Below are 51,732 nucleotides of genomic sequence, written 5' to 3'. Positions count from 1 at the left end.
AGCCTTACACATCGCATCCGCACCCAAGCCCGCACTCAAGCCCAGACCGATTTAGGCGATGCGCGTGTGGTAGTTTTTGGAGTCCAATGGGTCAAGGCCCACTTTTCCCATAACCTCCTTCTCCACAAAACTTGGGTATTCCTTGGGGCCTTCCTCAAGATGCAAACTCAAGATTTATAAACTCACACCAAGTTTGCCCACTCAAGTAATGTTTGCCCACTCAAGTAATGTAGGACAAATCTTTTCTCCATCCTTTATAGAAATTTCATCAAAACATCATTTCCATAGAGCTCATTTTGGTATTAATTTCTTATTTACCTGATAATAGTTTTGAACAATCAAATATACGACGTGAATCGTTACGCGGTAAAGAATGCATTGTCACATAATCCCGCCAATTTTGACACATGGGTGTCACTTAAAAAATAGACCAAAACTTTAGAAAAACTGTTTTTTCTCAAAACCATTTCTTACAGATTAGGCCAAGTTTGGGAAGACTAAATAAGTGCATTTTTTTATTTTTTTTGTATTATGTGTAGAAAAAGTAGAGAGGAGATGCTGATTGATGTAACCCAAAAAAGATAAAAAGATGAAATAAGTGTACTTTTTTAAGTTAGCCAAACTTAACCTTAGTTTGGGTTATTTGATTTTGACAGCTCGCATGAATGTTTGTCCAGCCCTTACAATCATAAATAGGCCATCTTATTACCATATCTTATTATTGGGCAAGAGGTAAGACTGCAAAAGAATTGAGTAGTAAATTGTTTGAATATGACTTGAAAATTTAAGTGCTCATTTAGTTACTGTCTTTGGCTAAAAAATTATAAAAGGACAAAAAAAAATCAAAAAATCACAAATGGACAAAAGGATAAAAAAAAATTTGCCATTCAAAAGTCAAAAAGTCAAAAAATCCAAACAAGAAAACCAAACAACCAAAAAAGTATCAAGCTAAAATAGTCAAAAAAGTCAAAAAATCAACTAAAAAAATATTACCAAACGACCCCTAAGTTTAAATTCAGTTCAAACTTAATTACATAATAAATTAATTTTTAACAAATCAAATATAAATCAAACTTAAATAACTTATTCATTTAACGATCATACTTAGAGGGCTCTACCCCCCTTCCAAAACCCCGTCCAACTCATCTAACAGTTTTGATATTTTTGAAAGGATTGATGGCAGTTGGTCCTAAAAATTTATATGAAAGAAAAATATGAACAAGTGTTTTATAGTCATTATTTAAAAATAATTACAAAAAATGTAAAAAACTATAAAATAAGTGAAAAATATTTCAAAATTAATAAAAATATATATATTGAACTCTTTTTTTTTTTTTTTGTCTTTTTCCTTATGTCACTTGTTTACCTGACTCAATAAAAAATATGTACTTCCCACTCTATAACAAAAACTAATATTATTTGTATGTCAATCTTTAATTTTAAATAAATTACATTTTTATGAGAGTGAAAAAATGCATACATCCTAACAACTTTCATATAATTATACCAACTTCTCTTTTAATAAGACTAAAAAAATAAAACTAAAATTAATACAAATAATATAAAAATAAATAAATAAATATATAATAATATTAATTTTTAATTTATATAATTAACAAATTATTAGAAAAAATAAAATTAAATTGTGAATTAAAATTTTTAAAAAATTCCATATATTTTTATGAAAATTTGTAACTACTTATATTTTTATTAAAAATTTCAAAAAAACTTTAATATACTAATTTTTTTTTTTTTAACTATATTTCTCAGTAGTTTTAAAAAATTAAGAATGCAAAGTGCAATTTATACAAATCTATATTGTGCGAAGTGAATATTTTATTTCTCCCATAAAGCCCACTTATATAAATATTATATAAAATATTTAATAATACATTTAAAATATTTAAAATTTCTAATATTACTCAAATTCATATCAAATTGTATCTATGTAATACGTGTTGACAATTTAATTTATATCAAATTGTATCTCTCTATGTAACACGTGTTGACAATTGGGATGTATTGGTGGTGACATTGATTTAAAATGTAAGATAAATTGACAAAACAACAAATCTAAGATTTAAATTAATTGACACAAAAGGGCTAAAGAAAAAAAGGCAAAAATTAATAAAGTAAAAAGGATAAAATTGAGAAGGAAAGTAGAAGGGGTCTCATTGTCAAATTATTATATTGCGATTACAAATTTATTTATTTATTTATTATTATTAAAGTCTACACATACATGACATGATACATGTAAACTAGAGAAAGGAAAGACGAAAGCTCAAAACACAAGTACTGAAAACAAACACAGAAACTGAATTCACTCTCAAAACTAAACTTGAAAGAGCAAACCAAGACATCACAAGACTTTGTTTCTTTTATATATGATCATGATGTTGGGTGCTTCGATATTGGCAGATATTTATGCGATGCTGTTATTTAAAACCAAGATGACTCAATTAGTAATCTTCCGGAGCCAAGGGTTGGTGGTGGTGGTGGGTGTGGTGTGGGGTGATCTCGGACGGTATTATGGCGTATTCATAAATGACCCCAGCGATAGCAGCTCCAATGAAAGGACCGAGCCAATAGATCCAGTGATCGCGCCACCTCCAACCAACCAACGCGGGCCCAAAGGCCCGCGCTGGGTTCATCGAAGCTCCGTCAAAAGGACCACCCACCAAAATATTAGCTCCGACGATGAAGGCGATGGCCAGCGGTGCAATGGTCCCCAAGCTCCCCCTCTTGGGATCGATACCAGTTGCGTAAACCGTGTACATTAGCCCGAAAGTCATTACGATCTCCAATAAAAGCGCGTTCAAAACTCCGACTCCAGCGCTCACGTGAAACCCTACGGGTCTCATGCCGCCGGTGGCTAGCCTGAGGAGGAGAGAGGCTACGACGGCACCGGCGAGCTGGGCGACCCAGTAGAAGACGGCGCGGAGGAGGGAGATCCTTCCTCCAACCAGGGCCCCGAAGGTGACGGCGGGGTTGACGTGGCCACCAGAGACGTTCGTGCTGGAGGCTATGGCAGCGAAAAGACCCAAGCCGTGAGCGAGTGCGATCACTACCAGCCCACCCGCTGCGGGCAATATGGGTGCTGGCTGGTCTTCCCCGTACATCTTATCTGCAAAATATTCCAAAATTCAGCCATGCATGCTGACTTGACTTGGTGAGGTGAGGTGAGGTTACATAATACTAATCAAGAATTGAGTACAATTGTACAAATAGAAAAAAATAATATGTAAAAGAATTAAACAAATTAATAGAATGATGTAATAATAAAATTTTATTTTATTAAATAATTTTATCAAGTTGATTTATATTTACAAATTTATTCTAATATATATATATATATATATATTGTGAAATTTTGTGATAAAATTATTAAATGGTCACATTTGTTATTTAAACAAATATTAAAAGATTTTTGAATTGAAACAATATTTATTATTCACCAAATTGTTTGAAATTCTAAATATAAAATTACAAACACATGGTAATGGTAATGATAATGGTAATGGTGTGTAAATAGTAGGGGGGGTATTGTATTTGTATTTGTATTTGTATTACCGAGAGCAAGGATGGCGCCTTCGCCGGCAAATACAAAGATGAAGGTGGAGAGGAACTCGGACAAGGCAGCCCGCATGGAATCAGGGTGGGTGCCCTCTGCTGCGCTCCCAAATTCATATCTACGCTGCGGCATGCCTTTCTTTTTCGCTCTCTCTACTATATATATATATATATATATATACCTTATCTGCTGTCTGTCTCTCTCACAGCTCAACTCAATCAATCTCTTTAATTTGCTACCTTCACCACCACCTGCTGCTGATGCCTGATAAATCTTTTTCTTTTATTTTTCTTGTGTGTGTGTGAGAGAGAGAGAAAGATGATTTGATCAGAGGAGATGGAAAAGATGAGGGAGAAGGGAGAGGTGTTAGTGGTGCTTAAATTAGACAAAGTAGATTTGGATTTGTCATAGTATAGTGGACACTTGGGAGAACAGTTGCAGTAATCGTGACACGTACTCATATGCGTTGGCTACTGCCTATTTGATTTCTTTCAACACCTCTTCTCTTCTCTTCTCTTCTCTTCTCTTCTCGTTTCTCCCCCGCCTCCTCCAAGCCCCTTTTTTGTCTCCTTATCAATGTTAATATATATATATATCATAAAATATTTTATGAATTTTTTCTACTTTTAAATTATATATAAAATAAATCATTACACACTAATTAAAGAATAAAAAAATTTCATAAAACATTTGACAATGTATATATATATATATATATTTTTTTTTTTATATTTCCAAACCTTACCTATATTATCTTTGAAACAATATATATGTATAAAGAAAAAAAATTATACAAAATTATTACGGATGTGCTCTGGAAACACAAAAAAATAGTTAAGATAAAATATTTATATTTGTAATTATGAAAATGTTCACATCATGTAAACATATATGTCGCATTGTGTATTTTATGTTTGAGACTTTGTGTTGTTCATAAATTTTTTTCAAATTACTTTATAAAATGGTGGGGGAAATTTTACAATACGCACCTTCAAAAAAATGTGTCTGGTATATGATAATGGATAGATTCAAAATAATGGATAGATATTTATCCTATTGAACTTTATTGTTGATTATTACAACTAATTTATATACAAGAGCAATGATACATTTATTTAAAATTTTACTAATAATTTTATTAAAAATAGACATATTCAAATATCATTGGAGTTTAAATGTCATTATTTTTTACAACTAATCACATTTGACCTCTTATATTTTTAATAAGATTATTAATATGTATAGAATTATTCCTATATATTATCATATTTTTTACCTCATTTTCTTACTCCAAAACACAAGTGATCATTGGGTCTTCTATTCATTTATGAATGTAGATCCCATTACTTTGTGTCTAATAATAAGAAAAGAAAATAAAAAAAATATAGGATTATATATATTATGAGTAATGCTACGTATCATAAAATAAATATCATGAATTTTTTTATGAAACTTATCTAAAGGTGATTGCATAACATACAATAAAGCATTACAACTAATCCAAGAATAGAGAATCTTCATAAAAACTTTTTATAATATTTTTTTCATGATGCCTAATATTATATATTGATATACTATTACTCATCAAAATAAAATAAACTAAGGAAGGGTAATAAATAGAAAAAATTGTCACCATATTTGGATATATATATATATATATATATATATATATATAAAATGAGATAGGCCTACCAAATGTGTTTGGTAACAAATTTCTGGGGGATTTTATTTGGGCCCAAAAAATCATTAAGTATTCCTAATCTCTCAATACATTTTATTAAATTATTTAGGATTATAATTTACTTTCAATACATCTTATATTTTTTCCAAATTACCATTCAAGATACACCTAAATAATAAACAAATCAAAAATTTTAAATTATACCACTTTGAAAAATCCTTTCAAAAATCCAATCCTTTCAGAGTCTTATTAATCATCAAATCATAAATGAGTTTTTTGTTCTAGAACAAGATAACTGTTTAATCATAAATGAGTTTTTTGGCTGCTGGTTTTACTTGGGTATGTTACAATAATGATTAATGGCCTACATCTTTTGTCACCACTGATGACGGAGGCAAAGGCAGCGATGGATGCAATTACATGGGCCAAGGATCAAAGTCTCATATGTGTTTACTTATGCACCGACTGCCAAGTTTTGATAAATCCTCTCAATCCCTCTCAATCGCAAAGTGGATCCGGATTGGCATATTGCTCCTTTTATTAATCATCTTTTGTGGATTACTATTTATTTCTAAGACCTCCAGATCTAGCTCACAATTTGGCAAAATCTGTAAATAGTGTTTTTAATTAATAATATTATGGTTTTAGTGGTTCTCAAAAACAATATATATATATTATCATGGATACAACTACCAAAAGAATAAAAGTAAAATATCTATATAATGATGTTGATGATAATGATAAATTTTGGTGGAGTGGATTAAAGTTTTGGAGTGAGTAAGAAGATTAAGAGAAAACAATTGAAATTTGGAGAAAGAGATGAAAGGAGTTGAATATGAATAATACGTTAAGTGGTTTGGGTGTATCATGAGAAAAGAAATAATATTTTATTTTAGGATTTAATATGTGTTATCCTTATTAATAAATTTACAGTACAATATAATAGAAACTAAAACTTCAAAATTTTAATTAAATGTACTGAGTTGTTATTTGGGTGTAAATAGAATCACTTCAAGATTCTTAATCACCTTTCGTAAAATAGCCCATAAAAAAATATCGGATTGCTATTCTAATTTTTTTATCAACAATGTTAGAGATACAAACAATCTTACTAACACACTCACAAGTTTAAATAAGAACAACCATCACTTAGTATGGGACCCACATCAACTTGTGAGCGTGTTAGTAAGATTATTAATATGCCTAGTATTTTTCTGTTTTTTCTTTTTTGGTACATCAGAAACAAAGGATTGTTATTTTAACTTAAAAGTTAGATTTATTTTTCAAATAATGTGGTAATTAATTAAAATATTTAAGATAATTTCTTTTTTGATATCTTCTCTAATTATCAGTTAATCATCTCTTACGTATTACTGGGTCTAAAATGTGGACTTGCATATCATTTTTTAAGAAATTTTAGACATTATTTTGACTAAAAATTGACAAGGAATGTAGGTGATTATAAGCTAATATATATATATATATATATATACATTATTTTTTTGACATCAACAAGAATAATTCCTATAAATAACAACGTTTATGAATATCATAAGGTAAAATGTCAGCACAACACCCAAGCAAGTGCCAAAATACTAAATCAAGAAAGAGTAATACTACAAACTCTAAAAGTTTTATCAAAGTTTTTATTAAATGTTTCACATGAGTGTGAGGCCTACATTGGTGTGGATCTCACACTCATGTGAGACCTTTAATAAAAACTTTCATAAAATTTTTAAAGTCTCTAGCATTTTTTAGAGAAATTCTATTTCCACACACTAGTTCCTTTCTTTTCACATCTTTTCTCAATATACATATTAAATAAATTTAAATTATCAACTTTCACTCAATACACATCCGTACCAAAAATACCCTTGCCATCTTCATCCTCCAAACCCTAACCCTAAGAAGCCACCACCGCTGTTGTCGCCGCCACCGGCGGCAGCACCTCTTCCTCTTCCTTCACTTCCAGTCATTACCCCCACCCCTCCCTTCACTCGCCAGCGCCACTTCCGTGACCTCCATATGTTTAACAATTTCATTTTTGTAGTAATTCAATATGTTTAACAATGTGATAAATCATGTTGAAACTGAAAATTTATACATGTTATTAAGCATTTTTAAAGACTAATTTACCATCTGGGTTGGTTGGTTGGGATGAAAGGTATTCAATTTGTCGCTATGTGACACACTATGTTATCATGTGTCATAGAGGATTAAAGATTCTTGAAAATCACTTAATCTGCCTAACAATGATACTTGTAAAATTGTGCATGCAAAGAGTACAAGTTGATAGAAAAGAATATGATTGCTTCGATGAAGAGATCAAGAGTTCGTCTAGTTATAAGCAGGAGTTTGACAATCATGATATGAGTTCATTTTTTCGACAGCAGAAGTATTTACACAACTTGACTGAGCGTGCTCTTTGGAAGAATGCATGAGAAGTCGTCATTGTTAATGACTGAAGAGCTCACTGGTACATCAAAACTTGAAGGCGGAGGGAGATCACAGTGGTGCGCCGACCATTTTCTCAGGCAAAAGGGGGTCGCAGTAGTATGAAAGAGGCGATGGGAAGAGTGGAGAAGAGGAGATGCAGCGGCCATGGATGATGATGGAAACTGATGATTTGAAAGAGTTAGAATTAGGGTTTTGAGAAAGGAATATTTTGGCAATTTAATTTTAAGACAAAAATGTAAATATATATATATATATATATTAAGTGTGTGAAAAGAGAGGAAATAGTGTGTGAAAATAAAATTACCCCATTTTTTATCAAGAAAGCTTGCCCATTTGACAAAATGCCAAATGCACTTTCACAATTTTCAAATTTACAAAATACTCCAATTTTATATTTTTAGGTAAAAAGTATTCATTTATTAAAAATTAAGTCAGAAGATTGGGAAAATATCCTCCACTCATTGAATTTACAAAAATGTTCCTATATATATATTTTTTTCACAATTACAAAACTACCACCTAAATTTTCCAAATCTAAAAAATTATCCCAATTTATATTTTATGCTTGAAAACGTTAAATATAGATTTAAGTAGAAAGCAACCCCGTCTTCAAAAGTCGAGGTATGATAGATTCAAAGCCCTCATCACATACTCCAACTCTCTCTTGCAAGAATCCCACTCCAAAGCTTCTGAATTCGTCATTAAACTAAAATGTTTGAATGTGTATAAATATATAGAGAGAAAAGTGAGATGAAACTACATAGGTTAAGCAAAGGATGCCTTCGAGCCACACAAAATTGTGACTCTTCACGGACTAAAGCCGCATAGATCGCTAAAACATTCATTTCACAGCTTGAGCGATGAACTCCAGAATGTATTAGACCACCACTCGAGTGATGACACCAACAGTGAAACAAACTCAAGCAAACACGCACACTCACTGAGGACTCTCCCTTTCAAACTCATCGACATCCCTGAGATTTTTAAAAGGGAAAATTACACTAACAACCCCTAATGGTCATTTGTAAAGGCTAGTGATGAATAGAAACCGTTAAACTGCTCAATAGAATGAGAATTTCCATCATTGGGCCCCTTCCAACTGACACGTGCACAAAGTAAATAACATAATTACATAAATAGAATTACCTGAATCATCACACTACTCCTCTCTTGTGCTACTAATCTAGATTGGCCGTTGTAACAATTAGATATAAAAAATGCTTTTCTTCATGGGAACTTCGAAGATGTGTATATGGATATCCCACAGGGTTCTCATCTCAATTAACTGAAGAGAAGGTATGCAGATTGAAGAAAACACTTTATAGATTGAATCAGTTTCCTAGAATTTGGTTTGATAGATTTCTCAAGGTTGTGTTGAGGTTTGTTTTGGATACAAACAAATGGATATCCCACTAGGTTCGTTGTTGATTTAGGGAATAAGGAAAGGTACCTGAGACTTTTATGGAGACTGTTATATCTCACATCCATGACAAAATATTGTATGCATGGTGGGGTGCAGAGTGAAACTGTCCCTTGATAAAACACAATCAACTTCAAGCTACTGTAAGTTTATAGGAGGGAATCTAGTTATTTGAAAAAGCAACAAACAGACAATTGTGGCTAGCTAAGTGCAGAAGCACAGTATAGACAATTGTGGCTAGCTAAGTGCAGAAGCACAGTATAGGGCTACGACTCGTGGAATTTGTGTTTCAATGGCTCCAGGTTTTGTTAAGAGATTTGGAATATACGGTGATGGACCTATGAAATCACGTTGTGACAATAAAGCTGCTATCAACATCGCTTATAATCCAGTTCAACGTGACAGAACCAAGGATATGAAAGCATAGAATACTACTAGTGAGTTGCATAACAGAAACTGACATTGAAAACTCAATAAAGATAGTTGTCTGAGCTAAGATCAGTGAGGAGCAATTGACTTTCCATGTCAGCAAAACAGACTCATCAATGAAATAATTAACAGGCAATTAATGTGCAAGATGTATGGGAAAGGAAAGTCCTGAAATTTCAATCAGTAAAGGATGTTTTCGAAACAAAATCAGAGCTTTTTCTCTCAAACAGGTGATGCTAAAGCCACACTATATCCATAGATGAGATCTCGAGCAATCCTGGTAGCAGATGCAAGATCTGTGAGGTCATTGACGTGGTTCTCAGGCTTTCCTTCTATCGTGCCGTAAACATCTAAAAACTGCAAGGAGATAATCACATAACAGCTCCCACAATGCAGGCTGAAAGAACAGAAAATAGTTCTCTTCAAGCTGGATAGACTATTTTAAGTTTGTGCCAAAAAAAAAAATGCCACATATCAAAATTATCGATAAACAAACAAACATATGCAGTTTTGTACCAGCAAGTAATATCCATGTAAATCTGCATCAATCGTCTTCATCCTCAGAACTCTCATATGCTGCTAGTAAGCTTTTGACAGGGTTCTCCACTTGAGTGGCATCTTCTGCTTTGGTCGGTTCTGACAGCGGACTCACTTTTTTCTCCTCCTGGTTTGCCTCGCGTTCAAGTAGACTTGCTAAAGCACGTTCCGTTGAATTTGGGGTGGCCTGATTCACATCAGACTGGCTTGAAACTCTCTGCCGCTTAGGTTTGATTTCCACCACCTTTTTCAGCAAATCTTGCTGTCTAAAATTCAGAAAAATCCAATTAAACCCAGAGAGTCTCTTGTTAGGTATATGGTTTGGAAAATGCCTCATGTATCTTGTATTTCTTTTGTTTATATAATTTCTTGCTTACAAAAAAGAAAAAGGGTATGGAGAGAGAGAGAGAGAGAGAGAGAATTATACCTTATTCCACTCTTTGGCTTGGACTCGACACGAAGGGCCAAGGGAACTGACGCAGGTGAAGAATCAGCTAAACTTGCAGCTTTGTGTCAATTTGTTAAGAAAAAAAAAAAAAAAGAAAAAAAAAAAAGGAGGGAAAGAGTCAAAATTGCACTATCGTAAGAAGTTACATACCCCATATGATGTGAAGGGCAAGACCTACACTCAACAAGAAGCTATTTTCCCAACATATCTTACTAACTTGGTGGACACAGACCACTGATAATTGGCAAATACGAATTTCACAGCTTCAATGCATGGTTAAAACAAAGTAATACATGAGACTTCATTGGCAGAAAGTTAAAACTGAAAAATATAAGTAATCATAGAGATCTCATAGAACTACTGTGCTTGAACAAGATGAAGATCAAAACTCGATTGCTGACCGCTTGTATATTTTCCGGCCTCCATTCACATCATATCAATCTCCAAAATTTACATCATTGCACCCTTCCAACCAAAGATACACACGCATGCACATAACATGTGAGAAAGAGAAAGAAAAGAAGGGGAGAAGCAGATGACTTCAATTGAATGTGTAAAAAGCTCAGGAAAACAAAAACAACGATATGGCCTATAACTTTAAATAAATAAAATCTAGTAGCAAAAATCCAAATGGGCGGCAATAATTTATAATTGCACTTCACAATTATATGCTTCAATATTCATGAAAGGATATTTTAAATGCAGCAAATGCACGTTTCTCAGTGCGTCGTAGAAGGCGTTCAGCATCTTCCTCAGCTTCCATCTGCTCCTTGAGATAGAGCAGATCATCACTGTCCAATGCTGCATGTTTAAACTCAACCAAAGGATAAGAACCAGTAGATTAGATTTATCAATACATATTTATATAATGAAATATATAAATACCGCCACGTCCATGAAGGTAGCCTCCACGTTCTCCAGCAACCTCTTGCATCTGTGTGCATCAACCATCCGGTAGGAGAAGCCATGATCCCTGTCGGGGCATGTTATCAGAAAACTCCACCATTTTCACATCAAAATACACGGAAAATAAGTAAATACACAACCTTATTTCATGCAGCCCATTGACACCTCCATCCCTTGATCTAGAAGAGTAGTGAGGGATAGATGAAATTGCTGCTAGTGATTATAAGAAAAACATGCATACTTAATTATTTGCCAACCTTTCTGAATTCCTTTCTAAAAACTCCAATCATAAGATGAGGAAACCCCCAAGGATGAACAACCCAAGAAACTACCACCCCTCCAAAATCTCTCCCTCTTGCAAATACAATGCCACAATCAGTTCCCCAACAAAGCATGAGTAAGAATCTCTGTGCCTTCTAATACTCACACAGCACCCTCTCTCAATAGCGAACAAATTGTCCCAATCAATCAAGAGTTACTGAAGTACCTCTCTCATACCACTCCAAAGAAAATCTATTTGTAATTTCTCAAGCCTTCTAGCTACTGATGCACGGATGGTTAAAAAGATGGCCCCGTTTGGTAGAGCTGTGAAAAGTGATTATAGATTATAACTTAACAGATTATGACTTATAACTGTGAATATAAGCTGTTAACCTGTTTAGTGCAGCTGTGGGATTATAGTAATGTTTGGTTAATAAGCTGTAAAATAACTTTTTACTGTATAATTGTCCTTTCTGCCCTTATATGATTAAAAATGATTATTTTGTCATTTTTTTTAGTTTTAATTTTAAAAAATATATTTCATTAATAAAAGTTAATATAATTAGTATTAATTAGTATCAATTAATATAAAAATTGATACATTTGCTAAAAATGTAATAGAAGTATTATTGTCACAATTATTTTCCATTATAAATTAATTAGTATCAATTAATTGCTTAATTAGTATCAATTAATATTAAAATTATTAATTAGTATCAATTAATGGCTTAATTAGTCTCAATTAATACTAAAATTATTAATTAGTATAAATTAATATTAATATTTAATTTTTATTAGTATCAATTAATATTAATAATCAACAATTATTATTAATTAGTATCAATTAATAATTAATTCATTACAAAAGTATACAATATTAATTTATTAATAATTAATACCAATTAATATTGATTTTTTTTTCTTTTTCTTCAAAAATATACAATTTTTTATTTTTTAATTAATATAAAATATACAACATGAATTATTAATAATTAATACCAATTAATATTTATTTTTCAATTAATATTGATTTTTTTCTTTTTCTTCAGAAATATACAATTTTTTATTTTTTTAATTAATATTAATATTAATTAATATTAATATTTGGGTATTGACGAGGGCATTTAAGTAATTTTAGCCTCCCCACAACAATTGTGCGCTTAAGTCAAAAATTTAAGCACCCCCTGACCAGCTTTTGAGATAAGCTGAGAAATAGCTTGATTTAAGCTATAAGCTGATTAACTTAAGCTGCACCAAACACAATATTTTAGTTTAAATTAAGCTAAAAGCTAAAAACTAAAATAAACAGCTTATAAGCTCTATCAAACAGGCCTATAAGTACATAAGCAAGCTATAAAGAGTACTTTTGATCAAAGTAAGAAGCTCTCCCGTTGAAAGAGGTTGCATTTTCCACTCCGTCAACCTTTTTCGAATTCTCTCCACCATTGAATCCCAAACCATCTATCCTTCGAGATGAACCCAAAAGCAAGCCTAAGTAGGGGGGGGGGGGGGGGGGAGCTCAATTTTTGCATTGAGCATTTCTAATTTCTTATACATTTTGTACATAGTTGTGCCTCTAGGACCTCCACTTATCAAAAGATTCCACCAAAACTTGAACTCATCTATGGGCAAGCAAGAGCTCGTTTGGGACGCGGCTATTTTAGTTGACTTTTTAGCTTTTCATGTAAAGACGTGTAAAAAAGTAGAGAGAGTGATGTGATTGGGTGTTTTGGCTTCTTGGCTATTTTAGCCAAAAAAAGCCAACATCCCAAACATCCAAAACACTCAAAGTGGTACAGAGCATGACACAATAATATAGGCTATTTAACAGGTGCAGTTCTCAAAATGGCAAGTTCATAAAAGCGTAAGAATCTCTAACAAAAAATGGGAAAAAGAATCATTTATACCTGCAGCGTTTCTTGCACATTGGAGCAAGTAAAAATTGCTTTCCACAAGCTTAGATCGTTTAGCTAACAAAAGCTATTGAATACATGAAAGCCTCTCACGCTTTAGGTTATTCTACTCCCTGATCCTTCAAATGGAAAATGTACAGATGCACACCCATACAAGGCCATTAGTTCTAACATACAAATTCCTATATTCTTCCCAAACGTTGACTCTCTTCCAAGAATCATTTCATTCATAAGCTGCAAAAAGCATCTATTCCGAGATCTTTCCAAAAATTTGAATCTAACAAAGACAATGTGGCATCCCATGTATTCACAAGATCCCTCAACCATGTTTGTATCCAACAAATCTCACCAACCACTCTAAGCAATTGAAGCTCCTCCGTGTTCTCGATAGACTTGACAAACCACCCAACTCATTAGTTTCTCATCAACCCCTTCCAACTTCAGTTTCCTATAGGCACAATAACCTAAGATTATCTAAGGAGAGCTTGCGTACTTGAAACTTTACACTAAATTCTGACACGCCAATGTTGACTCCACAAAACTTCTTTTGGATCATTAAAAATTTCATAAAAGAAGTGATACTCACTTCATAATACTAAGACTCTATACAGATCTCTCTCTCATGAGCTTCCTTCACATTGCAAACATCTTAGACCCACCGTATGAAGAGGACCAAAAAAATCAAAATGTTCATAAATTTGGGTCAAGAACTTTTCATTTAAGGATTGTCAGGTGCTTTGGCAGGATGTTACATTAAGCTAATAAGTAATGACATAGCTATTGGACAGTTTCACCAAATAACTTGAAAACAAAGAAGAATTTTAGAAGGGGAAAAGTGTGAAATCTTAAAAATCTTTGGCATTTAAAGATGCTGCTTGAATTCCAAGGGAAATATTTCTAAAAGAGCACATGGAGATCAATGTTACACCATTAGTATTGCTTGATTGATGAAACCTGGGCACAATCATGAAGCAGATCTGATTAATGTAAGGGTAAAGAGGAACAAATGCATTTATTTAATGAAACCTACTTAAGTGCTTATTGAATGCATGTAGTTAATCCACGATGCTATCAGAAAAGTATAGCAGCTAGAGTGCCTTTGCCCTTATTTTTCTGCACTAATAGTATATGCAATGAGGGTTGTTATTTTATTAGTTTGCGATTTTCCTTTGTATGCACATTGTTAGATTACTAAAAATATTATATCCTGCATTCAATAAGGCTATGTTTGAATCAAGGATTTGAGGGGGATTTGTGAAAGGAAAGGAAAAGGGAAAGGAAAAGGAAAAGTGAAGAAAAAATTAGCTTCTATTTCATTCACTTTTCCCTTCTTTTTTCTTTTTCCCTCCACAAATTCCTCCTCAAATCCTTAATCCAAACACAATCTAAGATAATTGAGATAAGGAAAAAAATTGAAGAGGCTCATTTCCCCATTCTTATTCATCTCTTATAGTGAAGCCTACGTAGAACTGAAGTACGTGGATGAGTATATACGTTGTTTTGGAATTTTGCGTAATTTTGCACAATTGTGACATGTTCTTCACATTGCATTTAATTTAGAACTGTAAGACATAAGATTGGTATTAATATATGTGCATGTTTCAATACATTTTTAGCTGATTGTGTGAGAAATTCTATATAGTTTGCCTAAACTTGGGTTATGCAACGTGGACATCATTTATACACAAATTAGTTCAGTTCTTATTTTTCGTGGATAGAATATCACAATTACAAAGAACCACAAGGCAGATTTGTCAAGCTCAAGATGTGGAGAGGGAAACAAGAAAAACACATTTGGAGGTTCCTTAAATTCCATTAAGCCTGATATATTGAGAGATAATTAAGATATTAAGGCCTTGCAATCAGATTCAACCACCAAATGTCGAAGGTCTCAGGACTTGGCAAGTCTGATCCCTTTGCTACATGCAAGTGCATCAGCAAAGATTGGGAGGAGGCTTACACAGTGAGGGCTTTTCCGTTAACTAGAGCGGCTTGAGAATTTCAAGCTGCAATATCCATATCAGCAAGAAATGATCGTTTTTCAAATGTTGCATCACAGTTGATCTTAAAAGAATCCTTGGGAAGAGGAAACTATAGAGAGGGTTTAAGAGAGTTTGAAATGGACAATGAAGCGTAGACTATGGACTTGTGCTGCTGGAAACGCCAATACTCTAACGAATTACGTATTGGTACGAACATTCCGAAACATGATATACTTTTGTTCCAAAACGGGTAAATTTAGCGATCCCAAAAGGATTTGTTCAAAATATTTTCTTAAATATTACCTTAGGAAGAAAAAAATTAAATATAATGAACTAAAATCTAAGGTGAGTTAAGTTTTGACAAGACAAAAAATAAAAAAATGGTCAAAATGCTTGTAGAAATGTTTTGCTACATGACCAAAACAAAATTAACATTTTATTGGATGCATAATAGTCAAAAGAAGATTACTGTAGAAATACCTTAAATTCTTTAAGTGTAATATAAACAAATCTAACCCTATCATATTCACATTTTAGAGTGTATGGTGGACCGGGTTCCCATTTCCATTCCAGTTTCACACAGCACACATGTGCTTTAACTAGTTATTATTATTACTACTATAAATGAATGAAAATTGATTGAATCATTGAGCTGTTTCATTCAGAAAAATAAAAATTAAGATTTAATACCAATATTTGTCAATCATTCTGTGAACTCTTTTTGTAAATTCTTTATCTAAATAGTTATGAACAACAATTATCAATTTCAAATACCTGAAGAAGTACACCAACGCATTAGAGAGAGAGAGAAAGAGAGAGAGTGAAATGACTGACCTTGGCAACCATGCGTTGGAAAGTGATGTCTTCATCATCTATCCTATCCTTCCCCTTCCCCAGTTTCCTATCTGTAAACGTAAAACACACACACAAAAAATACCCACTCATATAACAAAATTATAGATAAATCCTTAATAATAACAACAAACGTAGTTAATTTTTATTTATTTATTTATTTATTTTTGTGAATTTATATGTGTATGCAAGTATAACCACATACCTTTAGGATCAGTGAGATTGGTGTATTCTCGAACTTCTCTTCCAGCCATGTTATTTATTTGCTGTCGTTGTCGTTTGTTGTTTGTTGAGGCACTCACAAATGTCTCATCCAAATTGTTACTTGTCAAAAGACACCCCAAAAACCAGGAAAAAAAAAAAAAAAAAACCACCCAAATTGGGGGAAGAAGATCAATTCGATGGTTCCATTGTCATATATTTATATATATATATATATATATAACCTAACTAACCTGTATTCCTCCGGATGTAAAACCTAACTGCTTTTCTTGATGAGACAGAGAGAAAGAGAGAGAGAGAGAGAGAGAGTGAGACGAAGAAAGAAAGAAAGAAAGAGTCCGAGGCAAAAGAACAGGGCAGGGGTTTCGATGGTCTTGTATGAATATGTAATATTACAATACACATTCGTTTCGTAGAGCTTTTCTTGCTGAATATAGCAATTTTAAAAATTAATTATAATTTATATGCAAAATTTTGGAAATTATTTAATAAAATAGTATATTTAATTTGTTTTTTTAATTAAAATCATAAATATGTGATTATATGTTGATTTGGTGACACGCCACCTGATATACAATATATATTCGTGTGGCAAGAATATAAATAATTGAATGTATGAATTTATTACAAAAATAATATGGTAGAAGAAGTGAGAGGAAATATTTAAATGTGAATTTTAAAATTATTTTTAAAAACACATGGGATTGATAAATAATTTTTAAAAAGACTCACATTTGGTATATTTAAAAAAAAAAATCTTTAAATATATTATTTTAAGTAAAAAGCAAAACACCAAGAAATAGGCTCCTATTAAGATGCTCATACATATATATATATATATATATATATAAAATATTGGGAAAATTGGTTTAAGATCCCTACTAAACTTTTGGTAAGAGGGGAGGTTTACAATAATATTTTTTTAATGCCTAAGGTCCCTCAACCTTATGTTAAGTTGTAAAATACCTAATTTATTTTTCTTTATAACCTATGTTTGTTTGGATTTTGACAAATATAATATTCTATTACTGTTTTGTAGAAGATTTCATGAGGATGGACTTCACGATGGAGATTTCGTAGGAGATTTTGTAGGGATATTGCAACTCTTGCAGTGGACTTGACGATGGAGATTGCTATGATCGTGTAGGTGTTGCAGTGGTGTTGATCGTGTAGGTTTTTCAATGGAGTTAAATAAGGTATGTTTTCGATGAAAATTCCATATGAATTTTGATTTTTGATTTGAATTGTATGTAAGGATTCCGATTTTATATTAGTTTTTCGAGTGTATTTTGCATTAGGTTTTTGTTTTTAATTTTGATCACTTTAAAAGAGAGGCCAACTCAATGAAGTTGTTTATTATTTTTTGAGTTGATTTTTCATTCTCTGTTATCGATCAATTTTAGAGAGAGGAGAGCTTGATAGAGTTGATTTTGATTTTTGGAGTTCATTTTTCATTTTCTGTTTTTTGATCAATTTCAAGGAGAGTTGACAATGGAGTTGATTTCGATTTTTAGAGTTCATTTTTCGTGTTCTATTTTTCATCAATATGCTTATTAATGATAAGTTTTGTCCTCTATTTTTTCAAACTAGAAAAATTTCTTTAAACCAGAGATAAGTGTAAATTTCTTATCATTTTTTGTTCTCTAAGTTTTGTTCTCTGTTTTTTTTTTGCACTTTTGTTGGTAATCCAAAGAAAATTGTAAGTTTGTTATTATAATTCAACGAAAATCACAGAGAAAATTATAAGTTCATATGGACATATTATTGTAAATTTCTAATGCAGATAGAATCACAGAGAAATTGTAAGTTTTCATACAGTGCAGTGTTTTTTGTTATCTTGAAGGTGTATATAAGTTTGTAAATTTCTCTGAATTTTGATTTCTTTGAATTGTAAACTTGTAGTCCAGTAAAAATCACAAAAAAACTTATAATTTCAAAACAGATCTTCTGTGTGATTTTTTTCTATAATTGTGTTTAATAGTTAGCATTAAATTTCTCTGTGATTCTCTCTGATTCATTAAGTTTTTTATGATTTTGTTTTTGTTATCTTGAAGGTAAATATAAGTTTATAAATGTCTTTGGACTTTTGTTTGAGTTCATAAACTCAATACATTTTGTTTTTAAAAAAGGAACTAAAAAATTAAACCAAACCAAAACAACAATTCAAATGTTCAATTCTCTCCAACCAAACCTAGTACTAGTCCAATTTTAACAAAAATAATCCCACAAGACTTGCTTTTCAAACACAGTTAACAGCTAACCACAGACAGACATTAGCATTACACAGAACATAGCACCAAGCAGCTGAAGGCACAACAAACAGCTCAATTTCTTTCTTTCTTTCTTTCTTTCTTTCTTTCTTCTTTTATTTATTTATTTTTTTTTCCAGCAAATAGCAAGTTGCATCAACAGATGAATCAACAACATTAGTACAATGAAATCAGCAATACCGGCGAAGCCAGTAATAACCAATGGCATAGCAGGCAACAAACTACAAACAGGAACAACCAACATTCTCTATTCAACATATGTATCCAATAAAGGAAAATCCACAAACAAAAAAGTTGCAGTTTTCTAGCTATCCAAGCACCTACATATTAAAAGCTCACATCTTTACTTACTAGCATAAGAACCTCTGCACAAGCCTAGGCAAAAAAAAAAAAAAAAAAAGCAGCAGCATAAACCTTTCACAAGCCTAGCAAAAAAGCATACAACTATGCACACCCCTAAAGCCATAATCTCAACAGAGGAAACAGAGAACATAATTTTTTTTTTTTTTTTTTTAAATAATAAGATCCCTGAACTCACTGAAATCCAAACTTTAGGGCTGACTCAACGGCACCAAACTCATGGAATATGGAAGCACAATGGGAGAAATCATGGAGTTTGGCCCCAACGTGGAAAGAGTGCAGAGCTCTTCCATTTTCATCATCCCTAACTTCAACAAGTAGATCGTTGCCCCTACTCTAATGAACAAAAGACCATCTTTAAAGGCCAAAGGGTCCATCCATGGAGTCATATCAATGGTCAACCGGCTCGCTACTCTCTGTTTTACATTACAGAGGAACTCCAAATTTTCCCTCTCCATCTCATCCAGAGCTATTGAGTATTTGAGTGACCAAGTGAAGTCAAAGTAATCATCAAGTACCCATACTTGAAGTCCATCTTCAGAGATCAAAACATAGTGAAGTTTGCCTTCAGATTCCCCAATACACATTTCGGTGATGCTATCAAACTGCACAAGGGGTACTGGTATTGTAACCAACCATGATAACTCGTTTTCAATATCGAACATGAGGATTTGGTCACCATCGGTTAGCCAATAAAATATCCCTCCAATAAAAATGGCTTTGTTCTTATACAAATTGTGATTGCATTGGCAAATCTCCCCTGATCTCCTCCACGTACTTGTTTTTGACAAGTATATATCAAATGAGAAGTATGAATCGTCTGGGTCAGTCACAGTTTGATGAACCCTAACCACTTTGAAATTGATGGATTCATCTATTGGATCCTTAAAGGGATCAAAAGCCAATCCTAGGCTGCTTCGTCTGTCAGGTGCAGGCCACTGAAGTTTCACCCATTCTTTGTTCACGGGGTTGCAGATATATATTACTGGCTGTGGAGAGGGAAAGCAACTCCTACAACAAATCAAGCCATTGCTCACAACCAATAGCACAACGTTCTCAGGGAGGAAATCAAAGATTGTGCGCTGCAATTCAGTGCCTTCTGTCTTAACTGGAATATAGCTAATAGACTTGATATCATTGTCACACCATTGGAACCTTTCCTGGAAGAAGAATCCAGAAATTGGTTCCGTCCTCTTCAACTGATGCTTGATAAAAGAGCGGTCAGAAATAAGGTGATGCCATTCTTTTGAAACACACTTCCAGCCAAGCAAAGTTTTAGTTGGCAATCGGCAAAGCACATCAATCAGAATGTCATTGCTTGCAAACCAAAGCTCCTCCATTTCCTATAGTTCAAGATTGGATTAAGTTAACAATCTACAAACTTCAAACAAAATATGGATGTCGAATATGTACGAGTACATAAATTAAAGATCTTCCCATGAAACATAGGGTTTTATTTTATATAATCTTTTTGGCGTGTTTTATTTTCTTCCTCCTTTCTCCTCCACCCCCCTTGTATATTAGAATTACATAGTTTTGCTTTTAAGTTCACACTAACTAAAATTTCATTTGGCAACAGATAAAAAAACCACTTGTTTTCTTTTCTTTTCCTGAACTTTTTGTCTTTAGTGATTTTTTTGTGTTTTTTTTTTTTTTTTTAATAACTTTTTGGGACTTTCTAATCTAGAAGGATCTAAAAAGTTTTAAAAAAACAAAAACACCAGAATTCTACATCAGCGCTTCCCAGGATAATCATTTTCTGCTGAAAAACATCAGTTGACTCCCTAGGTACAGTCTCTGTTTTGAAGCAACCAGAAAGACACTTGGGCCACAGAGAGAATGTTAATGCACTAATTACTAGCTATGGAACAGTATTTATGATTGTAGACTGATCATTTAGTGACTCACAAAAAGAGACAATAAACCAAGAATACTTGCATGCAGCTAATGTTCTTTGTTTTTGTAAAATGTGGCTTACATGCAATATATATATATATATATATGTCTACATTTAGAGGCATATCCATTTAAGAATTCTATTACATGGCTAATTCTTGTGTGTTCTAGTTCTTTTATTTCCCAACGTAAGCTAGGCTGTAACACTGGACACATTACATTGCAGCAATAAATTATAATCAAATTCTAAAGGGATATAGTCAGAAGTATTAGCTCTCCTGTACCTATATTATACCATTCCACAAGCGTTCTACCTTATTATCATCTTTTTTCCACCTTAAAACTGAAGAATAAAAAAAGGAACCAAAATCCTTGTGATTCCAATGAGATGACAGATACAACAAAAATAAAAAGAAAAAAATCACGAGCCAAATTAAGTAATGATCTTTCCTTCATCGATGTTGAAACTAGAATCGTTTGTTTGTTCCATTGAAAGAAGACAAAAGAATGCATAATCAGCTCCAATAAAACTTGGGGACACATGAATCAGACAATTGAACACCAAAAAGGTTAACCAATTAAACAATTAGGGATGAGCAATAAATAGAACCATTATATCCAAGTAACACACCACTTATAAAGAGGCCTAAATGATTATTAACAATCTATTTTTCCATAATTAATTGAGCTAAACTGTAGCTACTTTTGGACCAAAAATTCAAATATGGTTTTGGAAATTAAAAACAGAGATTCAAGGAATCCATGTATGCTCTTTTGTCTCAAATATGTATATATTTCTTTTGTTGCTATCAGGGAAACTAAGAAAAAGAAAATGAAAATAGAGTGAAAAAGACTCTTTAATGTTAGGTTGATATTTCTTTATTCCATAAACCCAAGAAATGGAAAGTACAGTGATTCAATCTTCCTTCATGGTACAAAAACTGTTTTGCTGTATTCCTTCATTTTAATTTTATACATGCATACATAGATATATACAGGTATATATGCATACATACAAGTATACATTATCAAGGCAATAGTTAAATGAAATCCTTTAGAAAATCAGAACAAATGGCCAAACCCTTTAGCTTGCTATGCCCAATTTTCTGAGAAAATAAAGAGGGTTTCCTGGCATCCAAACAATCTGTGCCAATGAAGCATCTGGACAGATATGGATCTGCTGAGCTCATCGTTTCCATAATCTTTAAAAAATTTAAGAATGTACTCTTATGGGGCCCTTCAAAGAACAAATTAATTAGGGAAGAAAAAAAAACAACAACAACAAATTAAGCAAACTTACAATAACTCAACTGATGAAACCCTTCAAAGAACAAATTAATTAGGAAAAAAAAAAACAAAAAACAAAAACAACAACAACAAATTAAGCAAACTTCCAAGAACTCAGTTGAAACCCTTCAAAGAATAGTAGAAAAAAGAAGAATGACGAATGAGAAACCCATTTTTAGCTAGCTAAAGCTGCTGAAGAACCTCATTTGATAGAACAAAGAACTCAAGCTCAAAGTAAAGATGGACATCACAGTGAAATCATCATATACCATTCGAAATGCAAGAAATTCAAGAGAGAGACATGTACCGAAAAAGCTTCAAGCAGCTGACATCTACCAAGCAAGCGCTCTCTCTCTCTCGCTCCTCTACTCTACTCTACTCTGTCGTTCCCTTCAGTGGCACTACTACCACTAACGAATGAGAATTTTCTACTGTACAAAACAGTTTCGGTAAATACAAATACACTCCGGAGTGTAAAATGCTGATGAGAAATTATTAAAATTGGGTTCGAAAATAAATTATAAATTTCATGTTTTTGATCAAATGTACAATTTTATTTTGTTCACATATTTTGATAGTTTGTGATTAATATCTAACTCTAAACTTGGGTGGTTTTACATGAAAAATAATATAATAGAATGAGTTCAAGAAATATTACAAAATAATAATAATAATAATGAAAATTCTTAAGGAGTCAAACTCTTAAGCTGTGTTTGATTGAAAAATTTAAGAAGAAATTTAAAAATAGAAAAAAATATATATATATAAAATTAAATAAAATATAAATATATTTTATTTATATTTCACCTATTTTTAAAATTTTTCTTTTTAACTTATTTCTCAAATTCTCTAACCAACCACGACCTTATTATTTTTTCTTAGAATATGTCCTAGGGGAGATAACAAATATATTAGTTGATGGAGTTTGGCTTGATATTGGGAGTATTTGTTCAGCTTTTCAGAGCCAACTTATGACTTGGTTAAACTTATTTCAAATAGCTTCTGATTTTAACAGTTTATTTTAACTCAAAAAAATTGATTCTGAGAAGCTGCTTTTCCCTTACTTTTGGTTATCAGCTTCTGTTGTGACGTGTTAATTTATAGTTATACTCTTAAATTTTTTTATGTTTTATTTTTTAAAAAATAGAAAAAGACTCAAATGGACTATAGATTATTATTATTATTAGGGCAAATTACATATACCTCCCTCGAGGTTTAGCTAAATTACAGATACCCCCTGAGGTTTCGAAAATTACATCTCGCCCCCTGAGGTTTGCATTTTCATTACAATTTGCCCCTTGAAGTTTATATTTCATAACAAATTAGCCCCTAATTTGTTATGCAAATATAGCATTCAGGGAAAAATTTGTAATTTTTCAAACCTCAGGGGTATCTGTAATTTAGTCAAACCTCGAGGGGGTATATGTAATTTGCCCTTATTATTTTTTATGAGAAATGTAGACAAACAAAAAATAAAAGTTAATTGAAAAAACTATTTCACAGCTTATTTAACAAACCCTACTCAGCAACTTGAATCTATAATCCAACAGTTACACTAAACAGATTAACAATTTCTGATTAAAGTTATAATATATAATCTATTAAGTTATAATGTATAAACTGTTTTAATAATTACACCAAACGGAGCCATTGTTCTTTCTCTTACTACCATCACACCTACTCCACCATTTTCAGCCGATGTAATACTGCCCTTGCCCTTCCAATTTGTTCTCTATCTTGAGCCTCGTTATTCTTACTATCTCAGCATTTCTAATTAAGCATATCCCTCACTTTTTTACCTCCTTCCCAACCATGTAAATTTTGAAAATGTACGATTATATTATATTTCAATAGTCCACAGAGTTTTATTTTTATTTCTATATTTGTACTTTGAAAATAACATAAAAAGTGAGTGTTAATTAATGAAATATGAAAACATTGTCGAATGATTAACATCTAACAATGTTCATACAAATATACAAAATAATACTAAAGCTTCCGTAGCAACCCTCTAAAAGCTAGTTTATTAGCTAAAGAATTTGTTTTGTTAAATAAATAAACAAACATTAGGTCATTTTGACGCACACAATTTTTGATATAAAGTTAACTTTAATCATCCTAAAAGGTCATTTAAAAAATAAAAGAACAATGGTATATGTAATTTCATTTCTTATTTCATTTTGTCACTTCTAAACAAAATATAACGAGACTCACACTCATAAATGCTGTGGGGATGTATTTTCTGAATACCAACACGTGACAAGGTGACGCCGACGTGTCAGCCGAGGTGCCACGTGTCCTGGTCGTGACGCCGAGGTGATCTCGGCAAGGCCGAGGTTATCTCCGAAGATATCGGAATCCGAGATAAGTGGATAAGGGACAAGAGTCCTAGAATGAAGAAAGAACTCAACCTGGATGAGGGACAAGAGTCCTAGAATGAGAGAAGATTTCAGTTTGTATTAAGATAAGACTCTTAGAGAGTTTATCCTAATCTTACTAGCAGTCCAAGATTAGCAGTAATCCTGAGTCCATAGAAGTTAGGCTCCTATTGGGACTAGGTTTATGTTGGCTATAAAAGAGAGGCACCCCCATGGGTCCAAGGTACGCAATTTTATGCTTTGAACAGTAAGTTTAGCACTTGATTATCTTTGAGAGATATACTGACTTGATCGTCGGAGTGCCCCCGGGTGGTTGAACCACCGCCGGAGACTTTTCTTTCTGTTACAAGTTAGCTAAAGCCATCTATTCTGCCAGTGCTCTTTAGCTGATTACTAAATGGGCAGTGTGATCAGAAAATCACTCACACAATTTGGCGCCGTCTGTGGGAAAGAAAGAAGAATAGATGGCCAATGACGGACAAAAGGATCAGACTGGAGACAACGCTCCTGCTGGGAATGAGAGATCTATCAACCTCGACGTTGAAGGGGACAATAGTAACACAGAAACTCGTGACCAGAGTCACGGAGTAAAAGAAGCCGACCAGGAAGGTGACGCACCAAAGACAACAAATCGAAGCAACGAAGACGACCTCCAGGTATGGAAGGATAGATACCTGCGGAGGAACGAAGACCCTTCCAGAAGGGATGCAAAGACAGGGGGCATGAGCGCTCCCAAGGAGATAACATTCAAGTATAGAAGAACTCATCCTGAGTGTGCAGATCCCAGATTCCAGATCCTGGATCCCGGATCCGAGAAGACATGATCTCAGCCTAGACAAGTAGGGCCGAGAAGACGAGAGCTCAACCTAAGTGAGAAAATCCAAGATTCCAGAAGATAAGATCTCGGCACCTGAGTTCGAGAAGAGAAGAGCACAATGAGCAGATCTCAGATCCCAGAAGATAAAAAGGAAACACACAAGATCAGACTAAAGTTGGCCAGAATTGAGAAGTATGCTAGGGCCGAGGAAGACATGCCGGGAACAAAGGCGTCGGAACAAGAAAAGAGAAACGGCTCGCCGATGCGAGGCCAAAAATCAAACTCAGGTTGGAGCCAAGTAAGATCAATAGAGAAACCAAGGCCGACAACCTCGGCTTGAATTCAACCTCGGCGACAAGGTCGAAGCTACACGTATGATGAGAACCCAAGTGAATTTTAAGTTCACATTGGGGGCGCAGAGAAGAAGAATGCGTTTACCACTTGTTGAAATTTGTAGCAATTTACAAGTTGGTTAAACCAATATGACGTTTACCGCTTGTTGAAATTTGTGGGCAATTTACAAGTTGGTTAAATCGAAAAGTATTACTTAACACTTGTAGAAATTTATGGACAATTTACAAGTTAAGTTAAGCCGAGATCATTGTTTAACGCTTATTGAAATTTGTAGCAATTTACAAGTTGGTTAAACCGAAAAATATTGTTTAACACTTGTTGAAATTTGTGGACAATTTACAAGTTAAGTTAAGCCGAGATCATTGTTTAACACTTGTTGAAATTTGTAGACAATTTACAAGTTGGTTAAACCGAAAAGTATTGCTTAAACACTTGTTGAAATTTGTGGACAATTTACAAATTAAGTTAAGCCGAGATCATTGTTCAACACTTGTTGAAATTTGTGGACAGTTTACAAGTTGGTTAAACCGAAAAGTATTGCTTAACACTTGTTGAAATTTGTGGACAATTTACAAGTTAAGTTAAGCCGAGATCATTGTTTAACGCTTGTTGAAATTTGTAGCAATTTACAAGTTGGTTAAACCGAAAAGTATTGCTTAACACTTGTTAAAATTTGTGGACAATTTACAAGTTAAGTTAAGCCGAGATCATTATTTAACACTTGTTGAAATTTGTAGACAATTTACAAGTTGGTTAAACCGAAAAGTATTGCTTAAACACTTGTTGAAATTTGTGGACAATTTACAAGTTAAGTTAAGCTGAGATCATTATTTAACACTTGTTGAAATTTGTGGACAATTTACAAGTTGGTTAAAACGAAAAATATTGCTTAACACTTGTTAAAATTTGTGGACAATTTACAAGTTAAGTTAAGCCGAGATCATTGTTGAACACTTGTTGAAATTTGTAGCAATTTACAAGTTGGTTAAACCGATATGATGTTTACCGCTTGTTAAAATTTGTAGCAATTTACAAGTTGGTTAAACCGATATGATGTTTACCGCTTGTTGAAATTTGTAGCAATTTACAAGTTGGTTAAGCGAATATAATGTTTAACCGAAGTTAAGTCGAGATGATGCTTAACCGAAGTTAAGCCGAAGATGATGTTTAACCAAAGTTAAAACGAGATGATGCTTAACCGAAGTTAAGCCGAGATGGTGCTTAACCGAAGTTAAGCTGAGATGATGTTTAACCGAAGTTAAGCCGAGATGATGCTTAACCGAAGTTAAGCCGAAGATGATGTTTTACCGAAGTTAAACCGAGATGATGCTTAGTCAAAGTTAAGCCGAAGATGATGTTTAATCGAAGTTAAACTAAGATAATGCTTAACCGAAGTTAAGCCGAGATGATGTGGAAACTTGAGAAAAGTTTACAAGTTAGGCTAAAACCGAGAAGATGCTCAAACACTTGTTGAAACTTGAGAAGAGTTTACAAGATTGAAGACTATGGTTAAATACTTGTTGAAATTTTTTGAGCAGAAATTTACAAGTTGAACGAGAAAAAATTTACAAGTTAAATCAAGGTTATGCTGAAAATAGTATCTACATACTTGCCGAGATTACCATATTGCCAAGACTTGGAAGAAGTTTGAAGACAGAAGTCTTACTAAAAGTGAAGTATTAAGTTGTAAATAACACTTGTGGAAATGTTATGATAAATATTTTTCAAGTATTAGGTCAAAAACCGAGATAAACTGATTAAATGGGTACAACCAAGGTGTTACACCCCGAGGAGATTGCACAGTTAAAGGTGTATATTGAAGGCGGGCATATGACTCAGGTTTGCAGAAACACTAAGAGCACGCTTAGAAGATCTGATGAGGCAAGGTGATCTGAAAGGACCTCGTCAATGCGACCAGAACAAGAGAAGAACAAGAAAAACTGCCTCAGGCGCCAGCAGCTCCACCTCCCCCAGTACAACAACCTCAGGCAGAAAGACCTCGGGTAATTAATGTAATTCACTCGAGGGTCAACGAGAACGAAATTAAGGGAGAGACTCAGAAGGTAAAGCACCTGCAACATGTCTACCAAGACGAGGACAAGAGACATCGGGCAGATGAGTGCTTGGGACCAGTAGTGTCTTTTACCGAAGCCGACCTCGAAATGGTCCAGCACCCACATAATGACGCTTTGGTAGTATCCCTCCAGGTTGGGGAGTGCCAAGTGAAACGCATCCTGATTGACCAAGGAAGCTCTTGTGACATCATATATGTCCGATATTACAAGGAGCTCGGCCTTCATCCAGACAATATGGAGCAACCCAATAGCCCAATGGTTAGGTTCAAAGGAACGCCGGCGTGGGCACTGAGAGCAGTAAGCTTGGAGATGCAGGTTGACACCAGAAAGATCACAACAGAATTCACCATCATCGACACTCCTTACAAATCTTGGGAAGATCATGGTTGCATGCAATGGGGGCAGTTCCCTCAACATTGCATCAACTACTGCGGTTCCTAACAGAACATGGGATTGAAGAAAAACAAGAAGAGAAAAACAGAGTCAAGAAGATGACAAAGTTCAAAGAATAAAGCCAAGTGCACATGCACTAAGTAAGTATGTGAATAACAAGAAAGTAATGAACCAGACATGATACTAGCAACAGAAAGCGGATATGACAAGAACAGTTCCAGGCATTTTAGCAATAAGAAATCAAAAACTTGAAGACAGACGAAAATAGAAGGCAACAGATGGCAAGTAAACAGAATCAGAAGAGTTATGAAAGATTGAGCTTAATAAAAAGTGAGAATTTATGAACCTACCAAATGAACGCCGATATAAAGATCGCCGGAGTCAAATAGGTGACTGGAAATCAGGAAACTCACCAGAGAGTGTGAGTGGAGCAGTTGCAAAGCTCTTGGAGTTTACAAATTAATGGAACCAGAACCTCGGCTAGCAGGTGCGATTTCAAGCAGCTTGGAAAGCATGAAACTTGATTCTTGACACCAGTGGACAGTAAAGTCCAGGGAACTTTGAGGTCGGCGAGTTTGATCTCGGACAGAGGGGCACAGATGAACGAACAGTGTAAGTTCCATCACCTCAGAATACCGAGGTAATAGAACCTAGGGGCAGTTGTGGGGATGTATTTTCTGAATACCAACACGTGGCAAGGTGACGCCGACGTGTCAGCCGAGGTGCCACGTGTCCTGGTCGTGACGCCGAGGTGATCTCGGCAAGGCCGAGGTTATTTCTGAAGATATCGGAATCCGAGATAAGTGGATAAGGGACAAGAGTCCTAGAATGAAGAAGGAACTCAACCTGGATGAGGGACAAGAGTCCTAGAATGAGAGAAGATTTCAGTTTGTATTAAGATAAGACTCTTAGAGAGTTTATCCTAATCTTACTGAGAGTCCAAGATTAACAGTAATCTTGAGTCCATAGAATTTAGGCTCCTATTGGGACTAGGTTTATGTTGGCTATAAAAGCGAGGCATCCCCATGAGTTTAAGGTACGCAATTTTATGCTTTGAGCAGTAAGTTTAGCACTTGATTATCTTTGAAAGATATACTGACTTGATCGTCAGAGTGCCCTCGGTTGGTTGAACCACCGCCGGAGACTTTTCTTTCTGTTACAAGTTAGCTGAAGCCATCTATTTTACCAGTGCTCTCTAATTGATTACTAAACGGGCAGTGTGATCAGAAAATCACTCACACAAATGCATATTGAACTCACTTATTTATATCTTGGAGTGAGGAGAAAAAAGATAAGAAAATAAGTTTATATGGAACATGATTTAATAAGTTAGTTTTTAACTAATTTTAAAGGAAGCGTAAGGGATTATCATTTGACAGTATTAAAGACCTGCAATCTATCCTGATAGGCCTTTACTCAACTCAAGTTCGTACCTTGGCAAAAGAATGATTCAACCCAAATAAGATTTTTCAGTGGTATAGAGCCTAAAAGGTTGTGAGCCTTGATAGAGGCGGCGGAGGTCAATTACAAACACGAAGAAAGAGAAGAAAAACCCGGGATTTTAGAGGAAGTGATAAGATATAACCGTTTTCCTTCGAATCTGTTCTGCCACCAGTCCTACTATTCCCCCATTGTTCTCACGCGCACCTCACACACAAACACAGGGTACACCATTCTTCTCTTCTTCTTCTTCTTCTTCTTCTTCTCTCTCTCTCTCTCTCTCTCTCTCTCTCTGTGCGAAATTGAGAGAAGGGAATTTTGGGAATCCACAACAAAAGGATAGAGATAGGAAACAAAATCGACCAAACATGAACGAGAAGGCGACCATATCCAAGGAGCTCAACGCCAAACACACCAAAGTATTATTCCTATCTCATTCTCTCTCTCTCTCTACCCCCTTCAATCTTCTCTATTCCTTCATTTTCTTCATAATTTTGATCTGCTTCCTCATTTGCTTGCTTCAATCTCATTCATTCCTTCCTTCATAGATTATTTTTATTTTTATTTTTATTTTTTTCTTTTCTTTCCCTACAATTTGAATTACATCAAACCAACCACCTCTATTGAATGAAATTATTTGTAAAATATGTTCAATTTTCCCTTCATTTCAACAAACTAGTAATTTAATTTGTGATTATTTTTTTCAATTGTTTGACTACAATTTGGCAAACAGAAAGATCATATTGACCTCAATTAGTAAACTAAAGACAAGATTGACCCCAACATCATACTTTTTACTTAAATTTTCTTTCATTTTTTATGGGCCACATGAGAATATCCACCCAATACTTGTAAATACATTACATATATCTAGTTGTTTTTTTTCTGGGGGGTCAGCTAACCCCATATTCTTGTAGCACTGCCTCTGGTTAGATCCATCGTTCATGCTTGTATATGGGCAGTTCCAATGTAGAACATGGATATATCTAGGAGAGACACAAGCTTCTTTCTCTCTCTCTTAGTCATATAAGCCAGGTAGGAGGTGTCAAACATCCCTAGTGAGGTTTTGTGCTTCATCTCATCTCTAACCAATTGGTTAATTAATTAATTAACCTTAATTAATTGAGGCTAACACTAATGAATCATAGTTAAACCACTTATCATACTATCAGTCTTAATTAATCATGATTACTAGTTTAATTAACCATACTTAACCTTAATTAATTATGATTAACTTTTACATAAAGTGGGAAATGATAGACAACAATATTAACTCCTGTCAATTGAGCACCTTGATTAAGAAAAACCAAAAGTGGGTCAAAATTCAAATTACATTAATTGATTAAGCATGAATTTCTTAGGAATCCCTAATGTAGTAAAACTGAAAATTTGCACGCTGCATGCTCAATCAATGGAATATAACATGCACTAGAATGAATTGGCTGTGGTAGAACTCACTACAACAAGTACTCAAGTGATCCCGAGCGGAGATGCTTGGCCTTGCTCCCAACCTAGGCTACTTGGTTGACACATTCTGAAATCAAGTATGATGGATCACTCATAGACCATCGTTAGATCAATGGATGTTGAGTAGGGTGTCTGAAGATTTACTGAGGACCAAGTGAAAAAGCATCTTCCATTGACTTTGGCATTACTTCATGAGATAATTTGTGAGGAACCATTAATTAGTAAGAATAATACATTTTTTTAATTTTATTTTATGGGATAGAAGACTTCCATTGTTTTGGTAGAGTCGGTGTCACCTTTATTTTACTTTCTAAACATCATTATTGTGTTTTGTTTTTTCCTTGTATTGCAGATATTGGAGGGTCTTCTCAAGCTGCCAGAAAATAGGGAATGTGCTGATTGTCGATGCAAGTACGCTTCAGAACTGATTTGTGATGCATTTTGTGATGTCACCATTATTCTTTTAAAATATTTTTTTCTGGAAAAAAACTATTATCATATCTGCTACCTGGTGGTCTTGGGTCATGCCTTAATCATTTCGAGATGATACTTCACCTTCTGGTGCACTTAATCGTGGGCTGCACTAGTCAGTCCCACATAGTGATGGCTTCTTGTGAATTACTCTGGTTTCTTTTTCTCTGTTATTTCTTGATAATATAGAATTTTGCAATATCAAAAAGTCTATTAATATATGAATTTTAAACTAGTTTCAGCCACATGAAATTTTTGGCCTTCAACAAACAGTATTTATAGCCAACTTTTTCATGCCAAGTACCAACTAAGCTAGAGGCTGGTGGTGAGGAGGCCTACAACCACCTTCTTGGATAGTCATTAGACTTTCTCAATTGACTCTGATCTGATCAAGTATTAATATGATTAGGGAATCATATTTCCTATCTGTAAAACCAATCTAACGGGTTCTTGGATCTGATTAGGCAAATTCCTACCGTAAAAATCACAGTTTTGCAAAATTTTAAAACTTAAAACACTTTTTTTTCTTTTTTTTTAATTGACTAGAGATTCTTACAAATTTAGAAATGGTTAACCTCTCGTTGCTTTGAAGGCAATAGGTTGATGGTTCTGTTAAGTGGTTGTAGATACGTTAGAGGTAAGTCCCATGTTTCTTTGTGGGTTTGCTCAGGTTTTTTTTCTTCTGATGTTTGTATTCAAAGAAGTTGTATTGAGCTAAGGGGTATTCCCCATTTCTGTACATATTGCTGTTTTCAATCAATGATTTATTTAACCTACCAAAAGTAGATAAAGTTGTGATATTCAGGTCAACAACTATTAATTTAATGCGATTTTTTAGTGTTATGACGTACTTATTTCAGGGCTCCACGTTGGGCAAGTGTGAACCTGGGGGTATTTATATGCATGCAATGCTCAGGAATACATCGGAGTCTTGGAGTTCATATCTCAAAGGTTTGCATTAATCATTCTTCACTAGTTTTTTTTGTTTTTGTTTTTTCTTTTCATATGATTGATGGAGTCTGTTATTATTTTTTAGAATCACTTAAAATCCCTTCAGTTAAGGGATTGAAATAAATCAAAAATACAAAAAATAATGATAAGCACAAATCATGGGATCTCTTTATATTCTGATATATTTCATATCTTCTAATATCTTTAATAATATAATCTTATCTCCAGCAACTTATACTTTCTTGTTTAATTAGGATTAAGGTTTGTTGAGTTCGATTACATGTATGTTCTTGCTTGAATGCACTTCAATTATTCCTTATTTCAAATGATGGGAAATTCTTTTGATTTTTTGAAATAGGTACGGTCTACAACTTTGGATACATGGCTACCGGAGCAGGTTGCTTTTATGCAGTGTAAGAATATGTTTTGTATATTCTTGTGTTACATGGACTCTTCAATGGATATGACAAGGATAAGGGTGTCGGATATGTGTCCAACACCCGTACCCAATTTAAACACTTGGATCCTCTAAACTTTTACAATGTTTGAAGAAGAAGATACTCACATTTGGTAGTGAAGAAACATTTCTAGCCTCTCACATGGATGAGAGGGAGGAACTCCATGTTTTTCATAAATCCTATTTAATTTAAAGTATTGTTTGTACATAATTGTTAAAACCTATCACCTACTTCACCCACTTAAACCTACTCCACTAAACCTAACCCACTACACCACTACCACCTCACCTACTCCACTAAACCTAACCTACTACACCACTACCACCTCCACTTCACCTACTCCTTACCTACTACATACTCACCCTCTTCTCTATATAGGAATCATGAATCATTGTAATAAATATAACATTAGATCAATCAATAATACAATCATTTCTCTTTATACATTAAATTTCTACATGGTATCAGAGCAAGGTTAAGAAGCTAGTAATCCTGCTTCACCGGCGGGCGGCAGCTCACCTTGGCCGCCCGCCGGACCTCTACACACCCACCAAGTTTGTTCCACTCTTTCCAATCACAAGAACAACCCTTCTTCTTCAAGCTTCAATTCACACTTTCCCTCTGCATACTGAACTCTCTCAGTCACTCTCTTCTTCTTCTCTCTCTAAAATCCATTGCTGAGAGAGAGAGAGAAACCCAGAAAAATGCGTTTCCTCCTCCTCTTCCTCCTACTCCAGTTCCATCTCCACAGCTCCGCCGCCGCCAAACCAGGTCGCTTTCCGGCCTAAACCTCACCGCCTTCAAGTGATGATATACTTCTACACCCATCTTCATGGCTTCTGTGAAAAAAGAAGCCCCAACAGGAAGAATCATAAACTCCTGCATTGCCAATTTGTTGCCAGCATGTGAACCCCCATTGATGACATTGAATGCAGCTGTTTGGGTTTGCAGACAAGTATAGAGGGTCTTACCAGGGTTCATGCTCTTTCTATTGCTCTTACTCTGGCTATCAGGATGAGCTGTTATGGGCTGCGGCATGGCTATACAAGGCAAGTGGAGAAAGCAGCTACTTGAACTATGTCGCGAGCAACCAAGGTTGGAGTCAGGCAGTGTCGGAGTTCAGTTGGGATAACAAATGTGCAGGAGCTCCGCCACGCCTCCGACCTCCAAATCTTCATCACATCCGACGAACAAGGACAACACAAACCCTCCAATTTCAAACCCTTGTCTTCATCCCTTCCACCTCTTAAATGCCCCATGGCAGGGACATTCTACCGAAGTCCAGCACCTGGTGAACCACCGCTTGTTAAGGTTGGAGACAAAGTACAAAAGGGACAGGTTCTCTGCATCATTGAGGCCATGAAGTTGATGAATGAACCCACTTTCAACTCCACATTCTTTTTTTTAATCAACCCACTATCTCTCTCTATGGTTCCTTTTTCTCTCTCTCTACTCAAGGATCCACCACTTTGTCCACTTTCCAACCCCTTCCTTCACCTTTTGCACTCCACTCACCATATCTTTACCGATTCAGGGGACAAAGCATATATATCTTTTATTATTATAATATATTACCCACACTATTATCCTTCACTCACCCTATATCTACTGATTCATCAATATATCTATATAATAATTTTTTCACAAACCTTTATTTTATTTTATTTTTATTTTTTTCTATCTTTCTTTTTCATCAATATTTCAATATTCTACAACTCAGTTGGTGAGTATCATCCTTTTTCCATTCTCTTTTTTTATTTTATTTTATTTTTATTCCCATACCAAAAAAAAAAAAAAAAAAAAAAAAACCAAAAAATTTACAAATTTGCACAACACCCATATTTTATTCATCTCCGGGATCAACCCCGATCACAATTTTACACAAAAAAAAAAAAAAAAAAAAACAACCAAACCAAACCAACACAACCACCTCCACAGGCGGGATTTTCTTCTTCTCTACTCTGCCGCCGGTCTCTTCTTCTTGCCTCCGTCCTGGGCGGCCCTTGACGGTGTTGCCTCCGTGTTTCCCACTCCACTGGGCACGATCACTACTCCCTGCTCCTCCACTGCAGCATATGGCGGACCTCCAAATCGGAACATAACGGTGGCCTTCCGCTTCAGCTCCTTATTTTCCGCCTTTAGCACACTTATCTCTGCTCGCGCATCCTGATACATGCGTTGGAGCAGAGCCAGTTGGGCGTTTAACTGCTGCACCTCATTTGTCCTACTCTGCAGCCGATGCGACAAGTTTGTGACCGCCGTCATGGTCTCCACACATGACTTCAAAGTATACTGATTGGCCTCAATATCTGTTTGCACTGCCATTTTTTGCTCCACCGACCGCATAGGGAAGTTCAACGGCGCAAAATTAGAGGCGCTTGGTTGCGGTTCAAGGGCCACCGCACCAGTTATTTCTCTTGTGGACTCGTTCAAGTCTGGAAAGAGCGTGAGCAGACCACGGGACGAGGAGGCCATGTTCTGGGTAGCTGGACGGGAAGAAGAGGCCATGTTTTTGGGTTGCTGAGTGTTTCAGCGAAGCAACGATTTCCGACTGGTACTTTCAGAGAAGGACTGGGCAACAGAGTGTTACAGAGTATCTCTCTCAGCACACAAAGAGTTTTTCAGAGGTTTTTTAGCAGTTTTTTGTCTCAGCCTCAGCCTCAGCCTCCGTCTTGGTTAAATAGCCAAGGCAGACATGCGCATCGCGCGCCACTTGACGCCAGACGACAAAACGGGCGCGCAAGCCAATGTGGTGACGCGCCTCGCCATCATGTCCGGCACACCTTTTTATGAGATTGGGCACGCCTTTTGATGGCACGCCTTTTTTGACAGATTGGGCACACCTTTTGAGGGTGCGACTTTTTATGGGTCCGACAAGACTCTGTAAACTGTCCCGACATTGATTCCGGTTAGCTCCTTCATGGGTCCGATAAGACTCTGTAAACTGTCCCGACATTGATTCCGGTTAGCTCCTTTATGGGTCCGACAAGACTCTGTAAACTGTCCCGACATTGATTCCGGTTAGCTCCTTTATGGGTCCGACAAGACTCTATAAACTGTCCCGACATTGATTCCGGTTAGCTCCTTCATGGGTCCGACAAGACTCTGTAAACTGTCCCGACATTGATTCCGGTTAGTTTCTACAAGGGTCCAGCAAGACTCTGTAAACTGTCACAACAACTGTCACAACATTGTCTGCTACAACGGTCCGACATGACCCCATAAACTGTCTTCTACATCAGTCTGACACCGCCATCCAGTGTCCTCTACACCGTTATGACACCACCATACAGTGTCCTCTACAACGTTATGACACCACCATCCAGTGTCCTCTACAACGTTATGACACCCCCATACAGTGTCCTCTACAACGTTATGACACCACCATACAGTGTCCTCTACAACATTATGACACCACCATCCAGTGTCTTCACCAACGGTCTGACACGACCCTACAGTGTCTCCTATCCTCTTTTATTTTTATGTATTTTCTTGTTTTGTTACTCTCTCCAAACTCAAGTTGGTTAGTTCCTATCCCCCTTGAGTTTGCGGGGGGCTGTTAAAACCTATCACCTACTTCACCCACTTAAACCTACTCCACTAAACCTAACCCACTACACCACTACCACCTCACCTACTCCACTAAACCTAACCTACTACACCACTACCACCTCCACTTCACCTACTCCTTACCTACTACATACTCACCCTCTTCTATATATAGGAATCATGAATCATTGTAATAAATATAACATTAGATCAATCAATAATACAATCATTTCTCTTTATACATTAAATTTCTACAATAATTAATTACATTTTTTTGTCTAAGAATATTATATATTATGCAATATGTAAGTGTCAATGACACGTTCCCATACCCATATCCAAATTTTGGTTCCATATCCCAACCCAATATGTAAGATTTAGGTTTATGAAAGTTCTAATGCTTGGGTAAGTTTCCGCACCTGAAACTCGTACCTGAGTCCATAAAATTTATGAATTAGCTAATTGCAGACCTCAAAACAAGATTGCTTTCGCACAAAGTTTAATTTTGTTTTAATTTCTTATTTTCCCCCTATGAATTGGAGAAATTGGTACCCAATTCCCTTTCGACTAATTATACAAGTGATTGGCCTATAGCATCACGCTCCACATGTGGCACAGAAAAGATAGCCGTTATCTTGCAAGATGTGATCCCTTGCTGATGCAAATTTATGGATGACTAGCTGTTTATCTTAGTCACTTGACTTTTCTGACTGGCGATGAATTTAATAGAGATCAGTGAGAAAAAAATAGTTGGTCATTCCTCAAGTTGTGCTAAATAGGTTTGATTTTTTTGTTTTACCAATATTTTTTTAAAACTATTATGGAAATTTTTTGTATTGTCAAAATGCTTAATTGTGTAGCTATGGGCAATGAGAAAGCTAACAGTTATTGGGAAGCAGAAGCATCACCAGATCTTGACAAAAGCGGGACTGAAAACTTTATCCGTGCCAAGTAAGTTGCACAACTATACTGTGTTACATTATAAAATAGTGAATAGTACAGTTTTATTCTTCTTCTTTCTGGTTCTAAGTGAATCTCTTGGATTTCTTCAGATATCAAGAGAAAAAATGGGTTTCGAAGAAAGCAACACAACCAATTCCAATATTAGGGGAAAACAGCTCTAGATTTGACAAATTAGATCACAGCGAAGCCAAAGCTGGCATTCCAAAGAAAATAAGAAAATTTTCTCTGGAGGAAGAGATTCTTACTAAACATATGTCACAAGTAGCTCCTATTACAAGAACTCATGGGGTAATGTTTATACTCAATTGAATTTAATTTTTGTGCTTGATAAAAGATCTATTTGCGAATTTCAATTCATGCAGAAATATTCGTCTTTTTGCTCATTTTATACTTTATATTGCTCAATATTTTTTTGGTATGTTCTTTATAGCCTTTTTTCCATAGGGTAGGATTCTGATATGAAGGCATTATTTGTTTATTTTCTTTCTAGTTTCCAGAGAAAAGTATGCACTGTTTCCTTTCCTTAATAAGAAGTTTAGTTTCTAAGTAGAATCTAGTCCTACTTTTATTTTTAAATTTTTTGGGTATTTGATTTCAATTTGTGATCAATATATGTATGTTTATATATTTTGTTGTAGCTGTTGCTGTTGTTATTATTACTGCTACTTTTGGTGGAAACTGTTATTAATGTTCCTAGCGTTGGTTCCACACTTATCTTTAGGATTTCTAGGATTGGAGCACAGGCAAAATTTGGAACATGTGCCTTCTCATTGGGTGACATTGAAACCTCATATCTCTTGGGAGGTGGTGACTTTATGAGAACTATGTCATTAGTATTCATATTTTTTGTTATCCAAAGGGAAACCTCACAGATTTTCTTCTGCAATTTTCTCTATCTGTAGGAAATAACTTGAAAGAAACTACCACCAAATCATTTGGGCTGCAAAGCTAGTCTTTCAGTTGGGATTAGCTAATCTTAGATTGTAATTCTATGTGAATAGTACTCCTTTTTTGTAGAGGAACCTTAGGCTGCATAATTTCATGTGAATGGCGAATCTGCTTTGCCATGGAGAAGCCAGGGTATTGACTAAGAACTTATTTAAAGTTATGATTTGATGGTTCAAAATGATTTTTCACTTTATTTTATGAGATTTTGTTATGGACATGCATCTTGCCTGGAAATTAATGGTTTGAAGTTAAAGCAGAAATAAGTTTTGGAGGATAGTGCTGGGGACATTTCATGGTCCAAATGGGAGTTAAATTCCAGGATCTGTAAGGGGCATTCTTTAGACACCATGTTGTTTGGGAAGGCTTTCTTATCATCCTATCATATGTCTTTTTGGTGTTCATTAATGAATGTTACGAGGACATCCCTCTTTATATTCTATTGCATGATTAGCCTGTTAGGATTAGTCCCACCCATATGATAAAGGTGGGTCTCATATAATTATTAGGTTGGTTTATACATGTAGTTGGTGTGGGATAGTAGAGTTAGAAATCTATTAGGAAACCTAATATGTGTAGGATTTGGTTATCTAATTGTATGGAGCTAGTATTCTCACGGTTAGATTATTATAAATAGTCATGTGCACTATAGGGTTTCTTTGAGAGAGATTGAGAGAGTAGTAAGGGGTGAGAGAAAAAATACCGTGGACATCGGGGTGAGCAAAGGCTTAAATATCCTCGAGCATGTGGTTCGGGTAGTGGTGTGGATTTTGAGTGTTTTGAGTGTTTTGGCCATCTCACATGTATGCTATATTTTATTCATAGTGGAAACTCTCTCTCCCATAGATGTAGGTAATTTGGGCCAAACCACATAAATCTATATGTGATTATTTTTCTCTTTGGTGTGTGCGTGACTGTGCTTCTGTTTGCGTTGGTGGGATGTGGTATAAATCCCAACAAGTGATATCAGAGCTAAAGGTTATTGATCCACGGGATAGTTGACGATGACTTGAACAAAGCAAGGTGAAGTCTCATGCACACACAGAAAATTTTAAAAAAAAAAGGTTTAAATCTGCTGAAGACTTTCGCAAGAAGAAACATAGCAGAAAAATTCACCTCAAAAGTGGATCTCAAGGTTTTCAAAGATTGCGGTTTCATCAGTGCGGTCAGAATTTTCAGATTCTGAACAGTTTTAAAGGGATTAGACAGATTCAAGGGTGATCAAAGGTGATAGCATGTGATCTAGGTGATCTAGGAGAAATTTGATTCAATCAACAAGGAAGTCCAGTCATTGCGGGGTCAATCAGATGGTGTTCGTTTGATTGGACATCATGATTGGCAACTTGTATAGGCTTGTGGAGTATGTTGTGACAAGAGAGAAGCTGCCGTCAAACATAAGACAAGTAGTATGAGTCATGGGTGAACAGTGGTGAGCAATAGTTGCAAGGATATTTGGTGGCCACCAAAAGGAAGACAACGGGTTGCTAGATTGTTCACAGAAGGAAGCTTCGGGCATAGATTTTGAGATGGTTTCGCGACAAGATGGTGTGCACCAAAGGAGGACGCGAATCCCTTTTCTATGAAGGTTTGGTTCGTGGCAATGGAGACATATCAGGGAGGTGCAACGGATCTCACCGGCTCGAGCATGACACAAATAATGTGCGCATTTGGTTCAGGGGGTGCAACATCTTCTAGATGAAGATCGAGTGTATCGCGCAAACCAGGGCATCTAGGTTGGAGAGTGCATGTAACATTTACTCCACATGGGTGGAGGGGGTGATTGTTAGGATTAGTCCACCTTTGTGATAAAGGTGGGTTCTATATAATTATTTGGGTGGTTTATACATGTATTTGGTGTGGGATAGTAGAGTTTGAAATCTACTAGGAAACCTAATATGTGTAGGATTTGGTTACCTAGTTGTATGGAACTATGATTCTCACAGGTAGATTATTATAAATAGTCATGTGGATTATAGGGTTTCTCTGAGAGAGATTGAGAGAATAGTGAGGGAAAAAATAGAGATGCAAGGGGTGGGCACCGGGGTGAGTAAGGGCTCAACTACCCTTGAGTATGGAGTTCAAGTAGTGGTGTGGGTTTTGAGTGTTTTGGCCATCTCACATGTATTCTCTATTTTATTCGTAGTGGAAACTCTCTCTCCTGTGGATGTAGGTAATTTGGGCCGAATCACATAAATCTGTATGTGATTATTTTTCTCTTTGGTGTGTGCGTGAGTGTCCCTCCGTTTGCATTGGTGGGATGGTAGTATAAATGCCAACATAGCCCAGCCCTTTAATTTGTTTAATGGGGACCACTGGTTCAGTGTTTAAAACTCGGTCTATTAACCTTGAGGTTGTGGGTTCAAACTTGAGGGCAATCACTTTGTGCAAATTATACCAAATGTTATGTCTGTATCCAATCTCCCTCTCCTAGACCCCCATCTAATGGAGACTAAACTGGGGGTACCTTTTTTCAAATTTTAATTTTAATTTTAATTTTTTTTTTTTTTTTTTGTAGTTTTCTTTCGATATCATCTTCTAAAATTCATAATTTTTTAATAATATTTTATATGTAAAATTGTAAATTGATGGAAAGACCCTAACTTTTATAGTCTTTGATTTACAAGTTTAGCCATGAGCAAGGAACAAAAGTTCAACTTTTAGTGACTAGGAGGTTTCTTGTCCATATGACCTGAACTTAAAAATATTTGAAAGAGAAAAAGGGTAGTAAATGTGCCATGGCATGTGAAAGAAAGAAAGCGAATATGCTTCTTGTTGCATTATATTGCTTAGTTACCTATAATTTCCTTGGAATTTTTCTTATGGATGATTATGTAAATGGCTTTTAGCCCAAAGGTTTGCAAGTTTTGAAATTGGCTGGATGAGATTGACATTTTCTTGTTTCATCTGCTGCTTATTTGAGTTTCTTGTTTTGTTACTAAATTTCTTTTTTTGGTTCCATTTACTTTACTAAATTAGAATATATTTAACACTGACTATTGAAGGTGATTTAAATTTGGACAGGGTTCTTTAGATATGACAAACAGGCTTATGACTTCAGCTCCACCAAGGGGGATGATTCCTGAACACAATACCTCCATACAGAATGGTAACGGAACTACAGATCTCTTCAGCTTGCTCTATGTCCAAGACTCAAAGCCTGATCCTTTTATTGTTCCTTCCCGTTGGGCCACATTTGAATGTAAGCTTAAGATATTATTGCAAAGCATATCATGTGAACTGTTCATAAAGTTATGAGAGTATTGGTGAATTACGAAGCAGACTGAATGGCCACTAAAAGAAAATTTCAGTGCAAAAGACGTTTCTTCCAATTTTCTGATGTCTATATTTCTAAATAAATGTTCTGATTGCAGGAGGAAATCCACAGAGATTGAGCCTTAACAGAGTTAATATCCATTGGAGTCGAAGTTGCAGTTCATAGGTGGAAATTGAGAAGGTGATTTATTAAGGTATGCTGCTTCAAATTAGCTTTTTCAATCATTGTCCACCTTAATGCTGCTTCTTTTCCATTGTCATTAGTCAAAATGCATGGATAGAAGCTCTTGTTTTTCGGAGTGTAGGTGTTAGGTATTAGAGATGGTCAGTTGTGGAACTCTGGAAAGCTGGCCGGCACTTCAATGGCCAAAGATCGCCTGAGGTGGCGGAGGAGAAGACCAAGGTAGCTTTAGAGATAGAGAGGGTGGCAGTGAGAGACATTGAACACCTGAGTTATGGGGGGGTTTGTGGGCACAAGCTATGCAGGTGTTGTTGTCTTGTGTGTCTGGTTGCATGATACCCTTTTATAAACTCCAAAAGTATTTGAACCTAAACCACCTATGGACAGGCGGTGAGTTCTCCTTGACTTGACAAAATGGTGACATCATTCCTACTGTTGCATTGCATCCTATGATTTAGACTTTGGGAAGGCTGTATCATGCAGCAGAATATAAAGAGGCATGCCCTCACATAACCTTCATTAATGAACACCAAAAAGACTTCTCCTATCTTGGGATTAGTTAACCAGGTCTATCAACCTTGAGATTGTGGGTTCAAACATGAGGTAGGTATGATATATTGGGAGGCATATCATGGCATGCAGGCCACTGGTCAACGTCTCCTTTCTCTCTAAGATTAGTTAAGGAGGAATTGTCTTCCTGGGGAGACAGTCATGCAACATTGACAAATATATTGCAGTGTGTACTACAACAAACGAATTGTGTATGACTGAAACCAAAGCTAGACAATGGTTTTAATCTTCTTATTCTGCATTGCAGGTAGCTAGGTACTCGGATAACCAGTTGAGGAACCGCATTAGTAATTTCAGCAAGCACTCACTGGATGTCAGTATCATATTCATATAGAAGGCCACGTTTAAAACCATAGAAAAGACAAATCAAATTCATCTTCTGCTCTTTCAGTTTTTTGAAATTGACATTTTTGATAGGTTAGTTCTTAACTAGGTTGAGAAATATAAGGCTGCGTTGAAATGTTTCTTTTGTTTTTCACTCATTTATGTTATGAAAACTGTAAAGTAAATTGGTTTTGTTTTTTTAATCTTGATTTGCATTGATTTTTTCGGCTATGTTTATCTCGGGTTGTAAGTATAGAAATATTTTGACAATGAATTCTTTGCTTACTGATGCATTTTCATGATTCAAAGGGACAAGTTGTAACAGAAGATGAAGGATAAAAAAAAAGTCACATCTGTTTTTTTTTAGTCACATCTGGTTGAAAAATGAAATTTGAGTTGGTTCAAAATTTGTCTACGTGGGACCATGGGATGATTTCACTCATCTACCCTGTGAATTATGGAGGTAGAATTTATAGAATGTATTTTACTCATTTGTTAAAATTTTAGGGTACTTACGTGGAGGTTCTAATAAGTGAACTTAATCGTTTAATAGGTTTTATAGGAAAAATTTGTCACAAAAAAATCACTAATTGTAAATTTTAGTGATAATTTATAAAAATTATGACAAAAAAAAGTTATTAATTGTTAATTTTTAGCGACGTATGTAAAAAATTATGACAAAAAAATTATTTTTAGCTATAATTTTACTAAGACTTATTTTCAATAGAACTTAATAGAAATTAAGTCTAACTATTTAGATCTATTGGTAGTTTACCCTAGAATTTAAGACAACAACGACTGAGACCTCTTTTTTTTTGGGCACAATCTCTTTTGAATTTCAACCATTGATGGTGTGGGCTCTACATATATATGAGTGGATTTCACATATACATTAATTGTTGAGATCTAAAAAGGATCGTGGGGATCTAAAAAAAAAAGGTCCCAATCATTTTTGAATTTAAAATTAGCTTTTAAGAATAGCTCTTCTCGATTTTTGGCTTGAAATGTTTTTAAAAAGTTGTATAAGTGTTTTGTGGAGCTTGCAAAAGTTGAAATTGTTTGACAAATAATTCAAAAAGTAAAGTTCAAAATATCTATAGCCTTGTTATACGTAATTATTTTTTTGGGGGGTGTTTTAGACTGAAAAATAATATAAAATTTTAAATTGAGCTTGCATTATAAATTTAGATAAATATTTAGAAAGGAAATAAAGGGCTAAATTTTTATCTAAATTTATGAAAAATGTTAGGAATACTAACATATTTACTAATAATATTACTAACACATTCACAAGTTGATGTGGTCCTATACGTAGTGATAGTTGATCTTAATAAAACATGTAGGTATGTGTAAGAGGGGCTAATTTGAGCCCACTAAATTATTTAGGCCCAATAGCCCAAGATTAGTGGGCCCGAATTTATCGCAAGTCCAAGAATCGGTGGGCCCAGATTTATCGCCATCAAACGGATTGAATCGCTCTAAGCCTCGAAAGGGTTCGGATCCACGAACCTAGAGACTTACTCAGGCCTGGACTCGAAAGGGTATTAGGCAAGCCTAGAGATCCGAGGCACTCGGACTCGAAAGGGTTCGGATCCACGAACCTAGAGGTCCGAAATACTTGGCTTCGAACGGATTCAGACGCAATCTAGAAGTCGCTCCGTTAATGAGTCCCAGAACACTTGCGGGCTCGGAGCTTTTCGGGATCTACGCACCAGAACCATGGGCGTAATGGAGTTCGAACAAAGGACCCGATCCCGAGGACGGTGAGTGGAGACAAATTCACTCTTCGGTTAAACTAGTCTATACCCGGGTCGAGGTGGCACGATCCCGGGGGGTCCATGAGACTCGGCAATATTTTGCGGCAGGACGTCCTCTGGGACTACCCCTGACCCTTTGGGATGAGTGAGGATCATTGGTTAGGTGTGGCTAAGAAGAAGGGTTCGTCGAGGGAGTGATCTCCTCTTCGGGGTTTTCTCATCCTCGGAGAAGTCACCTCCTCGGAGAAGTCACCTCCTCGGAGAGGTCACCTCCTCGGACAAGGTGGTTAGAGAGAATATCCCCCATGTGCTTTGCACATGGGCTCCATCCTACATCATGAGGTGCCTATAAATAGCACCCATCCATAGCTTTACAAGGGATGGATTTTGGAGATTTTTAACTCTTGGGAAAGAACTAATTTCCCTTCTCCATTATCAACCTTGAGAGTGAAAGTGGGAGATCCATGGGAGAGCCTTGCCATTATTCTATTCTCTAGCCATTTTGCCTTCTTCTTCACCCAATCTCTTATCTCCATCATCTCCTTTGTTGTTGTGTTCCCAAGTTGAGATTATTGAAGAATCTAAGCCTCTCATCATATTCTAGAGAATTCGAAGTTGTTCTTCAAGGATCTTTGAAGATCTTCGAATTTTCCAACTCTTTTCTTGAACCCTCTCCTACATTTTGGCGACTCTGCTGGGGAGGCGGATTGGTTAATGGTCTCAACGAGATCTGGAATCCACACAACTCCAACAAGGATGGCGGGAGAAGATGAAGTTCACCAACAAGGATCCTCTAATGGTGGTGATGACAGAACCATGACTCCAGATCAACCACTTTTGCTTGAAGCCATTCAAGGACTTCAAAATACTCAGCAAGAGATTCTTACCACTCTTCAGAATCTCACTCACACCATGTTGGTGGTGAGTTCTAACTTTGCACCAGCGCCAAACGGAAATCAAACTGGTGGCGGAGTTATTCCCGCCGGAGCGCAAAATCAAATCCAAGGAGAAGTAGGCCCCAATCAGCCTATGGCTCATGGCAACACGGCCACAGTAACACATGCTCAAACCACAGTAGGCGGCAGCAGTTTGCCCATGCCCGGGCTCCATGGCGTGCCGAGCCAAGATCCAATGGTGACTAGGGGAGTTTCTGGTGTAATGAATGGCGCTCCGACGACTGTTGGTGTCCAGGAAAACATAAGGAGCATGATGGCGCAAAAGGGAGCTCTGCCCGTACCTAATCTTGTTACGCCATCAATAAATGTTACCCAAGCACCAAGCGGGCCTCCTTTGGTGCCGACAACAAATCTGCAAGCACAACCCGGTATAGCGGCGCCGTGCGGTGGACTCTATGGGCCTCAATTCAATATCCCATCACCAACTGGCTTGTCTATAGGCGCTGATGGCCAGTATCGTCAAATGTCCTCACCAATGATGAATTCGCAGCACCAGAATGGCCAAGACGCCCCTAGCTCAGTCTTCGGGTACATAAGCCAAGTCCCGGGAATACAACCATCAAACTCTCTCCCTCAACAGTTTCTCACTCTCGCCGATGTGCAGGCCATGTTCGATCTCGAACGGGGCAAGAGGACCTTACCCTCTTTGCCTGATCCAGACCTCAAGCCGCCTTACCCCATTGAGATGCTGAGCTATCCATACCCTGAGGGGTATACAGTGCCGAAGTTCATCAAGTTCGACGGCAAACAAGGAAATGCCCGAGAACATGTTGTGCGATTCATCGAGACTCTAGGTATTCATGGTTCAAACCACGTCCTCCGACTGAGAGAATTCTCTAAGTCCCTCACCGACCGAGCATATAGTTGGTATGTTAATTTGGCCCCAAACTCTGTCCGAAGTTGGGAGGAAATGGTTAACAAATTCCACTCCAAGTTCTTTCAAGTGGCGGAGAAGGTGACCACACTTACATTGTGTAAAGAGAAGCAACAAGAAAGTGAAGACATCCTTGACTACGTCAAAAGGTTTCAGGACAAGGCCGTGGATTGTCATGAAGCTGTTGAGGAGAGTTATCTGGTTCAAATTTGTCTAGAAGGGGCATTGAGCAGGTACAAAATGTTTCTAGTTAACCACAAGCTACCCACCTTCTCGGCATTAATAGAAGCAGCTCGGAACATTAGCATTCCTCAGGCTCAGGAGTCCGGATTTAAAGCCAGTTACAAGACTAGTTTCAAGTCATCTCGTGGACCTATCGTTGCTACTGCCTCTGCCCCGGATACCCGAAATTCACAAGGAGGAGGTCATAGAGGCCAGAAAAGAAAGCAATATAATGGTGAAAAGGGGAATGTTTCTTATCCATGTGGAATCGAGGAAGTGAAAGCTCTAGTTAAGGAATGGGTGGCTGACGGAGAGCTAAAATTGCCTTATGTTGAAGAAATGCCATCAAAAAAGGACCGTGAGAGCCCTGAATTTTGTGTCTACCATCGTACATTGAAACATCCGACAGAGAAGTGTTGGACTCTCAGGAAAATCTTCAGAGATAAAGTCGAGGCAGACGAATTGAGGTTCAAAAAGCGAGGGACTCAAGACATCCGAGAACAACCGTATCCTCAACACCGAGACAAGGGCAAGAATGTTGCTATGATAGCTTATGAAGGCCCAATGATCGAGGCTATCGCTAATCTTGATGACGATGACTGTTATCTGGACGACATCCTCGAGCTAGAGGGTGAGCAAGTTTACTATGGAAATGCTCTCGATCCAGAGGGCAGAACATTTATGACTCATGGCGAAGATCCCTTTGATCCAGAAGGAGGAGAAGAATACTATGGAAGAGGAGGACACCATGTTTATGTGGCATCTTATTTTGAGGAGACCGAGGAGATGGTTAACTACGAGCCTCCAAGAGTGGAAAAAGATCCGGATCACTATGCCAAAACCCTGCAAGACTGTGTAAAGTTCAAACAGTTCTTTGACCAGCTTGGACTTTCCAGGGAGGCAAGAACGGAAATCACCAAGTCTATCATTAATATAGCCGAGGCACACCATGAGGAATGCATGTCGACTGAGGGGTCTATCCCGAGGAAGGCAAAAGAGCAATCTAGTGCCATTACTTTCTCCGAGGCTGATCGAAAGTATCCTTTTTCTCACAATCGCCCGCTTTATGTGACTGTTTTTATTAACGGGGTCGAGTTCAAAAGGGCCTTTCTAGATAGTGGAGCCTCTATCAACATTATGACTCGCGCTACTCTAGAAAAAGCCGGAATCTCTGAAGAACGCATTGTGAAGCAGCCGATAGTCATCACTGGCTTCGGTGGAGAAAGGAGAGTTACTATCGGATGCGTAACAGTTGATTTAGCCGTTGGAGAGATTCGCTCGGCCACCAAGTTCCATATTATCGATTCTGAGGCAAATTATCACATCATTCTAGGGAGGACCTGGATGCATAGATATGGGGCTGTACCATCAAGTTATCATCAGTGTGTTAAGGCTAAATGGAGAAAGAAGACGGTGACAATTCAGGCTACAGAAAGGCCGTTCGAGATCCATGAAGCTCATTATTCTGATGCCATCTACTTCACCGAACTGGCTGTCGAAGAAGTTCCCACCACCTCTAAGCCTCGAGGGGTCAAAATTCCTCGTTGGGAGGATATCAAAGATGACAAGGAGCCGATGGCAGAGTCAAGTAAGCGGGCGATGTCTAGACCAGAAAGTCCGCCTATTCCTCGGAAGGTGATGAAAGTTCGAGAAGGAGGCAAGATGGTGTACTATTTATGAAGGTGCGGGGAGTCGGTTTCTTCAGTCACCGACTCCGAGTCAAAAGAAGAGCCTCCTGACAATGATATAGTAATAAAACCTGAAGTGGCTCCAGAATGCATGCAAGATGGGCCGAAGCCTCAGCCTGAACAACTTATTGAAGTAGATTTGAGTGATGGACAAGATGCACCGAGGCCGGTATTCGTAAGTTCGAGCCTTAGCCCAGAAAAGCGGGAACAGTTGTTAAAGTTGATAAGCCGATACTCAGATGTGTTTGCTTGGTCATATAAGGAAATGCCCGGACTAGATCCTGACCTAGTCTCCCACTATCTTGATGTGTTCCCAAACTCCAAGCCAATTAAGCAAGCTGCTCGAAAGTATCATCCAGATCTCGAAGAAAAGATTAAGGAGGAGATTGAAAAACTTCAACAGGCTGGTTTCATCCGGCCAATACAGTACCCCACGTGGTTAGCAAACATCGTGCCAGTAAAGAAGAAGAATGGCCAAATCAGAGTATGTGTAGACTTTCGAGATTTGAACAAATCTTGCCCGAAGGATGAATTCCCTCTTCCTCACATCGACACCCTCGTGGATACTACCTCGGGACACCAGATGTTCTCATTCATGGATGGATTCAGTGGATACAATCAGATTAAGATGGCTGAAGAGGACGCAGAAAAGACTGCTTTTAGAACACCTCTCGGAAACTTCTTCTATACAGTCATGCCTTTCGGACTCAAGAATGCCGGTGCAACTTACCAAAGGGCTATGACTGCAATCTTTCATGACATGATCCATCATGAGGTGGAAGATTATGTTGATGATCTAGTGGTGAAATCCAAGAAAGAAGAAGACCATCTCCGAGACCTTGAGAAGGTATTCAAGAGGTGCCAGAAATTCAAAATGAGGATGAATCCTCTCAAATGTGCTTTCGGGGTGACGGCCGGGAAGTTCCTCGGGTTTCTTGTACATAGGCATGGTATCGAGGCAGATGAAGACAAGGTCAAATCTATCAGAGCAATGCCTCCCCCACATTCTCAGAAGGAGTTAAAGAAGTTCCTCGGGAAGGTGTCTTATATTCGGAGGTTTATCCCAGCACTGGCAGAGATCTCTGCGCCTTTCGGCTCTTTGTTAAAAGGAGATGCCAAGTTCGAGTGGAACCAAGAGCACCAAAAGGCCTTTGAGAGAATCAAGGCGGCCTTGACCTCGCCTCAGACCATGATAGCCCCGCAGCCCGGGGTGCCTCTAATGTTGTACCTAACTTCAACCCCCAAGTCCATAGGGGCATTATTGGTCCAAGATGTAGATGGAGTAGAACGCCCGGTGTATTACATCAGTCGGAAGATTCGAGGAGCAGAAGTCCGATATACTCCAGTAGAGAGACATTGTTTAGCTTTGGTATTCACTGCCCAAAAGCTCAGACATTACTTCCTAGCACATCAGATTCAGATTGTTACTAGAAGTGATCCAATCCGATACCTCCTCAGCAAGCCTGCTCTAACCGAGAAGGTGGCAAGATGGTTGTTAGCATTGGGTGAATTCGAGATCACATGTGTAGCCCCCAAGGCGATCAAAAGCCAAGCCTTAGCTGATCTCCTTGCCCAATTTCCAAGTGGTGACTATGAACCAGTGAATGAAGAATTAAGAGGAGAGGTGCACGCAGCTATGGCTTCCGAGGAAAGCTTCTGGACATTGAGCTTTGACGGAGCAGCAGCCGGAGGGAAGGGAGGAACCGGGATAGTCCTTACAAGCAAAAGTGGGGAAAAGTTATATTTGTCTTATAAACTGGATTTCCATTGTTCGAATAACGAAGCCGAGTATGAGGCTCTTATTTTAGGCTTGATAGCAGCTGAGAAGCACAGTATCAAGAAGATTCGGATCCGGGGGGACTCAAAGCTGATAGTGAAGCAAGTTTCAGGACAGTTCGTCTTAAAGGAGCCTGCCTTGGCCACATATCGAACAACAGTCCAAAGGCTTCTTGACAAATTTCAGAAGGTCGAAATAGAGCATGTGCCTCGCTCCGACAACAAGTTTTCAGATGCCCTCGCAACATTAGGGGCAAGAGTTGACATTCCAGAGGAAGAGGCAACAATTGTTATCAAGAAGAGAACAGAACCTTTAATAATACCCGAAGACAAAGGCCTTCCGGAGGACTGGAGAGGAGAAGTCCTCGAACAACTCAGAAGCAAAGTTGGAAAACTGACTATGGCCAAGCTTGCCCAATTCACAATTATTCAAGGTGAACTTTACTTCTGAGGAGGTACCGGATTCCTAGCCCGGTGTGTTGGCCAACAAGAAGCGAGCTTCCGACTACAACAAATCCATGAAAAGTCTTGCGGGGATGGGGATATCAGTCTGTACAGAAGAATCCAAAGACAAGGCTATTATTGGCCCGAGATGGAGAAGGACTCGAATCAATTACAGAAGGAATGCGCCAAGTGTCAATCATACATCCGGGAGGATGAGAGTTGTTTTGAAATTGATACCCCTGACTGGAGGCAAGTCTACATTGACTATCTCAAAGAGGGAACACTACCTGAGAGCCCGAGGGACATTGCACACCTCAAGAGGAGAGCAAGGCGGTACTTTCTTGATTAGGACAAGCTTTACAGAAGAAGTATTGAGGGCACTCCCCTGAGGTGTCTCTCCAAGGAGGAGTCAGATCTAGTCCTCAGAAGAGCTCACGAGATTGAACATCAAGGAGGGGCTCGGCTGTTTGAGCAGCTTATACACCTTGGGTATTACTGGCCGACCATGGAGTCAGATGCATCCCATCACGTGAAGAGGTGCCAGACTTGTCAGAAACACGGAAATTTGATCCATGCTCCAGCCGTAGACCTACATAGTATCCGAACGCCATGGCCGTTCCATACCTGGGCTTTTGATCTGATAGGGCCCATCTCCACATCTTCTAAGGGGTACAAGTGGATTCTCGCAGCCACAGAATTGAGTACAAAGTGGGTCGAAGCAATTCCTCTGAAGAACGCTACGGGGCCTGCAGTCGCGAACTTCATCAAGGAGAATATCATTTGCCGGTTTGGAGTGCCAAACACCATCCTCTCGGATAACGGCACTCCCTTCATAAACAAATATGTGAAGAGCCTCCTAGAGACTTACCAAGTGAAGCATCACAAATCCACACCCTACTATCCAAAAGGGA

The 51,732-nt window shown here is 36.7% G+C and overlaps 4 protein-coding genes across 6 annotated transcripts; 1 reads left to right on the top strand and 3 right to left on the bottom strand.

The window, feature by feature from the left end:
- Nucleotides 1-2,147: 2,147 nt before the first annotated feature.
- On the bottom strand, nucleotides 2,148-3,952 carry LOC145814815 (aquaporin TIP3-1-like). Its single transcript, XM_082911754.1, has 2 exons — nucleotides 3,574-3,952; nucleotides 2,148-3,127 (listed from the first exon to the last, which is right to left on the bottom strand). Exons 1-2 carry the CDS (start codon nucleotides 3,704-3,706, stop codon nucleotides 2,463-2,465), a joined length of 798 nt encoding a protein of 265 aa, XP_082767880.1. The 5' UTR covers nucleotides 3,707-3,952; the 3' UTR covers nucleotides 2,148-2,462.
- Nucleotides 3,953-9,574: 5,622 nt separating this feature from the next.
- On the bottom strand, nucleotides 9,575-17,123 carry LOC114280815 (ankyrin repeat protein). 2 transcript variants are annotated; one of them, XM_028223214.2, is made up of 8 exons: nucleotides 16,916-17,123; nucleotides 16,666-16,784; nucleotides 16,443-16,513; nucleotides 11,432-11,480; nucleotides 11,241-11,347; nucleotides 10,526-10,608; nucleotides 10,078-10,364; nucleotides 9,575-9,958 (listed from the first exon to the last, which is right to left on the bottom strand). In XM_028223214.2, exons 2-7 carry the CDS (start codon nucleotides 16,712-16,714, stop codon nucleotides 10,106-10,108), a joined length of 618 nt encoding a protein of 205 aa, XP_028079015.1. In that variant the 5' UTR covers nucleotides 16,715-16,784; nucleotides 16,916-17,123; the 3' UTR covers nucleotides 9,575-9,958; nucleotides 10,078-10,105. The 2 variants fall into 2 exon arrangements, with proteins under 2 accessions (XP_028079015.1, XP_082767944.1); XM_082911818.1 differs by having other exon boundaries at nucleotides 11,240-11,347; nucleotides 11,432-11,519; nucleotides 16,916-17,111.
- Nucleotides 17,124-19,174: 2,051 nt separating this feature from the next.
- LOC145814820 (F-box protein At5g49610-like) lies at nucleotides 19,175-22,925 on the bottom strand. The gene is made up of 2 exons (XM_082911780.1): nucleotides 22,803-22,925; nucleotides 19,175-20,655 (listed from the first exon to the last, which is right to left on the bottom strand). The coding sequence occupies exon 2, from the start codon at nucleotides 20,650-20,652 to the stop codon at nucleotides 19,504-19,506; it is 1,149 nt and encodes a 382-aa protein (XP_082767906.1). The 5' UTR covers nucleotides 20,653-20,655; nucleotides 22,803-22,925; the 3' UTR covers nucleotides 19,175-19,503.
- A 6,868-nt stretch (nucleotides 22,926-29,793) lies between these two features.
- Nucleotides 29,794-43,397, top strand: LOC114280813 (putative ADP-ribosylation factor GTPase-activating protein AGD15). 2 transcript variants are annotated; one of them, XM_082911791.1, is made up of 9 exons: nucleotides 29,794-30,371; nucleotides 31,772-31,830; nucleotides 32,751-32,841; nucleotides 33,200-33,254; nucleotides 37,709-37,799; nucleotides 37,901-38,099; nucleotides 41,778-41,955; nucleotides 42,128-42,223; nucleotides 43,028-43,397. In XM_082911791.1, coding segments are annotated over exons 1-8 (726 nt in total). In that variant the 5' UTR covers nucleotides 29,794-30,320; the 3' UTR covers nucleotides 42,130-42,223; nucleotides 43,028-43,397. The 2 variants fall into 2 exon arrangements, with proteins under 2 accessions (XP_082767917.1, XP_082767918.1); XM_082911792.1 differs by lacking the exon at nucleotides 33,200-33,254 and having other exon boundaries at nucleotides 30,026-30,371; nucleotides 32,729-32,841.
- The last annotated feature ends 8,335 nt before the right edge of the window (nucleotides 43,398-51,732 follow it).

This window comes from Camellia sinensis, unplaced genomic scaffold, assembly GCF_055761805.1.
Source record: "Camellia sinensis isolate YWXY unplaced genomic scaffold, ASM5576180v1 Unanchor13, whole genome shotgun sequence".
NCBI classification, from domain to species: Eukaryota; Viridiplantae; Streptophyta; class Magnoliopsida; order Ericales; family Theaceae; genus Camellia; species Camellia sinensis.
This window is presented reverse-complemented; position numbering and strand designations above follow the sequence as displayed.

Excerpts from the sequence above, each read along its gene's own strand:
- LOC145814815 (XM_082911754.1), bottom strand. The coding sequence starts at position 3,706 with ATGCCGCAGCGTAGATATGAATTTGGGAGCGCAGCAGAGGGCACCCAC. Across the intron at positions 3,128-3,573 it reads AGGCGCCATCCTTGCTCTCG|ATAAGATGTACGGGGAAGAC; the intron begins GTAATACAAATA and ends AATATTTTGCAG.
- LOC114280815 (XM_028223214.2), bottom strand. The coding sequence starts at position 16,714 with ATGGCTGGAAGAGAAGTTCGAGAATACACCAATCTCACTGATCCTAAA. Across the intron at positions 16,514-16,665 it reads CAATCTCACTGATCCTAAAG|ATAGGAAACTGGGGAAGGGG; the intron begins GTATGTGGTTAT and ends TTACGTTTACAG. Across the intron at positions 11,348-11,431 it reads CTACCTTCATGGACGTGGCG|CATTGGACAGTGATGATCTG; the intron begins GTATTTATATAT and ends TTAAACATGCAG.
- LOC145814820 (XM_082911780.1), bottom strand. The coding sequence starts at position 20,652 with ATGGAGGAGCTTTGGTTTGCAAGCAATGACATTCTGATTGATGTGCTT.
- LOC114280813 (XM_082911791.1), top strand. The coding sequence starts at position 30,321 with ATGAACGAGAAGGCGACCATATCCAAGGAGCTCAACGCCAAACACACC. Across the intron at positions 33,255-37,708 it reads GCAGGTTGCTTTTATGCAGT|CTATGGGCAATGAGAAAGCT; the intron begins GTAAGAATATGT and ends TTAATTGTGTAG. Across the intron at positions 38,100-41,777 it reads CTATTACAAGAACTCATGGG|GGTTCTTTAGATATGACAAA; the intron begins GTAATGTTTATA and ends AAATTTGGACAG.